The sequence below is a fragment of the Euleptes europaea genome, chromosome 4 (assembly GCF_029931775.1).
Source record: "Euleptes europaea isolate rEulEur1 chromosome 4, rEulEur1.hap1, whole genome shotgun sequence".
Classification (NCBI taxonomy): Eukaryota; Metazoa; Chordata; class Lepidosauria; order Squamata; family Sphaerodactylidae; genus Euleptes; species Euleptes europaea.
In genome coordinates, this window is record NC_079315.1 from 4587029 (window position 1) to 4641096 (window position 54068).

General features: G+C 46.3%; 1 protein-coding gene across 1 annotated transcript; it reads right to left on the reverse strand.

Annotated features, from left to right (window-relative positions):
• Window positions 1-8993: 8993 nt before the first annotated feature.
• NAT8L (N-acetyltransferase 8 like) lies at window positions 8994-49864 on the reverse strand. Its single transcript, XM_056848833.1, has 3 exons — window positions 49579-49864; window positions 30520-30684; window positions 8994-9361 (listed from the first exon to the last, which is right to left on the reverse strand). Exons 1-3 carry the CDS (start codon window positions 49862-49864, stop codon window positions 8994-8996), a joined length of 819 nt encoding a protein of 272 aa, XP_056704811.1.
• Between the last annotated feature and the right edge of the window lie 4204 nt (window positions 49865-54068).

The window sequence follows — 54068 nt, forward strand, 5'->3', positions numbered from 1 at the left end:
ATTAGCATCCGCCGCTCATAGGGAGGAGTGGGGAAACCAAGCCAGTTCACCAGATTAGAGTCCACCGTTCTTAACCACTACACCATGCTGCAGTATTGCATTAGGTACACCACCCTGGCACATCAGCTACACTTCCCAAATCTTGTGTGTGTGGTCAAACCCCCCTCCACAACCTTCAGGTTTATATACTTCCATTACTAGAGTTGCCAGCCTCCAGGTGGTGGCTGGAGACCTCCCGCTATTACAACTGATCTCAAGGTGACAGAGCTCAGCTCCCCTGGAGAAAATGGCCACTTGGCAATTGGACTCGATGGCATTCAAGTCCCTCCCCTCCCTGAACCCCGCCCTTCTCAAGCCACAAAATCTCCAGGTGTTTCCCAACCCGGAGCTGGCAACCCTATCCATAACTGAAATAAGGAAGTAGAGTCTTTCCTGCCCTAATCCTCACAATAAATATGGGAGTTAACTTTTTTTTTAGCAGATCCTTGGGAAAGAAGGCTACAGTGATCTAAGCAGCACATGTACGAAATTCATCACGATGAAACCGTATGTACAAATGTTCAGATGTTGACCAATTAATCCCAAGACAACTCTCTTATTCTTAAACTTTGTCAACTTCTTTTTCATTGTCATGCGTTTGTGTGTTTTCAATACGTGTAAATATAAAATCTACTAGTGGCACAATGTTTATTAAATACATATCAGTAATGGATCAGTAGATCATATATTAAATACCTTTTTTAAATTGCTTGGGCAAAGTTATACAGACTTTTAGCTCATAACTTATTACAGATTTTTTTTAAAATGGTATATCCCTTAAGACTTTATTCAACCATACATTGTTTTACAGCAACGGCTTTTGTACTATAATACTTTCTCGCCTTTTCACATTTCGCTTCATAAAATCTTACCTAATAACCCTTCTATAATCAAGCTTTAATCACAGTAAAACTGGTTGCTTTTTTTTCACAGTTACTGCGGCCATCAGGAACAAAATATCTAGTCATTCGCGTACAACCGCTGTTCAGTGGCGCATACAACTCACATTTAAGCCATGCCTTCAAAATAAGGTTATTAGCGCCCCATCGATGGAAAACCGATGGCGACCATCAGCCTTGAGACAGGCAGCTCAGAGCTGAGCCTAAAATATAGGGCCGAACAGCTTGCAAATTGAACATTTACTGGCGCTTGCAAGAGTAACTGAATTATATTAGCATGCTCAGTATTCAGGCATCGATTACCTTTATTATTGGCTGCCACTGGAAAAAAAAATACATTCGGTTGACATTCTATTGTTGAGACACATTTGCTTTGTCATGTAGGAGTCGGGAATCTTTCCCCATGGGAAGATATTCCAGACTTGACCTTTGGTTGCTGGTGGAGCTGCCTGCTGGGACATTCATTTATTTATTTTTGTGCCTCGCCGGCGTGCTCGGCCATCTGGTGAAAGGGCCAGGATCGCCTCCCCGTTTTTCCAGTTTTTAGAATGCTTCAAAGGAGTTAGGCGCTTCCAAGCATTTCAAGTCTCCCTGCGTAACCCGTTCCGTTCCAACCCACAATGCCCTAAGGATGTTCTCACAAGCATTAAGGAAACCTAGACTCGTCTGTTTCGAGTGAATAATTAACAGCAAGAATGCAGAAGAGATGAAGTGTTCAATCGGAGGTTCTTAGCAAGGGTCAGGGTTAGGTCTGAACGACCTGCACAATAAATGAAAGCTCCAATTTAAGCGTCACTTGTGAAAACAGTCTAACCCCTTGGCAAGAGTTGATCTTCCTTGGACAAGCAGCGGCACTTGATAGCTGGGACTTCTGCCCTAACCCCTTTACCCCGCTGGGTTCTGCACCTGGATTTTGTAAACGTTTTTCCTTCTCTTTACAATGGTAATTATTGCTGTCTTAAATATGTACATAGGACTCATAGCCTCTTCCTATTAGAAATTACAGGACATAACTATGCTGAGCATAGAATAAACACAATTCCCCCTCTTAAGTTTTGTTACTGCGCAAAATGTCAGATGGCACGATTATTTACGGCCATGGCCCGCTCACCATTGACCTATCTGCCCCTGTGCACCAGCTGAAGCATCCTGACACATTCTAGGGGAAGCCTGTCATGGGGCGTATTCCCAAGCTGGGACGCGGCTGGGCATTGCTGCCCATGGAGAATGCGGCTCAGCAGGAAGATTGTGTCAAAGGAGGACCGGTTCTCTTCCACACGACGTGTCTACCACTCGCAACCTTCTCACTGTAGGAAGCGAGAACCAAGACTTCTAAACATTACGTTTATGGAGAATTGAGTGAGACTACTGGAAATGAGTTACAAATCCACTATCCGGCTGACTGCATAGGAAACATAAACGCCTCTGTCACGGGTTAATGCCCCAGGCTGTTTTCCCGTCTGTAATAGGCTGGTGTTGACGATGGCATTGGATACGGCATGTTAGCGCACAGGTGTTTGTGTTCCACCTCGCCTTCAAGATCACTGTCTGAAGCCAAGCTATACTTTCTAAGCCCACTGACTTCAGTGGACTTGGTGGTAGTGGTGAAAAGTGCTGTCAAGCTACAGGCAAGTTATGGTGACCCCTCGTGGGGTTTTCAAGACACGTTCAAGAGATGTTTAGAGGTGGTTTGCCATTGCCTGTCTCTGTGTCGCAACCCAGGACTTCCTCGGTGGTCTCCCGTCCAAGCGCTAACCAAGGCTGACCCCTGCTTAGCTTCCGAGGTCTGTTGAGATCGGGCCATCCAGGTCAGAGATCAGTGGATTTAGAGGGGTGCAGGGGTGTAACTTTGCTTAGGCTGGGACTACAAATTCTATAGAAATACATAAATTCAAGCAGGCACCCCTGAACAAGCCTAACAGCAAATGGCACATGATGAAAGCACAGCATTGTGATCACGTGGTAGAGAAACCAGCACAAACGCAGGCACGCACACACAAGCACACACTCTAAACATGACTCTAAAGGAAAGGAGGGACAATGTTCCTAATCCCTTCATGGTTACTTACAGAAATTCATGAATATATTAGATATGTATGTAGACACGTTTCACACATGATCTAGTGAAGCTAGGAAATCTCAAAGGGCAGTTATTTCAGAGAGAAGAAGTTCAGATCTTGCTCAATTCACCTGTTTGTGTGCTGAACTTGGTTTTATCTTACCCATATACATCAAATGTATATGGAGATTTACCCCTACGTTTTGTATCATGCAATTCATCTCCCCCCCTTTAAATAATTTAAATCCAAGCTAAACAACCATTTGTGATTATATCAGAAATACCTGGCTTCTGCTTGGGGAATATGATTTTTTTCAGGGAAGCACTAAACAGGCAGCTCTCTGGTAATCTCAGGATTCGCTTAAAAAGAGTAAGCAAGCATACGATCCTTGATTCTGGCCATATTAACATCAGAGAATAAGTGAGAATTTTGTTTTGAGGAGACCTGAGGGGTATTTTTAGAGGTAGAGTTACCAAATAGAAACTTTTCTATGAAGAAGGTGGCGAAACATCACCTCTAAAAATGCCACAGGAGCTTCGGAAAAAGTGTCCATAGGCTAAAATGGACCTGAATATTTTCTTTCAGAAAAACCTTTAAAAAGCTGGAATACCCATTTACCGATATGGGTACTTGGCTAATTTCGGGTTCCCTGAAAAAAATTGGGTCCAATAAACCTGAAATTTACCGATTTTGTTTTCTGGCGCAGCCCTAGCTTTAACTGAAAATGTTTTTAACTATTATTGTCAGCCGCCTTGAACCATGAGGAAAGGTGGAATATAAATGTTTTAATAAATAAATAGAGCCAACTCTCATGGCTAGAACACTGACAAAGTATAATCCCGTCACTGCTGAATCAGCGAGACTACATTTGATTCTGGAAGAAGAGAGAACCTTATGTATCATTCCTGTTTGTGCTTATGATCCAACAGTGACCTGTACACACAAACTGAATTCAATTCATGAAGATCTGTGGAACAATCAGCAAACCACACATTAGAACAAACTTTGATGTTTTCAAGCTGTTATACTATTGGCTTCCAATGACCATTCCTTTCAAAGCACGGTGAGTTTGAGCTCACTAACACTAACTCAGTTTTCCAGTAGGTTAACACACACACAAAACTACATCAAGATAGGCATACGTTGGGCAATATTCACGGGTGGTACAGGAATATTACGGACAATGCACACCACCCATTTTGCTTGTGCGAAGTACTAATTCTCGCCAACGAGTGTGGGCAGGCACATGCGGCCACTGGAGAAGAAGCCACGTGCAACGTGGCAATTAGCATTCCTGCTTTCAAAAGAGAGGAAAACTCGGGATCGGTTGAATGAGAATGTCGATAAGAACAATGGATGCAAGACGTGCCGCTCCAAGGTTTTCGAATTCAGAGATGAATCCAGAATTGAAGGAGGTATTCATCAGGCCAAAAGCATATTCCACAGCTAAAGATGGCGAAGAATCAGAGACGGGAACAGAATAGTTGAGTCTCTATGAAAAAGGTGATCTTTAAATGAAGTAAATAAGCAAAAGGGAAAAAGTTGATGAGCTGTATATGAAAGCATTTTACAAAGCTCCCTGCACCGTAGATGGTCCAAACCTTGGGCTTCAGCTCCTGCTCTTATAGAAGGTGATAATTAGACACTTGTAGACAAAGACAATAGTTTTGCTTGATAGGTGGAACATTTCGAAAGCCTCCAGAGATTTCGACAATATGGCATCTCCACTGAAACAATCAATTTCCTTTGATGGCACCCTATTCTAGGAGAATTGTCAATGGCCTTTCTTTAGATGAAGGCCACCGAGCCCATCTACACCGATGTCTTTAGGCCTCAGTGCGATGCCACTAACAGTCTGTAAGTGTGGTGGGACCAATAAATTAACAAGGTCAAAGAAGAATTGGTTTTTCTATGCCGACTTTCTCTACCACTTAAGGGAGAATCAAACCGGCTTACAATCACCCTCCCTTCCCCTCCTGACAATAGACACCCTGTGAGGTAGGTGGGGCTGAGAGAACCCTAAGAGAGCTGTGACTAGCCCAAGGTCACCCAGCTGGCTTCGTGTGTAGGAGTGGGGAAACCAACCCGGTTCTCCAGATTAGAGTCCGCCACTCATGTGTAGGAGCGGGGAATCAAACCCGGTTCTCCAGATCAGAGTCTACCGCTCCAAACCACTGCTCTTAACCCCTACACCGTGCTGGGTTTCATAGATAAACAGACATTACGTCTTTAATCTATGAAAGGAAGGAAACACAGCCATCAATGGGGAAAAAAACCCTGGTATTTTTGTGTTATACTTTTGATGTTGTATCTCTACCAACAAAGACTCTATGGATAACTTCATTTCCTCACTGCACACTATGCTTTTTTTTTTTTTACACCACCTACTCTGTTTCCTTTCACAGATCCATGCCCAGGGACAACTGAAATCTTGTTTCTCATGGATCCATCAGGTTTCTGATATGCTCATTCTTTTCTGATGTTGCCTTGTGATACGAAGCACTCTTAATTTATCTCTTTTTTTGGTTTTGTTTTCAGACATCTCTAATTCAGGTTTAAACAGGTACATATAGTGTCCAGTTTTGTGCATAATATTTCCTGTGACCTTTTAGACTTCTTGACTTGCTTAAGAAAGCTTCCTTCGCGTTGTCCTCTGAAGGCCTTTGTGCTCCAGCTCAAAGTATAATTTACACATCTTCCCCGACACTTTGGACATGATGCAGAAAAAGAGAGAAGATGGTCCTTCTTTTCTTTACCCTAATGACTGGTACAGTCCTACCATGGGCCAATACCAGCTTAGAATAATTATGGAGTGTTTCTAGTTTGAAAGAAAATCTACAGTCACATCTGCCTCCATCCTTTTTCTACGCCTTTTCCACTTAAAAGGACTGTACCATGTCAGCGACAGAACATCACAGTCAGCTTCCAAAAAAGGAAACAGAAGTGAAAGAAATGTAGTTGGGGATACGAATAGATTAACGAGAGAGGTGACGCTTGCCTGCATTTCTCTAGCAAGAGAAACAACACTTCGAAAACCATCTATTTTCAAAAACCTGTTCCAAAATGCTCTCTTTACAGGTATTCTGGCATTTAACCAACACACTTCTATGGTAGAGCTTGAATTCTGAGGGCCTTTTCAGATAAGAAAGTGGTAAACTACAAAGGTACAGGAATCAAAACCTATCATGTTCTTTAAGTGCCTCAGGTAAAAATAATATTCAATTTAGACTTCATGTCTCATCCATCCACAGGTCCTTCAGGCTAGATATTGTTATTGGTTCTCCATAAATAATTTAGTGCAATGATAACAGAGGAACAAAAAAATAATTAAAAGGCACAAGCAGGTTTTTTTTTTCACTTTCTCCTAACACTTTATAATATTATTCTGTGTTATGCAGATTAATGAAATCACCGAAAACAGCTAGAAAATATTATACCAATTTCTGTACACTATACACCTCTATCCTACACCTTCCAACAATACACATTTCAACTTCAGGGAAATGTACAGCATAGAAATAGTTAAAAAAAATACATTCCACACCCACGCCAACACACACTCAGTTCCAACGGGTAAATTCTATAAACCAAATTCAACTGATATTACTAATCCATTTGTTTTATTGCTGGGACATGAGTCGATGCTGTCGTTTTTATGGTTGGTAAAGACTGTGGCAAGAAGAAAACCAGCACTGTCAGGGCATCAAGTAATTAAAAAGAAAAAAAATTTGGATTTTGTACACCTATTTGGTTGTGCTGTTATACTGCGCACGGCGGCTGCCGTTGCTGCGCCTTCCCTGCACGACCTCTTGGTCGAGCCGTGGGATTTCTCTTTCATAACAACAGACCTCTCTTTGATGAGTTTCTCAGTCTCCTCCAAGTCACTCTAAAGGAATATTGTGGGCATTGCTGAGAATTTTGTCCTGGTGCTTGAATGAGACTTGACCGGTTTGGTTTCAGGAGCAGGCCTGGATAATCTACCAGTTGTCAGAGATCTGACTCTTGTATCTACCAGTAGTCAGAGATCCGAATCTTGTATCTCTGCCAGTAGTTAGAGATCCGACTCTTGTATCTATCAGTAGTCAGAGATCTGAATCTTTTATCTCTACCAGCAGTCAGAGATCCGACTCTTGTCTTCAAACTGCTGAATTTCAGCAACACTGCATTGCAACACAAGAGTTGGTTTGCACATTGCAAAATCTCTTGAACACTATATGTGGAGGTTTCCATCTGATGACAGGGTCATTTATTCTTGAGTAGGGCTGTCAACTTCCAGTAGGGGCCTGGGGATCTCCTGGAATTACAACTGATCACCAAACATATATCAGTTTTCTTGCAGAAAACGGCTGCTTTGGAGGGTAGAGTCTACGACATTATACTCTATTGAGGTCCTGCACCCCCAAATCCCAGCCTCCCCAGGCTCCACCCCTAAAATCACCAGGAAATTCCTAGCCCGGAGTTGGCAACCCTACTCTTGACTTTAGCAGACATGGAAAGGGTCACTCTTCTCTTAACTTCAGAGATGTTCCCCTGCCTTACCTAACTGCCATCATATTTTATTTACAAGGAATATATTAAAGGGGGTTTCCTCTCGAGAGGCGCATCCTTTGACTCGCCCAAAATTAAGTGCAACTGGAAATGTTCTTAGGGATTCTAATATATCTTTAAAAAAAAAAAACGTAAAATCTGCTGATTTCCGTCAAGATATACTACATGCAAAGTTGCTGTTTCTTGAAATAAACTATAAAATTGGCATTTCAAGCTAGAAGCAGCTGTAACCGTGGTTATCCCTTTGGTGGCAGGCACTTCACATACAGACTGGGTACAGGCGCATGCCAGATCTAGGTTGCATTGCTATAGGCATGGTATTGTGCAATTTGCGCACTGGACGTCGTTAAAAGCAGCCGCTACTTTTCAGGGCAGGCCGACTACTCTGCTAGCGACTGATTTAAAATAGCATCTCGGCTTCTCCCACTGCCTTCCGCTTTCTTTCTCTTTTTCTCGTATTGCTTTTCCGAAGCATTTAGTTTTGGTGCGCAAATTAGCATATGAGTGTGTCGCCATAGAAACCGAAGCCCCATTACGCCTCAGTTAAACCAGTCGGCAAAAGCTAGAACTTCATGAGGAAATAAAATAATCATAATAAATTAAAAATCATACGTGAAGGTCAGATGAAACCCAAAGGTATTCTACAGCAGGTATAGATGTCTGGCACAGGGCTGCAGGTTGTTGTATATACATATTTACATTTGTTACATTGGGCTCAGGGTTCAAAATGCTTCAAGTCGATTTGCTGGCTTAGGAAGGAAACGAGGAGAAAGGAATGAGTCACAATGCTTGGATGCACCGGGATTCTTTCGGAGGTGCATCCAAAAAAGTGCAACATCTGTGCCCGCTTGGCAAGTGCTGCGTGTTGGAATAGGCATGCAAACACTTCCTCTTCATGCACTGGAGCAAGCAGGTTTTTCACATTTTCTTTCAGTATTATTAGCAGGTATGTTAACGGTAAAATGAATCCGTGTACTCGTCCATAAAATATTTGAGCAATGTGGTCAAGTTAAATCTCTGCACTTAGCTGTATCATTAAGTCTATCAATACTAATTTTTTTTGATATTTTGGGCAGGGGGGCACACACTATTTACACACACCGGGCAAGCGGTATTGTTACATATTTAAAGTTTCTGTGCTTATGTAGATAACCTGGGTGAGATAAGATGAGAAGGAGAGGGAGAGTCCCACCCTGACCGCCTAGGCTACTGAACAATTGTACGCCTCGAGGACAGCCAGTCTTACCTCCAGCTTTAGCACCATCGTTCTACTCGCGTGTCAGAAAAGGAGGACCCTAGTTTGTACAAGCAAATGAACAAAATGAAAGGAAGAAAAACAAAAACAAAACAAAAAAGGAAAACTGCAAACCATGACCAAAAACTCCCACAAAACACAGCCAGAGAAGATTTTGGGGAGGAACAAAATTAACGAGAGGCGTTTTCATTATTATTCCTCACGCAGCTGCAGGCAGTAGCGGTGGTAGCGAAGCTGGAAAAATACTCGCTCGAGTAGGGAATGCGTCATCCCCGGCAGAGTGTAGTGTTCAACCACACCCACGTGCTTGAATCCTAAAGACTCGTACAACTTGTGGGCTGCCACCTTCACGGCTGTGGTTCCCAGTACGACAGAGGAATAGTTATTGATCACGGCAAACTCCAGCACCTTGCGGCCCAAGGCTTTGGCAATCCCTTTCCCCCGGTACTTGGAGTCGACGGACATCCGGCGCAGCTCCAGCGTGTTGTCTTCTTCGTTGCCTCGGGCGGCTACGATGCCCACCACATTGCCGTTCAGCATGGCCACCCAGAAGCAGGAACCTGCGGGTTCAAAACCATCAGGGGAAGATGAACAAACAGAGCCCTTTTCCCAAATACACAACGTTGTGGGGTACAGTGTCACAGAGCCCCTTCTCCAAAGCATTGCCCACTGAGGTCATCGTCCTTCCCAGGCTCCATCCCCAAATCTCCTGGAGTTTCCCAACCTGGAGCTGGCAACTCTAGTTATACAGATTGAGCATCCCTTATCTGGACTGCGTGGGACCAGAAGCGGTCCGTATTTCAGATCTTTCTGTATTTCGGAATATTTTGGAATTTTTGCATCTACATAATGAGATATCTTGGGGATGGGAACCAAGTCTAAACGCAAAATTCATGTATGTTTTATATATACTTTATGCACTTTTATATATACTTTATCCTATAATAACTAAATTCACGGAAAGTTTGAAGCGGGTATGGCTGGAAAAGTTATTAATTGGCGAAAATCCCACAATCTTGAAACAAGTGGCCAAATTTTGTGCTTGTGTGGTAAAAGCACGAAGCAAGAAAGGGGTTGCTGGAAAGGATAAGGAATTGTAAGTATAGAAATACTGCTCCAAGTTTTACACTGTTATATTTGGTTTAATTAGTATTTTATCTGTTTTGTTTGCAATTCTTGATATGCAAGATTTTAAGTTTTAGAAATGCAGTATAGAAATGTAACATGATATTTTCCGATCTATGACTGCACTATTATTATTATTATTATTAATATTATTATTCATACACATAGCCTGAATTTTAAACAATATTTTTAATAATTTTGAACCGTCAGTGGCGCTGCTGAGGACCTGCATGCCGGCTCAAAATGTCTGGTTTTCGGATCAGTCTGAATATTGGATGTCCGGATAAAAAATACTCAACCTGTATATAAAATTTTAGGAGAACATATATGGGCAGAAAATCCAGGATACATATCTAAATGGGAAAGAGATTTTGTCTCACAAGTAAATCCTTAATTGTGGCCCTCCATTTGGTCTTCACCTCCTTTCACTTCATCTTCTATTAACATAACAGAGCTTACATTTAAAGTGTATACTAGATGACACCAAACCTCAAGCAAACTACATCATATTACAAGTCAATATCCATTGTCTTGCTGGAAGAAGAGTGGCAAAACTGGTTCCATTTTCCTATGACCCAAAGTAAATCTAGGGGAAAGTTTTAGACAATAGGAGTTTTAGACAATAAAACAATATTTCAAATTAGAAGATAACTCATTGTACTATTATTAACAGCAACCAAATTCCTAGTGGCTAAAAGTTGGAAGGGGAAATTTCCCCCCCTAACATCAGAAGCTGGTATACAGAAATGTGGGAAATCATAATAGTGAAACAGATCTTGACACAAACTCCTTAGAAAAATGGTTCCCTTTATTTCATATGCACAAACGCTGAAAGAATATGGTATAAGACCATCTAAATTTTAGGATATTGGATCTATCTATCCATCTATCCATTAATCCCCCCTTCTTGGATGCATACTTTAACATGGTGAGGAGGTTTGTGTGTGTCAGCTAAGCTGAGAGGAATATCATAAGACCTTTAGACTCTGTCAAGAGGATAACTCCTAGCCGAGTCACTCAAGGTGGAATGGTCTCAGCTGAGACACCAGTCTAAGACGCTTCCACCACCTTCATGAATCAACAGCCACATCAACGGAAAAGAACAAATAGTTCCAGTGGTGATGGGAGGTGGAGGAATCCTTGAAGGCTAGCTACTGGGCAGTAGCAGTAGTGGAAGGGGACACTGGCAGAGGATCTTTCATAGACAACAGCAGGGCCACTCTAGCTAACCCTGGTTAGTACTGCGCAGAAGGCGGGAATGGTAAACCACTTCTGATCATCTCTTACCTCAAAAACCCTATGACGAGACAATCCAAAACAAAAAAGATATAGTGCTGGAAGACAGAAACCCCAGGCCAGATAGCAATCAGCTACCGAGGAAGAGCTGAGGACAACTACGAATAGCGATATTTTTGATGGCACAAATGGGCTAAAGCGAAAAGGATGTTCAGTTATTGGCACGAATGGATGCAAAGGGAAAGTCCAAGCCTGCTCGATGCATATAATATGAACATGGAATGTGAGAAATATGAATCAAGGTAAGCTTGAAATCATAAAACAAGGAATGGAACATTTAAACATTGCAAACCTGGGAGTGAGTGAACCAAAGTGGACTGTATCAGGTCATTTTCAGCAGGAAATTACTAAGTGTTTCACACTGGAAATGACAAACACAGAAGAAATGGAGGTGCTCTAATAGTGAGGCAAGATGTGGCACAGGCAGTCAGGGGCTATAATGCAAAGTTTGACCAAACATTTTCAGTCAGACTTCATGGAAGGCCTATCAACATAACCATCATTCGAGTTTATGCCCCAACTAGAAGGGCTGCTGAGGAAGAAATTGAAAGCTTTTATGCAGGTGCCCAGGAAGAAATTGATCACACACCTAAAGAGGTGCTGATAATCACAGGTGACTGGAACGCAAAAGTAGGAAACAAAGCAGAATCAAATATTTTTGGAATATTGGGCTGGGAGCATAAAACGAAGCAGGGAAGTGACTCAGAATTCTGTGAAGACAACAATTCGTTTATTGCGAACACATGTTTCAGGCAACCAAACAGATGATTGTATATATGGACATCACTGGATGGCCAATATAGAAATCAAATAGATCACTTAATTGGAAGCAAAAGATGAAGATCTACTCTCTCTGCTAAAACAAGACCAGAAGCCAATTGTGGTACAGACTATGAATTGTTAATATTGAAAATTAGAATAAAGCAGATGAAAAACACAAAAAGCATTCATAGTGCCTCAATGAAAACTAAACAACACTCCTGAAGATAAAGACCATGTAAAGAATAGATTTGCATTACTAAGTTCAAGTGAATGTGAACCAGAAGTCCTATGTGTTGAAATCAGAGGTATTATCAAGGAAGACTATTCCTGTTGCCAAAAGAAATGAAAAGCTTCAGTGGATGACTGATCAACTCTTAAAATTGCTAAAAATAGATTAAAAGCAAAAGTAACAGGTGACAGAAACAGAATCGAGTCTAAATGCAGCATTCTAGTGACTGGCACGTAGAGACAAAGAAAACTATTATAATAATGAGGGTAAAGAAATAGAACAACAAAAAAGGAAGAACAAGAGATCTGTTCCACAAGATCCAAGAAATCAAAGGAAATTTAAAGCACGGTTAGGCATGCTGAAAGATCAACATGGAAATACATCATGTGAACAGGACAAAATAAAGAAAACATGGGAACAATACACTGAAGAACTATACAGAAGAGATTCAAGGATGATGGATTCCTTCCAAGAAGAAACTTTTGAAGAAGAACCTAGTTTTAGAAAGCGGTAAAAGCTGCATTGACAGCAACTGGGAGAAATTACCAGAGTAGATGGGATATCATTCGAAGTCACAGAAATGGAGTCCATCAAAATCTTAACAAGAACATGCCAACAAATATAGAAAACAAAACAATGGTCCACAGATTGAAAATGCTCTATTTACATTCCAGTTCCAAAAAAAGGAGATGTCAAAGACTGCAGCAACTATTGGACCATACCATTAATTTCTCATGCAAATAAAATGATGCTCAAAATCTAACAACAAACACTGTTATGATATATGGAACAAGAAATGCCTGATGTTCCAGCTGGATTCAGAAAAGGAAGAGGCACTAGAAATCACATTGCAACTTTACAGAGATTACTGAAGCATATGAGTGAATTTCAGAAGAAAATCAGTTTGTGTTTCATAGATTACAGCAAAGCTTTTGACTGTGTGTATCATGAAAAGATATGGTTGGTTTTAAAAGAAATGGGTATGCCACAACATCTGATTGTTTTGATCCACAACCTGTACTCTGGACAAGAGGCTACTGTTAGGACAGAATATGGAGAAACAGAATGGTTTCCAATTGGCAAAGGTGTCAGACAAGGATGTATTTTATCTCTCTGTTCAATCTGTATGCAGAATATATCATAAGGAAAACTGGATTAGATTTAGAAGAAAGCGGCGTAAAAATTGTTGGAACATAAACAATTTGAGATATGCAGATGACACCACATTGCTGGCAGAAAATAATGAAGACTTGGAATGACTACTGAAGATTAAAGCAGAAAGTGCCAAAGCAGGACTACAGCAGAACATCAAGAAGACAAAAGTAATGACTACTGGTTGACAATAAGAAATTTGAAATTTTTCAAGACTTTCTATTCCTTGACTCCGTCATCAACCAAAAAAGAGACTGCAACAAAGAAGTCAAAAGGAGACTGAGACTGGAAGGGCAACTATGAAGGAGCTAGAAAAGATTCTTAACAGTAAGGATGTGTTGCTGGCGACTAAGATCAATTCATGCCATAGTATTCCTCATTACCATGTATAGGTGTGAAAGTTGGACAGTGGAGAAAGCTGACAGGAAGAAAGTAGATTCCTTTGAAATGTGGTGTTGGAGGAGAGTGTTACGGATACTCTGGACTGCCAAAACAACAAATCAGTGGGTTCTAGATCAAATCAAGCCTGAACTGTCCCTGGAAGCTAAAATGACTCAACTGAGCCTGTCGTACTTTGGTCACATTATGAGAAGACAAGAGTCACTGGAAAAGCCAGCCATGCTAGGAAAAGTCAAAGGCAGCAGGAGAAGAGGAGGACCCAACAAGAGATGGATTGACTCTATAAAGGAAGCCACGGACCTCAATTTGCAAGACCTGAGCAAGGCTGTTAACGACAGGACGTTTTGGCGGACATTAATTCACAGGGTCGCCATAAATTGGAAGCGACTTGATGGCACTTAACACGCACACACCCACATATGGTATATAGTTTTATTGTATAGTTTTTAAAATTGTCATAATGTATGACTATACGATGCACTACTGACAAATCCTTAATTGTAAGATCTTACGTTCCGTCTTTGGCGATGGTGGAAAGTGTCGCCAAGTCTCAGCTGACTTATGGACTCCCCGGAGGGTTTTCAAGGCAAGAGACATTCAGAGGTGGTTTTGGCCAGGGCCTGCCTCTGCGTAGCAACCTTGGACTTCCTTGGTGGTCTCCCATCTAATTTGTGGTTTTTATTTAAGCTGAGAGAAGGCGTTTTTTGAAGAGAGTGTTCTAGAAGCTGCTGTTGTAGTAGCTGAAAAAGAGCAGAATGGGAAGACACAATCCTCTGAGGGGAGAAGATTTTCACACTTAAAAGCCGGCTCTGCATCAAAGCTCTGTGTACACACACAGGCGATCAACAGTGCAATACACAGGGACCGTGAAAGAGTAACTCCCCACCCACCCCAAATTCCCAGACATTTTACTTCTTACCTTGACACTTCATCATGCCTCTGATGAAAAATATAACATAATGGCATAATCCCATTATTGTGCAATGCCAACTTACTACAATTTTTTAAATCATGGTATCAGTTATTGGTAATGAACACATGAAGCTGCCTTCTACTGAACCAGACCCTCGGTCCATCAAAGTCGATACTGTCTACTCAGACTGGCAGTGGCTCTCCAGGGTCTCAGGCGGAGGTCTTTCACATCACCTACTTGCTTAGTCCCTTTAAGAGGAGATGCCGGGGACTGAACCTGAGACCTTCCACTGAGCCACATCCATTTAGAAAAATCATTTACAATATCCTACACTATTATTTGTTGAAATCTCCTGGGGAAAATATGTGAGAAAAGACCTACTTTAAATTTAAGCGTGCTCCAACTTTTTAGCAAACTCCGCCTAATGTTGTATTGCACATTCTCACATTGCTGACTTCCAATAATACACATTTCAAAGGGATTTTGAAAAGACCTTTGTTCAAATGCCCCCTATCAAATTTTTGGAACCCCCGCCATAGGAGAGAGGTGGCAAGAACAAATAATGCATGGTAATAGAAAGGAAGAACAATCTTTCCAGTCGGTTTCTCAACACATCATGCAGTCCTCGAATTCTTGTTTGATCTAGCACTGTATCATTCCACTCTTTCAGCTTAGCTTTTGAGATTTCATTAGGCAAAGATTGGAAGGGAAACCTACATCGAAGCAAGAAGTTTTTCTGATCAAAGGTATTTAGCCTATTCAAGGGTTCTTCAAAGATACATACTTGTACAGCTCCTCCCAACGACCCTCTCCAAGTCTGTTACTGACTGAAAATAGATATCCCACGTTTGAATTTTTATTCCCAGGTATCATTACTGGTTGATTGTGTTTTAAAAATAATTCCATGATCTTTCTCCATCCATTAAACCCATCTCCAGCCATTTCCATGTTCACTATATATCTCTCAAATTCTCTAAAGATATTAATTCCCCGCAAGCCAACAGAGATTCTTCCAGAAGAGGCAAAGTCACAAGAAATAGTTAACTAATTTGTGGTTTTTATTTAAGCTGAGAGATAAGGTGTTTTTGAAGAGAGTGTTTCAAAGTCACAAGAAAGAGTTAAATTGTGGAACTCCCTGCCCCAGGAGGTGGTGAGGGCTACCAACTTGGAAGGCTTTAAGAGGGGAGTTGACATGTTCATGGAGGAGAGGGCTATCCATGGCTACTAGTTAAAATGGCTACTAGTCATGATGCGTACCTATTCTCTCCAGGATCAGAGGAGCAGGCCTATTATATGAGGTGCTGAGGAACACAGGCAGGATGCTGCTGCTGCGGTCATCTTGCTTGTGGGCTTCCTGGAGGCACCTGGTTGGCCATGGTGTGAGCAGACTGCTGGACTTGATGGGCCTGGGTCTGATCCAGCAGGGCTTTTCTTATGTTCTTAAATGTGGAACACCAGATGGGTAAATTCTTCCTGCAACTATGGGACTACATTTAAATGGTACCTTCCGTGCAGATCTGTTATAATCTCAGCCAGCAAAGATTCAATTTTTGTTACACATAGTTTTATAAACCAGAATTACAATAGTCCCCAAACTGAATTCCAGCTGAGATTTGGCATAAGTTTCTGCCTTCTGGTTGATTCTGGAATCAATTCCCAGTTTGCAAGCTCAGCTCTTCCTAGACTTCAGGGTCATATTTTTCTTGCAATTTCCAAAAACAGCAGGTTGGAATAATATAGAATTTCAAAGGGCGCATGTTATATAGAAATGTTTGTTTTCTATAACATATGTAATAAAACTTATGCTAATAGGTTCGCTCAAGAAAAATACAACCAAAAACTAAAACATCAAATGAAAACCACAGTACAATAGCAGCAGGGTCTACTTCAAAAACCAAACCAAAACTCCTCCTCCACCTCCTTAAAATTGCTTGACAAAGTACAACTGTTTTCACTTGCTGTCGAAAGTGGGGAAGGGAAGGCACCGAACAAAATCTCTTGCAGGGATTTCCAGAGTCTCATTTGTAAAGTGCCGTTGCAGTCGGCTTATGGCAACCCAGTTAGGGTGTTCAAGGCAAGAGACTAACAGAGGCGGTGCGCCATTGCCTTCCTCTGCATAGCGACCGAGGACTGCCTCGGTGGTCTCCCATCCAATTACTAACCAGGGCTGACCACGCTTAGCTTCCAAGAACTGACGAGATCAGGCTACCCTGCACCACTCTGGCCAGGGCTTTCAAAGCTGAGGCGCCACCAAAGAGAAGGCCCTGTCACTAGTCTGCACCAGTCCAGACTCCAATAGTGGGGCCATCCAGGACAGGACCTCTGATGAAGACAGGTTCATATGGAAGGAGGAGGTGAGTGGACATGTTCATGGAGGAGAGGGCTATCCATGGCTGCTAGTCAAAATGGATGCCAGTCATGATGCATACCTATTCTCTCCAGGATCAGAGGAGCAGGCCTGTTATATTAGGTGCTGTGGAACACAGGCAGGATAAATGCTGCTGCAGTCGTCTTGCTTGTGGGCTTCCTGGAGGCACCTGGTTGGCCACTGTGTGAACAGACTGCTGGACTGGGTGGGCCTTGGTCTGATTCAACAGGGCTTTCCATATGTTCTTAAGGAGGATGGGGCTATCCATGGCTACTAGTCTAAATGGCCACTAGTCGTGATACATCCCTATTTTCTCCAGGATCAGAGGAGCACGCCCATTATATTAGGTGCTGTGGAACACAGGCAGGATGCTGCTGCTGCAGTCATCTTGCTTGTGGGCTTCCTAGAGGCCCCTGGTTGGCCACTGTGTGAACAGACTGCTGGACTTGATGGGCCTTGGTCTGATCCAACAGAGCTTTCTTTATATTATTAAGCAGGATGGGGCTATCCATGGCTACTAGTCAAAATGGATGCAGGTCATGATATATCCCTATTTTCTCCAGGATCAGAGGGGTATGCCTATTACATTAGGTGCCATGGAACACATGCAGGACAATTGCTGCTGCAGTTGTCTTGTTTGTGGGCTTCCTAGAGGCTGGACCTGTGTGGTCTTGACAGACTGCTGGTCTTGACGGACCTTGGTCTGATCCAGAATGGCCTTTCTTATGTTCTTATGAGGTCAGTCAGATTCCTACATCCTGTGTGCGTGGGTGAGGTTCGCAAAGCTCCCATTGAAAGTAATGCTAACATTCTGTCAGTGGTAATGCAGAGAAATGGAGTGACGTCACCAGCAGTGTTGGAAAGAGGGTAACAGGAAAGTGGGAAAACAGAACTGGGAGGGGGGAAATGCCCACTAAATAAGTTAAACTGGAGGGGGAAAAAACCACACACCATTTATTTTTTTAATACAAAAAAAAAAGGAAGGTAGAAGAGCACCTTGGAAAAACTAACTTAGAAAAATTCACTTGGAAAAGTCCGAAACATAAATTGTACAAACGTGCATTGTCTTTTCTCTGTAAAACAATTCCTTTACGGAAGACAGCCTTCTCCAAGATGTTCTAGGGAGTCCTTGAAGGGGGAGCCCAGACGAGCATTTGGCCTTGTCTCCTTCATCAAGGCTGGCAGCCCTGAGAGAGAGGGGAAACAAAATCTTGTTATCTCCGTTGGAACTCAACTACACTGTTGACCCTCGCCACCCAACATCCTATCGCTTCTTTTTTCAAACAATGCTCACTGTAACTAGATTTCGAGTCCAGTAGCACCTTAAAGACCAACAAAACCTACCTTCGACAGAGCTTTGACGCTTGAACGCTCATGCCCTGAAATCTGGATGGTCTCTACGGTGCTACTGGACTCACATCCAGTTGTTCTACTGCAGTCCAACATGGCTACCCTCTCCGACTTTGCTCACTGTACAACATCATATGGCTGAAAACTTTTACATTCCTGCCGGTGCTGTATTCGCAACCCCGGACGTAAAAATTTTTTTTATACAAATGTGCCCTTAACAGAGGTTAGGACCCTCATCAAGGACCTACTGGATAGTAGAACCGAAAATACCTCCCCTTACATATTTTTTGATGGATTTGTTGGGTTGGGTTTTTGAACACTTTTTTTTTTTTTGGTTTAAGGAGATTTTTTGCAAACAGGTTAAAGGAAGTTTTTTGCAACCAGGTCAGCATCCATTGCGAACATTTACATGATTTTTTTTAACAGTCACATATTTTCTCACATAATTAGTTCTTACCATAAATTTTATTTTACAGGAGATATATAGATGATTTATTTTTTATTTTTGACAATTTAGCTAGTTACAATATTTTTTTTTTTACATGGATTAACACTATAGATAGTAACCTGCAGTTTGAAGGTAAGGTTAGTTTGGAATCTATTTCCTTTCTAAATATTAAGATTTGGGTAAATGCAAGCCGTAGACTTATTGTAGGACCATACAAGAAAAACACCGATAGAGCAGAGTTACTACATTATGATTCCTTCCACCCGGCACACTTAAGAAATAACTTGTCCTGCAGTCAATTATTACGGTTAAAAAGGAATTCCACTTGCAGAAGGGATTTTGACATAGCTGCCTGCTCTCTTAACCACATCTTGCTCGCAAGAGGATATCCTAGAGAAGTCTTAAATAGAGCCAAAATGAAGGTTAATAAGTGTGATCGTTCAATGCTTTTCAACACTAGAAAATCTGATGATAAAAGACTGGCAACCTCTTTACAATATACTCCCCTAGCAGGAGGAATAAAAAGAATCATTTTAAAGCATTGGCATATGGTCAGCTCTATTGCTGGCTGTGAAGCTCCACCTAAGATAGGATATAGGCAAACACTTTAACTGAGGGACAAGTTGATACACACAGGACAAAAACACATAGTTGCTTTAGCCTCCTTTATTCCCTGTTTCAGCCAGGATTCAGCCAGGATCGAACGCAGTTTGGCGAAAACGCATGCGTTTGATCCTGGCTGAATCCTGGCTGAAATGGAATAAAGGAGGCTAAAGCGACCGTGCGTTTTCGCCCACAGATTGTATAAAGGAAACGTCCCCTTTAACACTTACTGGGCATTACAAATGCAGGTCCTATGTAGTCTGTCTGCTTTTCTTACCGGTAAAACGTTTTAATTGTGTAAAAACTGGTCTTTTGTTTTGAGTTAAAAGTTTTTAGTAACTGCAATTCAAAAAATGCCCCAAAAGATTCAAAAAGTATTTGATTTAGCTTCAATGGCAAAATTAACTTGTTTGATAGAGAAACCACCACTAGATGATTTTTTGGGGGTAAATGGCAACCGTTCTATGACAAATACGCATAAGGATATAATCAAACATCTATATTAACCATGAGATTACTAATCAAATCTAGAAATGTTTTTTTATGGTAGAAAGTTACATGTGTGATTGTGATAAAGCTATAGTGTACTGCTTATTTTAGTTTTTATGAGTGCATAATATGTTAAATGGCAACAAATGTATTGAAAACACTTGGACACAGAAACCAATTTTTTGCTTCCCCATTCCCCTCCCCACTTCCCTTTTTATTCTGTATCCTAAAAACCCAATAATTTTTTTATAAAAACAACAACAACAACAATCTCTCAATGCTCTATTGCGCATACTATTGTGATCTAATAAAATCAAGCTTTTTTAAAATCTGAGCCGCCGCCTTCCTTTCCCCAGCAGGCAATTTGTGGCAGCCGTTTTGTAGCGGTTTCAGAATCCCAAAGGTGCCCGTAGGTTCCAAAAGGTTGGGGACCTCTGAGCTAACAGGTAACACAAGACACGGCCTTCCCCACATACAAACGTCCCCCCATGTACTGACCTCAGCCTCCAGCACCCGAAGGGCTCCACGTTACTCTTTATTCCTGCAACTAAAAAGACAAGAACACAAAAAAAATTCAAGGTACGCAGCTTTCGAAAGCGTTCGTCTCCAGGTTCCTCCCTCATCATCTCGCTCCTTCTATTGTATCTAAGAACACCCCCCCCAGATTAACCTAGTTTCTTTCCCCTTCAAACACCTCCCTTCACAGCTCTTGACTTCCAGCTCCTCACCCCCTCATTACGTTTGCCACGTAAGGACCGATGAATTTACCTGAGGGTAGCCGGTGGTTGCCTACGGGATGCAGGAGATGGCTCCGTCCCCATCCACCATCCAGGGGACACCTTGGGGTGGAAGGATCTGTGTTAAAGGAACGTCAGCCTGTGTAAAAGGTCCGTGGTTGTGTGTGTATGTGGAGAACCACTAACAGGTGTGCTGTTACTGCAACTCTCTTCTCCACCAGTGCTAATGACTTCTGCAAATAAAGAAATTCTCTCTATGTACCCACTCTGAATCAACTAGCAGACAATATTCCAGAACACGCATAGTTAAATTGTGGAACTCCCTGCCCCAGGATGTGGTGATGGCTGCTAACTTGGGTGGCTTTAAGAGGGAAGTGGACATGTTCATTGAGGAGAGGGGTATCCATGGCTACTAGTCAAAAAGGATACTAGTCATGATGCATACCTATTCTCCCCAGTCTCAGAGAAGCAGGCCTATTATATTAGGTGCTTTGGAACACAAGCAGGAGGATGCTGCAGCACTCGTCCAGCTTGGGGGCTTCCTAGAGGCACCTGGTAGGCTGCTGTGTGAACAGACTGCTGGACTTGACGGGCCTGGGTCTGATCCGGCAGGGTCTTTCTTATGTTAAAAATCCAGCATTTTTTAAAAAAGCAACCCAGCCCAGCATAAAATCAGACCATAAAAACAGATCACCGACAGCTTAAAATAACAGTTTCCACACTAAAATTGTGTTAAAAATCAACCCCTTAATTAAAAGCCTGGGGCAGGGGTCGGCAAACTCATTAGTCAAAAGAGCCAAATATCAACAGTACAACGATTGAGATTTCTTTTGAGAGGTGCTGGGCCAAAACCACTACATGGGTCTGCTCTTGAAGACAACTCAGAAATTTCAGCTGGTAAAGAAGAGCCCTGCTATATCAGACTAGTGGTCCACCTGCTCCAGCATCCTGTTTAACACAGTGACCAACCAGTTACCCTGGAGGGCCTTTGAGGTGGCGTATCTCCCTTGCAACCCTATGCAGGTTGCACAGATTTTTTTGTGCCAGGAGGCGGCAGCGCCGCTGCGTTGCCTCCTAAGCCCGGCACAGGCATTCCGCTCAGGAATGCACTGTGAACGTGCATTATTCTGCATGTATGAAAGCACCCTTATAAGGCTTTTCTTCAGTTCCACTTTTAGACGTTTTGGTTGGTTCTACAACCCTAATTCCTATATGGCATTGGTCGCTGAATGTCCAATCCTGTCGATTGTACTGACTCTGCTGTAATGAATCAAGTGTGTCCAAGTGAGAAAACTATGTAAATAAATACATAAAATGGTCAAAGCCTTCCCCTGATGCTGCCTCCCAGCAGTGGTATTTAGAGCAGGGGTGTCAAACATATGGCCCAGGAGCTGGATCCAGCCCCTTAAGAGCTCTTATCCAGCCTGCGAGGAATGGCCCGGCCCGGCCCGACCAAGTGACATTTATGTCATATCCGGCCCTCGTAATAATTGAGTTTGACACCCCTGATTTAGAGGTTTACTGCCTCTGCGAGACCTTCAATCAGCATGGCTAAATAGTAGGGTTGCCAACCTCCAGGTACTAGCTGGAGATCTCCTGCTATTAAAACTGATCTCCAGCCGATAAGAGATCAGTTCCCCTGGGGAAAATGGCCGCTTTGGCAATTGGACTCTATGGCACTGAAGTTCCTCCTCTCCCAAAACCCTGCCCTCCTCAGGCTCTGCCTGGGTGGCGAAGAGGGACCTGGCAACCCTACTAAATAGCCACTGAGAGACCTATCCTCCACAAATCCTCAAATTCCCTTTTAAAGCCAGCAGCCTAGTTTGAAATAAAACCATCCTGCTTCATTTTTGTTTTTATCACTTCCAATGCTGGTAATCTGTCATGTTCAAAAACCTTGAGCCTCGGTTATAGCAGATGCAGACTGACGCAGCTCGCCCGTCAAACACAGGCACAGCTTTTGATACATAAATACGTTAAACAGAAGAAGCAGACACACACAAATATCCACCCTCACTCTTTCGTGAGCCCACAAAACCACCCACCAACCCCATATGCCCACTTCTCTCTCGCCCCCACAGCAGGGCGAGCAGCAGAAGCAAAAAGAGTGGAATCAGATACTGCGCTGCTGTTGTAATAATTCATTATTGCTGCAGCAATAATTCATAGCCGGGTGTCTCATCTGCACAAGAAAATCGAACTGGGAATGACGCCCGTTCACCTTTGTTCTCAAACCCAAGCCTGTGCCCAGCAGAGGTGAAGTAGATGACCGTGACAGACAGGGCTTTTTCAGTGTTGGCACCTTGCCTTTGGAAAGGCCGCCCCCTTCAGATTTACCTGGTGCAAATTCTACAAATATACATTAGCAAAAACTAAGCAAGTTATATAATAGCAAAGTAAGGGTCAAGCGTATCACAGTTATAACATCAAAACATACAAGGGCAAATGTGCTAGCCCAACCTCACGGAGCACTGATTTTCACCTAGCACTTATATACTAAACCATAGAATCATAGAGTTGGAAGGAACCACCAGGGTCATCTAGCCCAACCCCTTGCACAAAGCAGGAAATTCCAAACCTCTCCCCCACACCCCCAGTGACCCCTGACTCCATGCCCAGAAGATGGCCAAGATGCCCTCCCTCTCATGATCTGCCTAAGGTCAGAGAATCAGCCTTGCTGACAGATGGCCATCTAGCCTCTGCTTAAAAACCTCCAGGGAAGGAGAGCTTACCACCTCCCGAGGAAGCCTGTTCCACTGAGGAACTGCTCTGTTAGAAAATTCTTCCTAATGTCTAGACGGAAACTCTTTTGATTTAATTTCAACCCGTTGGTTCTGGTCCGACCTTCTGGGGCAACAGAAAACAACTCGGCACCCTCCTTTCTATGACAGCCCTTCAAGTACTTGAAGATGGTTATCATATCCCCTCTCAGCCTTCTCCTCTTCAGGCTAATGACAGTAGTATTTTTCTTTCCAGTCTCTTCATGGAGCACTAAGAGATGTTTCATGGAGCACCAAGTGCTCCTTGGAACACAGTTTGGGAACCTCTGGTCTAAAGGAAACTCAAAGGGAAGTTAAAACACTCCAAATCTCTTCAGAAGGCCTGGAAGTTATTTTAAATAACATAATTGGTCACTGGAGACTGAGATCAAAATAATTTGCACCATAGTATTCCCTGTTACTACGTATGGATGTGAAAGTTGGACTACTACTATGTGAAACTAATGACTAGTGAGGAATTACACAACTTAAAGGTTGACGATGAAGAAATTGAAATTGTTCAAGGTTTTCTATTCCTTGGCTCCATCATCAACCAAAAGGGAGACGGCAGCCAAGAAATCAGAAGGAGATTGAGACTGGGAAGGGCAGCCATGAAGGAGCTAGAAGAGATTCTGAAGTGTAAAGATGTTCTGCCGGAGACCAAGATCAAGATAATTCATGCAATAGTTACTATGTATGGGTGAAAGTTGGACAATGAAGAAAGCTGACAGGAAGAAAGTTGATTCATCTGAAATGTGATGTTGGGGGAGAATTTTATGGATACCGTGGACCATCAAAAAGATGAATCAGTGGGTTCTAGATCAAATCAAGCCTGAACTGACCCTAGAATCTTAAATGACTAAACTGAGGCTATCGTACTTTGGTCACATTCAGAGAAGACAAGAGTCACTGGAAAAGACAGCCCCCCCACGCCCCCAGCGACCCCTACTCCATGCCCAGAAGATGACCAAGATGCCCTCCCTCTCATCATCTGCTTAAGGTCATAGAATCAGCATTACTGACAGATGGCCATCTAAGCTCTTCTTAAAAACCTCCAGGGAAGGAGAGCTCATCACCTCCTGAGGAAGCCTGTTCCACTGAGGAACCGCTCTGCTAGAAAATAATCCAGCAGCCGTTATGTACCTGGCCGTCTCTCACCAAAGGAGCTTGAGTGGATTTAAAAGCAGTGGGTTTATGGACGAGTATTTTAATGGTCATAAATAATCTGGAATTAGGGGTGAGCGGGCCAAGTTTGCAGATGACACCAAATTACTCGGAATAGTCAAGATTACTGCCAAATTCCAAGCTGGATGAAGACAAACTGAACAATAAAACCAAATGAAGTTCATTGTAATAAAAGAAGCAAAGTCAGCCTAAAATCTGTACCTTTAAATAGTTTCTGAGGATAACTGTGTTGGTCTACAGTATAGCAGCTAGGATGGAGCCCAGTGTAGCACCTCAGAGACCAGCAAGATTTTTTTTTGGGGGGGGGCATAAGCTTTCAAGAGTCAAAGCCCCCTTTGTCAGATACCTTTTAATAGACACTGATGGGGCTTGAACAGAAAGTGACTGATCAGGAAAGAGCAAGAGTCCAGTAGCACCTCAAAGACTAACCAAATTTCTGGCAGGGTATGAGCTCTCATGAGCCACAGGCTCACTTCTTCAGATACATTATAGAATGTGATTCCATCTATCCTGAAGTAGAGACGAGTGAATAGAGACTGATCAGGAAAGGGTTCTTGAGATCCTGGATAGTTCCTCTTCCGGATGGGGAAGAGGAAGGAGATTATTGGGAAACGGAATTAAAAAACGATGAAACGGACAGTCCTTGTACCAGTCGATGGTGCAGCGGTCTTTGGAACATCGTGCTTACTTATGGTCACTCTGACTCAAAAAGGACATCGTACGGTTGAAAAGAGGACAGAAAAATGCAACCCAAAAGAAAACGACACCCCTTCTCTATACGGGGAAAGCCTAAAGAGTCTGGAATGTTCTCGCTTCAAAGAAACGGTAGTAGGGAGCTTTGTAAAATTATGCATGGGGATAGTGGGAAGAGAACGTGCTCTCCCTCTCCGCAGAACGCTAGAACTTGGGGTGGGGGGCATCCAATGGAATTAACATGCCGTAGATTCAGGGCAGACCAAAGGAAGCGCTTCTTCACACAGTGTTTAATTCAAGGAACACACTGTGTCAAGATGGAACAATGACCATCGGTTTAGCTGGCTTTTCAAGAGGTGTAGAAACAGCTGTGAGTCCTGACGACTAAGTGAAACCTCCAAGCAGGGCCAGGTTTTTTTTGGGGGGGGGGCCCTCTGGGCAGACAGCGCCCAGAGGCCCCCCCACCTGTCCACAATCAGGGACCCACATGCATTCCTTTCCACGCCCACACCGGCACGCACCCCACCTGCCCACACGCCCCAACGCCCTGGTCAGTACCCCACCTGCCCACACGCCACACCCTTTCCCCAACAGCACTGGTCAGTACGTGCGGCTTCTGCCATTGCCACCAGGAGCGCTACATTATGTACCCTCACATCCCATAAGAACATAAGAAAAGCCCTGCTGGATCAGACCAAGGTCCATCGAGTCCAGCAGTCTGTTCTCACAGTGGCCAACCAGGTGCCTCTAGGAAGCCCACAAACAAGACGACGGCAGCAGCACCATCCTGCCTGTGTTCCACAGCACCTAACAGAATAGGCCTGCTCCTCTGATCCTGGAGAGAATAGGGATGCATCATGACTAGTATCCATTTTTACTGGTAGCCATGGATAGCCCTCTCCTCCATGGACATATCTGCTCACCTCTCTAAGTCTTCCAAGTTGGTAGCCCTCACCACATTTTGTCCACACCTTCTTCAACGACACGGTGCAGTTCACAGAACGGGTACAGACAGGTGGCAGGGGAGGTGTGTGGGTGGGGGGTCAGGGGCCCCATCAGACGTCCTGGCCCCTGGCAGCTGCCCCACCTCGGGGTACGCCGATAGCAGCCCTGCCTCCATGTTCAGAAGCAGTGCGCCTCCACGCACAAGCTGCAGAGAGAAGGTGGTGGGTTGATTGCCTTCCTTATTCCAAAGTCATCTATTCGGCTGCTATCAGCCACAGGATGATGGAATAGTTGGGCCCTCATCTGATCCACCATGTTGCTTCTTATCTACTCCCCTACATAATAGGGGAGGGGCCATGGTTCAGGGGTAGAGCATCTGCTTGGCATGCAGAAGGTCCCAGGTTCAATCCCCAGCCACTCCAGTTAAAGGGACTAGGCAGGTAGGTGATGTGAAAGACCCCCGGCTGAGACCCTGGAGAACTGCTGCCGGTCTGAGTAGACAATACTGACTTTGATGGACCAAGGGTCTGATTCAGTATAAGGCAGCTTCATGTGTTCATGTGTCCATTCTTTGGGCTGTAGCTCAGTGGTAGAGCATCTGCTTGGCATGCAGAAGGTCCCAGGTTCAATCCCTGGCATCCCCAGTTAAAGGGACTAGGCAAGTGGGTGGTGTGAAAGACCCCTGCCTGAGACCCTGGAGAGCCGCTGCTGGTTTGAGTAGACAATTCTGACTTGGATGGACTGAGGGTCCGATTCAGTATAAGGCAGCTTCATGTGTTCATGTGTATTTATTTACTTATTATAATTATAGTCTGCCTTTCTCACCGAGATTCAAGGTGGATTATGGAGTGTAAATCAATGTAATCAAGACATCCGATGAGCAATGTTCTAGGACTAAGGTTATTTTGGTTATTTTGTACGCCAATCATTGCATTTCTCTACTTCTTTCATCAAGTGGGATGCCTAAACCAGAATAATATGTTCCAAAAACCAGTCTGAAGTAATCCCTTACCATCATCATCAAGTAGAGCGGCACTAATGGCTCCCAAGTTTTGAAAGCAGTGCTTTGGACAACAAAACCTTTGAGCATCAGAATCATAATGGGCCCTTTCTTGTTGAGTTCTGCTCAAATGTTTATGTTTTTGGGAGCTCTCTGCATCCAGTTCGTCCCGGAAACATCTCTTCTTCTCGCTGTAGTGGAATGCCAAGCTCACACTTTGCAATTCCATCCCAATTGGAAGTGATGGCAGAATCCCACCTTGGAAGTCCTAGATGTATCTCAGGGCACTGGGTTACGGTTCCCTATTAGACGCCACCCCGATGGCCTCACCCCAGCCCAGTTTCCCGAACAGATCTTTCGCATTAACATTACACTCCAAGAGAGAAACCACATCATATGCAAACAAAACCCATACATTTTTCTTAGTAGGTAAAGGTAGTCCCCTGTGCAAGCACCGGGTCATTCCATGGGGTGACCATCACATCCTGATGTTTCCTAGGCAGACTATGTTTATAGGGTGGTTTGCCAGTGCCTTCCCCAGTCGTCTTCCCTTGACCCCCAGCAAGCTGGGTAGTCACTTTACCGACCTCGGAAGGATGGAAGGCTGAGTCGACCTTGAGCCGGCTACCTGAAACCAACTTCCATCAGGATCGAACTCAGGTCGTGGGCAGAGCTTTTGACAGCAGTACTGCAGCTTACCACTCTGCGTCATGGGCCTATTATTTTTCTTAGTACTGGGTTATTAATCTGTGGTGGTGGACATATCACTCAGTCGACACGCATGTGGAAAAACGGGGGGTGGTTGTGTCAGTATGTGGGAAAAAGAGGGGGTGTTTTACAACAATCCAGACATTCTTGTGCCCTTTTTAAAAGGCAGCGTCCTTAATCCCCTCTGAGATCTGAGAGACTCATTGCCTATTCTATCCTATCCAGAGTTTCCTGTTTCTTAATCATCTTTATTCTGTGCCAGTTTCCGCCACACTGAGTTTATGATTTACACATTCCTCCTCTTCTTACTGAGCCAAAACTTTATTGAGCATCTTCTTGGCTGTGGAGTATCGAGAGTGGACCCTAACTCTAACCCTAACCCCCCCCCCCCCGCCCCGGTCTCAGGAACGCATAACCCCTGCCCTCCCAGAAGCAAATCCTCCTTGTTCCTTGACTGTGAGGACTTCCCCATGTTCTGCAGCTACAGTTAACCAGAGTTTCTCTTAAACCAGAATTTGAAGCAGCCAATACTAGGACAAAATAAATTCTCGTACCCCGTGCCATATACTGACAATGTTCACGCTTCTTTTCCTAGGCTATAAAACTGAACATACTTTGCTAAGTTGTAATAGGGTTGCCAACTCCAGGATAGGAAATTCCTGGATACTTTGGGGGTGGAGCCTAGGGAGGGTGGAGTTTGGGGAGGAACCTCAGTGGGGTATACTGCCATAAAGTCCACCCTCCGACGCAGCCGTTCATCCAGAGGACCTGATCTTCCTTGCCTGGAGGTCGGTTGTAATTCCGCGAGATCTCCAGGCTCCACCTGGAGACTGGCAACCCAAGGTGGTCACTAATTAAATAACTGAAAACGTTCATCCCTCACACTGATCCACAATTCACTTGAGCAACGTTACTAAGGCTATGGCAGTACGATACCGTACACTTCTTCAGAACAGAGAAACTCCATGCAGAAATATGTACTTAGAATTGCAACTTCTGATTCTATTTTATTGTCATTCCTTTGCATCTGTCTTGGTATGCAAAATGCCACATTTAAATATAAAGCTCTGCCTTGTTATATGGGAGGCTTAATATGCTTACAGAATCAAAATGGACATATATCATTAGTACTCCCGCCATTCGTATTATACCACAAAACCAGATTTTAAAGAACACTGTGCATTAAAAGAGATCCCGGGTTTTAAAAATCCAGTCTCCAGCAATTCTTATTTCGGCAACTGTTGGAAAAAAAAAAGAAACACTGTCTGCTGGGTAAATGAGAGCCACATACCCACTGCAGAAATCTGCCCCAGCTCCAGCACCGGCGCTTGGAAACCACGTGTCTTTCATAAGCAGGTAAATATTCCCTAAGACCTACTGAGTCTTCTAAACAGCTCGATGCGGGAGACCTATCCAACAAGAATTATTGCTCAATAAATAATTATTATGTCAGTATGATACGCTTAAGTGTAAGGATGTGTCACTGGCGACCAAGATTAAGTTAATTCAGGTCATCGTATTCCCCACTACTATGTATGGGTGTGAGAGCTGGACAATGAAGAAAGCTGATAGGAAGAAAGTAGATTCCTTTGAAATGTGGTGTTGGAGAAGAGTGTGACGGATACCCTGGACTGCCCAAAAAAACAAATCAGTGGGTTATAGATCAAATCAAGGCTGAACTGACCCTGGAAGCTAAAATGACTAAACTGAGGCTCCTCATCTTTCGCTCCCCACTTTGCTAAATTCTGCGCCATTGTAATTAAAATACACAAAAATAGGGTGGGAAAAAACAGTTAAACTCTTTTATACTTTTATATTTTTAGACATCTTAAGTTGGCATGCCACTTTTGTGTCATGCACTAATTTTGTACATCTTAATTAATACCAGATTTTTAATCAATTTTTGTAATTTGTAACCGGTTTTACAGTTTTATCAAGTTGGACAATATGATAAACTAACTTCTGGCTGATCAAATAGACCGTATTAATAAACTCGACTTGACTAAACTGAGGCTGTCGTACTTTGGACACATTATGAGAAGACAGGAGTCCCTGGAAAAGACAATCGTGCTTGGAAAAGTTGAAGGCAGCAGGAAAAGAGGAAGACCCAACAAGAGATGGATTGACTGTATAAAGGAAGCCGCAGCCCTCAATTTGCAAGACCTGAGCAAGGCTGTCAAAGATAGGACACTTTGGAGGACTTTCATTCATAGGGTCACCATGAGTCGGAAGCGACTTGACAGCACTTCACACATAACACACGGTACACTTAATAAGAATACAATATAAGGAGTCTCATACGGTTCCCAGCTTCTGATGTTCTCCTGTGGACCCAAGTATGAAAAAATGAGAGAGAAGGACCATCCACATTCTTTCGCAGTTCCAATTTAAGAATTAAGGCTCTCCTCCTTATCGGGGTGGTCTACCTGAGGCGAACTCTTAGCATTTAAAGACTCCTCGGTCACGACGGCATATAAAAAAAAAAAGACGTTTTAACATCTTATTTCACAAAGCAGGGTTTGGTGGGTCAAACCCCTTCCGTGGGCTTCTTACTCACCTGGCGATTTCATGTAATATTGCTCAATATCAGACATGTCCGTATTCAGGGCACGCTCCAGATAGCTGAGGATAACTTTTCTACTGAAGTAGTATCTCATACCCATTAGAAAGATGGGCAAACAGCAGGTCAGCAGCAAGGACTTGGTCACAACAAAGCATATGACTATGGAGATAAGGAAGAAAAATAAACGACACCTGTCAGAAAAGAGAATTGAGTGTTGGTTTCGGAATACAAACCCATAAGTCACAAACATTATACAGTTTTTATGTCAGCAAGAGTCATTTGTACAATAGGTAAATATTAGAATCATAGAGTTGGAAGGGACCACCAGGGTCATCTAGTCCAACCCCCTTCACAAGGCAGGAAATTCACAACTACCTCCACCCCACACCCTACTCCATGCCCAGAAGATGGCCAAGATGCCCTCCCTCTCATCATCTGCCTCTAAGGTCAGCATTGCTGACAGGTGGCCATCTAGCCTATTCTTAAAAACCTCCAGGGAAGGAGAGCCCACCACCACCTCCCGAGGAAGCCTGTTCCACTGAGGAACCACTCTGTTAGAAAATTCTTCCTAATGTCTAGAGATGGAAACTCTTCTGATTTAATTTCAACCTGTTGGTTCTGGTCCGACCTTCTGAGGCAACAGAAAACAACTCGGCACCCTCCTCTCTGTGACAGCCCTACAAGTACTTGAAGATGGTTATTAATTCCTTCTCTGCAACTAGGTATTTAATGTTTTTAAACCTATTTATTTGTTAAAACACTTATATCGTGCCTTTCCTTTTAGTTCATGGTGGCTTATGATAACAGTTAAAAACGTTTTCAGTTCAAAACCAAAAATAAAATAACAAATCCCAACTCACTCCTTCCCCCTTTAAAGGATGGCTGCCATTCAACCCTGTTTTTTTTCCTATCTATCTATCTATCTATCTATCTATCTATCTATCTATCTATCTATCTATCTATCTATCTATCTATCTATCTATCTATCTAATTTATATCCCGCCATGACAGAAAAGGCCCAGGTCAAAGCCAGACAGGCGACCCTGGCTAGCCAACAGCCGGCTGCCATAGTTGGCAAGGAGACAGTCCTTCAAATACACGCTTTATTTGTTTAAGCTCTTTCCTGATGTAATTTTTTAAAAATCAGATTCCCTGCATCATCTCAATACAGACATCGATATTCAGAGCAATTCAAAGTGCTATTTTTATTCAGACGAGAGTCCAGCAGACAGAGTTGAAATAGGCGGTTCGCTTGCCAATAAAAAGGCATAACCAGGTTCAGAAAAGGGACCGGTATTTTATCAGCTGGAGTTATCAAACTTTTACAAGAGAACATGAGATTTTATTTCACGCCCAAGTGAACCCATACTTCCGAAGGGCACTTCCGCACATTCTGAATAATGCACTTTCAATCCACTTTGAAGCTGGATTTTACTGTGGCCATGTACGCATGGGAAGTTTTTTTCCTTGGATTAGCCCCTCTCTAGATGCACATTTCCCTCGTCCAAATTCTCCAAACTCAAAAATAAGCCCCCAGGCAGAGTTTTGAGAATTCAGATGAGAAAAATGTACATCAAGAGAGGAGCAAATCCAAGGCAAAACCTCCCATGCAGAAATGGCCTGTGTGAAAGGGCAAAACCCACTTGCAAATGATTGTTTGCATTGAAACGATCATTTGCAAGTGCATTGAAAGTGGATTGAAAGTGCATTATTCGGCATGTGTGAAAGTGCCCGAAGTTCCTGTCGATATCCTGCAATGCCCACTCCATTTCTCCCAGCGCTTGCGAATGTCATCACCTCCACCTGATTCACCCTCCTTCTATTGCCCCTTTTCCTTGCAAACGTGATGAACACAGTGTGAAAGGGTCGTTTGCCACCTACCCAATGTGAGCGAGCGTGGCACGGTTGTTAGAGTGTTGGATAGAATCGGAGAGACCCAGGTTCGAATCTCCACTCTGCCATGGAAGCTCGCTGGTCGACCTTGGGCCAGTCACACGCTCTCAGCCTCAGCTACCTCACAGGGTTGTTGGGAGGATGAAATGCAGGCGAGGAGGGCTATGTAAGCCACACAGAGTCCCCACCAGGGATAAAGTCAAGGCATAAATGAAGTAGAACAATTTCAAAGATAAACAGAGGACTCTCAGAATATTGCAGAAAAATAACCTTTTGTAACTTAAAAAAGACCCTCCCCTCAAGGGCTTGCCAGGTCCCTCTTCATCAGCGGTGGGAGGTTTTTGGGGCGGAGCCTGAAGGCGGGGCTTGGAGAGGGGAGGGACTTCAATGCCATCGAGTCCAATGGCCAAAGCGGCCCTTTTCTCCAGGGGGATCTGATCTCTGTCGGCTGGAGATCGGTTGTAACAGCAGGCGATTTCCAGCCACCACCTGGAGGTTATAGCTAAAGAAGCTATAGCTAAAGCAGCTCTGTATGCAACAGTATCACATGGTGTGTTACAATATAGCGAAGACAACAGTGAAGTGCAAACAGAAACTTAAATACAAACTAAACACTAATTACAAACTAAACACTAAGAACTTTGGAAAGAAGAGAAGCAGCTCAACGAACGGCGCCTATGAATTCCATCACTACAGGCTGAAGAAGCACAACCTTGCGAAAAAACGTTTAGAAATTCTGGAAGACGTTTCCCATCATTCCCATCATTCATCACATCTATTCTTCCAAGAAATCGGGATTTCCCCCCCTTGTCTTTGAAAAATAAGTGCCAAGATGCAACTTAGTCTTATTGGACACTGTTTAAGATTCTTGCAAGTGTAACCTTTAGAAGTCTTTCTTGACTCAACTGAAGAGTTACTTATATTGTGTATATAATTAGTGTTTAGTTTGTATTTAAGTTTCGGTTTGCACTTCACTGTTGTCTTCACTGTATTGTAATACACAGTTTGATACTTTTGCATATAGAGCTGCGTGCTGGTTCTTCTTTAGCTATATCAACTGTACAGTACAGGTGATTTATTGTGTTTAACCACCTGGAGGTTGGCAACCCCAGTGCAACCGGGCCCCATTGTACGAGAACGCTGGCAGTCGCAAGAATGGAAAATCACTTTTGCTTAGCTACTTGGAGACATGTCGGCAAAGCAGGAAATTAAAACCACTGGACCGCCCTGCTTCGACAGCTGCAGGCATCTCCTTTCCCGCTGCCCTGAGTCCGGAGTCTGAATAATTCAAGCCAAATCACGTCCCCCACTTCACCTCACCTATATTCCTTAAAGATACAGAAGCCACTTGCTTTGAATGTGCAGCTCACATCCAACAAGACAACACATGAAGCTGCCTTCTACTGAATCAGACCCTCCGTCCATCAAAGTCAGTCTTGTCTACTCAGACCAGCAGCGGCTCTCCAGGGTCTCAGGCCTTTCACGTCACCTACCTGCCTGGTCCCTTTAACTGGAGATGCCGGGGATTGAACCCGGGACCTTCCGCATGCCAAGCAGATGCTCTACAGACTGAGCCACGGCCCCTTCCCTAAGACCCTAGTGTTTAATTTACTAATATGCAATACAATGAATATTTAAAATCCATCATACCCAATCTAACAATCAAAATCGCAGCAATTTCAATCAAGATGAGCTCCCAACGTCTTCCGTATTGGTGGTTTTGGAAACTTCAGGTCGGAAGCGAGTGTTGATCAATAACGGATGGTACAGGGAGGTGTCTGATGATAGAACCGTAGCTGCCCTCAACGGCAGGCCTGGCAGAACAACCCTGTTTCACAGGCGCTGCTGAACTGCAATAGGTCTCGCAGGGCCTTGGTCTCAGAGATGCCTATCACAGGTGTTTTAAGAGGCTCCTAGGAGCCCAGCCGATACAATAGGCTCTACCGCTAACTAACAGAGCAGCTAACAAAATTTCTGGCAGGGTATGAGCTTTGGTGTGCCACAGGGCACTTCTTCAGATACGTGAGCTGTGGCTCAGGAAAGCTCAAACCTTCCAGAAATTTTGTTCGTCTTTAAGGTGCTACTGGATTCTTTTGCTCTTTTCCGCTGCTACAGACAGACTAACACGGCTACCCATCGAGAGCAGCTAACGGCCAGGATCTCCCAACCAGAACATGCGACTTCTATTTCCACTGTAAATAATTATGGCCGAGCTACACATTAACACAGGCCACATGAACCCAAACCACTTCCCTCTCCCCCAGGAATGCGCAACTTCTCTCAGAGCTGTTGCTTGGGCGTGGCAAATTGAGACAACCGTTCTGGGCCCCCACACTTTGGGGAGGGGCAACACTAGGCTCCCCAAAGACTCTGCCCATCACCTAGATGGCAGGATCACAGACGGCAACCCCATTACCTGGGTGACGAGGGACAGCTTGGGTGCCAACTAGTACCAACCCTGCCAAACTACAGAAATCTGAAACAAGCATAGAATGTTGCACATGATATAGAAAGCAGGAAAAAATGGTGTTACATCAGTAGGAAATAATGCCGGGTTAACAGGATAATATGTATAGCAAAGAGGTAATACGTCCCCCACACAGGGGTTTAGAGTTCACAGTCCATTTCCCTTTATAAGCACCTTGCTGGACCTTATTATTATAGAATAACCTTATTAAAGGTAAAAATAGACCCCTGTGCAAGCACCGGATCGTTCCTGATCCATGGGGTGACGTCACACCCCGACGTTTACTAGGCAGACTATGTTTACGGGGTGATTTGCCAGCGCCTTCCCCAGTCATCTACACTTTACCCCCAGCAAGCTGGGTACTCCTTTTACCGACCTCGGAAGGATGGAAGGCTGAGTCAACCTTCAGCCGGCTACCTGAAATTACCTTCACAGAAATGCCCTCCTGAACAATTCTGCTTGACAGAATGACAGATGCGCGGGAGCCTTCCTGACCTCCCAAGGCAGGCCATTCTGCATGGTGGAATCCACATGTACGTGCTGTTGTTCATCTTGCCCATTTGTAGGGCGGCACCCATAGAAGGCCCTGTTCACATGAGGTCACGGCAGATCTTTTAAAGGGAGGCGGGCCCACAGATATGGGGGTCTAAGGCCATGAAGTGATAGCCAGAACCTTGAACTGAACCTGGTAACTGAAGGCCAATCAGTGAAGTGACTGCAGAATGGGAAGACACACTCCATGCTCCACCTAGCACCTGATAACCGAGCATTCTGCATCAACTGGAGTCTCCAAACTGACTTCTATTGCAGCATGTCGCTATACAGTCTAATCTTGATGTTACCATGGCATGGATCCAAATGGCCAGATCAGCCGAGTCAAGGCAGGGGACCATCTTCCGGGCAAATTAAAGGTGGAAGTTTTTTTTTTTGCAGCTGCATTAACATTTGGCGCTCGTCTTTATTTAAATTGACGTTTCTCCTGCAGCCATGCTGAGTCCCGCATATAACCCCTAGTCCAGAGGTGTTGAACTCATTCGTTACAAGGGCCGGATATGACATAAATGTCACTTGGTTGGGCTGGGCCGTGCCTCGCCAGCCCAGATCGAGAGTGGGAGGGGGCTGCCTTGGCTGAGGGAGGTGGCTGCCTCGGCTGGCGAGCCTGCAGCGAGCTCGCCAGCCCAGATCGGGACTGCGGGAGTGGCTGCCTCAGCTGGCTTGCGGGCCGGATAAGAGCTCTCAAGGGGCCGGATGCAGCCCGCAGGCCGGATGTTTGACCCCTCTGCCCGAGGCTCTTAACCTAGGCATGAAGGGTCAGCGGGGCCTCACTGAGGGTGGGAAACACAACGTCCTTCTAGAGTTCAGTCTTCCCAGTTAGCATTATCTCTGTCTTGTCAGGATTCAGTGTCAGCTTGTTCTCTCTTAGCCATTTAACCACAGCAATCTGAGAGTGGCTCAAAACTGCTGCATCACCGGGGGATTTGGATAAAGAGCTGTAGAGCCGGGTGTGAATGATTTCTCCTAAGGGTATTACATAGAGATTAAAAAGCGAGGGGAGTGCATCTGCATGATATTATAGTCCCGCTGCATACTGCATTGGTCAGGCCGCACCTGGAGTCCTGTGTGCAGTTCTGGAGGCCCCGCTTCAAAAAGCATGTGGACAGAATGGAACGGGGTGCAGAGGAGAGTGACGAGGATGATCGGGGGCCTGGAGACCGATCCCTGCGAGGAAAGGCTGAGGGAGTTGGGCATGTTTAGTCTGGAGAAGAGGAGGTTGGGGGGGGGACATGATTGATCTCTTTAAGTATTTGAATGGCTGTCGCTTAGAGGAAGGCAGGGAGCTGTTCCTGTTGGCAGCAGAGGATAGGACTTGCAACAATGGGTTTAAATTACAAGCGGAAAGGTACTGACTGGATATTTTGGGGGGGGATTATAGTAAGAGTTGTTCAACAGTGGAATCAGCTACCGAGGGAGATGGTGAGGCTCCCCCTCACTGGCAGTCTTTAAGCAGAGGCTGGACCAACACTTGTCAGGGATGCTCTAGGCCAGGGGTGTCGAACTCATTTGTTACAAGGGAGCGGGAGAGGCTACCTCGGCTGGCGAGGTACCAGCCCAGACTGGGACTGGGAGGGGTGGCTGCCTTGGCTGACCAGAGAAGAGCCCTCAAGGGGCTGGATCCAGCCCCAGGCCGTACGTCTGACACCCCTGCTCTGGGCTGATCCTGCATTGAGCAGGGGGTGCCCTGGGAACACCCCCTGGGACGCCAGCACAGGGACTTGTGTCGGGAGAACGCCAGTGGGGGTGCCGTGCTCCGCCGCAGTCCAGAAGGACTGGCGTGAGTCGCCCACACCGGTGTCCATCAAGTGGCACAGATGCTGGCGTAGAGGTCACGGCACCTCCTAAGGTGATTCAGCCCCCAGCCTCAGGAATGGGCTGTTACTCTTTGAGTTGAAGTGCCCACGGGCTTGAAAAGGCTGGGGATTCCAGTCTACATAGACAACAAAGGACTTCTGGCAGAAGAGACTGGGCAAAATTGTCCGTTGTGCTAAGGAAGTCTCAGTTTGGATATGGCCAGATTTTCACTGTTCGTTATCACTTTCTATCCTATTCTGCCAGTCTAAAATGGATACATGGTGATGCTGGCAGAGAAAAGTATATACGGTATAGACAGATAAAAGTATATACAAAGGCCAAAACACAGTACCAAGAAGCATATCCATCACTCATGTCCTCTAAAACAACATGTTTAGGACTTGAAAATAGAAACAGATGATATGTTGGTTAATGCACTTTAGCAGCAAAATTATTCTGGCCCTAGAGCTGTAGCTATGGGTCGGGGAGAAGAGATTACATAGATCTTCCTTGAATTCTGAGCTTTTGTTTTCTACATCTATATAATTTACCACTTTGACTTGCTAAGCTAAAAAGGAAAAAATAAGCAGGCGGTATTTTACCCAGCCGCTCTTTAAAAAGTAAAGCTATTTCAACCGGTGAGCAACTACCGTTTATTTTTTTAATTGAACTGACAATGTAATAAATGAAGTAACCTTAAACATTATTAGAGAATGCCGAGCATTCAATCGCAGTCTCTCCCCCCAATTAAGGTTGCCCCCCCCAAAGTAACCAGCGGGAGGTTTAGTGCGGAGGGTCGTGCTAATGAGCCCCTGCTGCAATGACACCTCCAGGGCGAACCAGGAAGTGATGTCACTGCATTGGTGCAACGCTCTAGGATTCTAGAGCATTGTGCCGCTGCAACCGCACCATTACTTATGCGTCTGGGCCGGAAGCAACATCACGGCATTGGTGCAGTGCCTGTTTGCACCTGCTGCTCTACCAAGTGGAAACTGATAAGTGGGGCAGCAGGGTGGCAATGTACTAACAGGCTTTAAGGTCATGATATTTTGGGCTTTCGGCCTCTTCAAAAACCAGAAAGCTTATATTCAAGCACTACTCGAAACACCTAGCTCCTATGACTACCATGACCAAACAGCCACACTCTCGTGACAGAGCTATGCACAACAAAAGCACACATGGAAAATCTCTAGCATCTAATAGTTCTGTATGGGAAGAAATAGTGCAAATAGCATTTCTTGGAATGTACAATAGTATCTGTGCCCAGATCAGCTCAATCTCCTCAGATTAGTACTTGGCTGGGAGACCATCAAAGAAGTCCAGGATTGCGGGCAATGGGAGCCCACCCCTGTCAGTCTCTTGCCTTCAAAACCCTGCGGGGTTGCCATAAGATGGCTGTGACTTGACGGCGCTTTCCATCTCCACCGCATGGCATCTGTAGCTACCACACCTGGTGAACATCTGGAAAACTGTGGGGATCCTAGTCTTGTAGAAGTGTGAAATCCCACAAGGGAAAAACTGGGGAAGCAGTTTTTTTCCCTAAGGCTTGAAATAAAAAAACTGAGGAACAGCCACAATGCCAAAATTTGGGGGAGGGGGGCGGAGATCTTATGGCATACTTTCACTCAGAAATTCTGTGATTCATTAACTGCACTAACTCAAGAAACTAATTAGTCAGAGATTCAGTAGAGCCTACATGATGAGAACTTTATTCTAGAAGTTACAGATCAGATACATCAAATGATTCTTGAGGTTGCTCTCCTGAATTTTATTTTCTTGAGTGTGCATTATTAGTTTATTAAAAAATATCTTCATTAACAATGGATTCTACACTTAAAACGTCAGTGGTCTGAATAATCCAAGGGGAAAAAAGTATTGCAACAATTTGTAAAAATAAATGCAATAGAGAAGCACTTATTAAATACCACATATTATTTTGAGAAATAAATTAAAATTTGGTATTCCTTATATGCCATCTTTTAATTTTAAAAATTACCATTATAACTATTTTTCCCAGAGTTGGAGAGGGGAAAGAGTAGGGCAGATGTAATTGAACAATGTAATTATGGAAGGAGAAAGCCTAAGCAGTGAACAACTGATAACATCTAGTAAGCTGCTGTTTTGCCAAAGGTTCATCTGATAACTGCTCCCTCCTTCCCATCGGCACAGGGTCAGTGAAGGGTGAATAAGCCCTTCATGCCTCTCTAACCTTCTCTGCTTGTAGGGGCAGCTTTTGGAAGCAGTCTTTGGCATTCAAAACAAAGAGCTCAGATGCTTCGCACAAGAGTAAAGTAATATGCAGCAGAGCTCTGCAAAGGATTTTTTTTAAGGAATTTTAAAGTTCATTTACACCGCTGTAGATCCCTTAGATCCAACATTCAAAGGTCATACTTAGTGAGGGTAACACTGCCGAATAGCCACTGTCTCCTCGGCAAACCAATGAATAATGAACCAACTATCAATTGCCATCCACATCACAATACAGAAAGAAGTTCACGCTGCCCCCCCCCCCCCGCCCAAGGTCTCGGCGCTTCACTGGGCCATTACATACAATGCTTCTGTAACTGTGCCCAAACCGAAGTAACCAACAAAAAGGACAGTTTGCAATATAATCTCAACCATGCTGAAAGGGATGCCCTAAACAACCTCAAAAACAATCCAGACATCACAATCAAGGAAGCTGATAAAGAAGATGCCGGAGTGGACAGGGAGAGGTTTTTCTCCCTCTCCCATAATGCTAGAACACAGGGTCATCTGCTGAAGCTGGAGGGTGAGAGATTCAAAACAGATAAAAGGAAGTATTTTTTTCACACAACACATAGTTAAATTGTGGAACTCCCTTCCCCAGGATGTGGTGATGGATGCCAACTCAGAAGGCTTTAAGAGGGGAGTGGACATGTTCATGGAGGAAACGGGAATTCATGGCTACTAGTTAAAATGGATACTAGTCATGATGCATACCTGTTCTCTCCAGGATCAGAGGAGCAGGCCTGTTATATTAGGTGCTGTGGAACACAGGCAGAATAAATGCTGCCGAGGTCATCTTGTTTTGGGGCTTCCTAGAGGCACCTGGTTGGGCCACTGTGTGAGCAGACTGCTGGACTTGATGGGCCTGGGTCTGATCCAGCAGGGCTTTTCTTATTTTCTTATGACAAACTGGACTATATACAGAAGGCACAAGAGACAACTCTCCAATACCACATTTTACAAACCCCTCTCCTCAGACCTCACAAAGAATGACCAGCAAGATCTGAACGCGATTTTGAAGAAACTACCCACTTATATAGAAGAACAAATTGATTATCAACACACCACAGGAACCTCAGCCAGACTTTCTACCTGTTACCCAAGATTCACAGATCTGGTAACCCAAGATACCGCCATCTCAGGTATTGGCACCGTTACTGAGCAGGCATCTGTCTATATGGACTCCATCCTCAGACCAGATGCTGTTAGCATCCCCCTCCAATTATTTAACTGACTTCCTGAGGAAACTACAATCCATTAACAGTCTCTATATACCCACAGCGGAGGCAGACAATGGCAAACCGCTTCCAAGCGTCTCTTGCCTTCAGAACCCGATAGGGTCACTGTAAGTCAGTTGTGACTTGACGGCACAAACCTTGATGTTACCACGGCATGAATTCAGGTGACCAGATCGGCCATGTCAAGGTAGGGGGTCCATCTTCCAGGCTAGACAAAGATGTAAGAAAGGGTTTGTATGTTTACATGTGCATTAACTTGCTTCTCTGGTGGTAATGCTGGATCTAGTATAACCCCTAGGCTGTTGACCAACTCAGCAAGGATCAATTGAAATACCCACTAAAAGCAGGAAACACAAAGTCCTTCAAGCCTTCAAGTTTTCCTGAATCAGCACCGCCTCTGTCTTGTCAGGATTGTTTCCTCTTAGCCACTGAACCATAGCAGACAGGCAGCGGTCCAAGACTTCTACCCCATCCCCAGGCGATTCAGATGGAGAGATACAGAGCTGGGTGTCATCAACACATGGCTGACGCCCAGTTCCAACACTATTAAAATGGCCTTAAGGTAGTCCCCTGTGCAAGCACCGGGTCATTACTGACCCTGGGGTGACGTCACATCCCGACGTTTCCTAGGCAGACTATGTTTACGGGGTGGTTTGCCATTCCCTTCCCCAGCCGTCTATACTTGACCCCCATCAAGCCGGGCGCTCATTTTACCGACCTCAGAAGGATGGAAGGCTGAGTCAAATTTGAACTGGCTACCTGAAACCGACGTCTATCGGGATCGAACTCAGGTCATGAGCAGAGCTTTTGACTGCAGGACTGCAGCTAACTGCTCTGCGCCACGGGGCTCTTCATAAAATGGTTTTACATAGGTTGAATAGCAAAGGAAACTGGTCTGTGGAACCCCGCAGGACAAGCCCCACAATGACGACAACCAACTTCAATATTCTCCTCCCGCCTGATCCTTACTTCCCCCAGGTATTCTGATTCTCAGCTGAACTAAGGCCTTCTATGCACGAGTTGTTTCCGTGACGATCACACACACACACATACCCCGACTACTTCGGGGCGTTGGTTTAATTATGCACGTCTTGTCCGACCTTTCGAAGTCACTTCACTCTCTCCCTGCGTTTCCCCCACGTTTTCTGGGTGCTGTTTCTGGTGGCATCTAGAAAATGCGGGGGGAGAGTGAGCATTTCCCCTTTCATCAAAATTGTCCAGAATCCCTGCATGGATTATCCAGGCACAGAGAAACTAAAACTGAAAATGTGAAGAAATCACCTCTTCGCATTCCCCCGTCCCCATGAGTGAACTGTTGCGTGATGAAGCCAAGAGCAGCCAATGGGGGAGTGGGAAGAAACATTCCCGCTAGCTTCCGGATGGGTGTAGATGCACTAACCCCTGTTCAGTCCTTGTTTGCAATAGTCTCCATGGACTGGGTAGGTGGGGGAGGGACCATGGCTCAATGGTAGAGCATCTACTTGGCCCACGGAATATCCCAGGTTCCATCCCTGGCATCTCCAGTTAGAAGGACCAGGCAAAAGGTGATGTGAAAGACCTCAGCCTGAGACCCTGGAGAGCTGCTGCCAGTCTGAGTAGACAATACTGACATTGAGGGACCGAGGGTCTGATTCACCAAAAGGCAGCTTCATGTGTTTACGTGTAGGTAGCCTGGCTTCCTCTCACCCACCCACCCACCGGGAAAAAGAAGGATGTTATACCAGACGCACAATCCTGTCTATGCTAACAGGATTGGGACCCCATGCTACAGTAGTGGGCTTTGCACCAGAAGAGATTTGGCCAATATTACTGACAGCATTGCCAACTTTTGGGTGATGGACAATCCTGCGACAAAGTACTTCCCATCATAAGGCAGTGCATCAGCAGCATGCAAAATCTAAATGCAGGACCGATGCCGGAGGTGCTTGGGAAGCACATGCACCATGTCCGCACCGCATGTCTCTACTCTGTTTCAGCCCAGTTTGCAGAAAACCATTTCTGCCTCTTTGCAGCCGGCTCCAGCATTCATGAGAAGGATGCAGGAATGCCTCTATGAAGGGCTTGGGGCCGTACTTTCACAATCCCCTCCCCTATTTCCCTCCCACCCCCGGAGCAGTTTATAAACTTGGGCTTTCCTTCGCTAAAAATAAACGTACACAAGGTGCTTTTAACCCAACAGCAGAGAGCATATATGCTCGGTAGATTAAATGTATTACCATCTTGAATAAAGTTCCATATCTGGATCGGGTCTGCCCATGTGGAGAAGGAAACATAGGAACAGTTTCACATCTCCTCCTTAAGTGTCCGCTCTACGATAGGGGCCGTTCCAATCTCATAGACCCGTTACTTGCTGATAGGGAATGGTTACCTACCAATTCAAAGGTGTCCTATCTTATGACCATGCAGGTTACAACAATTATTGACTCAGTGGCAAGGTTTTTTTGTTTTTTGTTTTTGGCTTGTAATTAGAAAACGGGATTGCTACTCTGCACCATATAATGGTTAACTCAGGTTAATTCATGACATCGTATTCCCTATTACTATGTATGGGTGTGAGAGCTGGACAATGAAGAAAGCTGATAGGAAGAAAGTAGAGTCCTTTGAAATGTGGTGTTGGAGGAGAGGGTTACGGATACCCTGGACCGCCAAAAACAACAACAAGTCAGTGGGTTTTAGATCAAATCAAGCCTGAAGTGACCCTAGAAGCTAAAATGACTAAACTGAGGCTGTCGTACTTTGGACATATTATGAGAAGAGTCACTGGAAAAGACAATCATGCTAGGAAAAGTGGAAGGCAGCAGGAAAAGAGGAAGACCCAACAAGAGATGGATTGAGTCTCTCAAGGAAGCCACCGCTCTCAATTTGCAAGATCTGAGTAAGGCTGTTAAGGATAGGACACTTTGGAGGACACTGATTCATAGGGTCACCATGAGTTGGAAACGACTTGATGGCACTTAACACACACACACACACAGGATTAAATAACCAAGTAACCAATCTAGTGGGATTTGTATGTTCTTATAAAAATGATTTTATAGTAAACTTTACCATATGATACCTGCATACTTTATATCAGTGGTTCCCAAAGTGGGCAGTACTACCCCCTGGGGGGCGGTGGGATTACATAGGGGGGCACTAAGAAGCAAGGGGGCAGCAGGGGGCCGCCAGAGGTGGGCCCCTTCAACTGTGTTGTTGGATAAGGCAGGGGGCGCTGGGGTTGAGTTTGTGGAACCAAGGGGGCGGTGGCCCGAAATGTTTGGGAACCACTGCTTTATATCACGATTTTACTGTAAACTCCACCATATGTTTTCCCTTTTAATGCCAATAAAGGCTTTCGTATTCAAAGGTGCTTTTAAAACATAAATGCAGATCGCCCCGCAGAGGGACTGGGGGAGGGGGAAACCAAGACTGACACCTCAGTCAGCACCGGAATGTCAATTAAATTGTAAAGGCAGCGGAAAGCTGAGCTGGCCGGGGAAGGGGGGGGAAATGCAGGAACGGCTGTTTCAGCGGCATTCGCACACACCCTGAATCACCAGGGATGCTGAATGCTGAACGGCTGGGAAACCGGAGCCTGGCGAAATAGTAACACTTTCAGCAACTGTCTTGATTCCTTTTCTCCATCTCTTGTCCTTTTAGTACAAAAGAGCAGTCGGGAAGACACTGCGAATAAATGGGTAAAGCGCAGCGCCGGCACTTTGGCGGCGCGCCTTTTACATTTGTTCGCTTTCCCCGGGAGACCAAGAAAGAACCGGATTCGACCGGCGTCCTTTCCATTTCAGCAATAAAGCACTGCAGCCGTGACTCTCTTAGCTAGGTCCTAGACATGTTTATTCAAAGGTAAGTTCGATAAGGTGCAATGGGGTTTATTTCCTGGAAGTTTCTATCCCTGCTTTAATGTTTGGGAAACTTTCGATTCCGTTATTTGCTATTTCCCTCACCTGGATGGCCGAGGCTGGCCTGAGCTCGGAAGCTAAGCAGGGTCAGACCTGGTTGGTACTTAGGTGGGAGACCTCCAAGGAAGTCCAGGGTCGCTGCAGGGGCAGGCAATGGCAAACCTCCTCCGTCTCTTGCCTCGAAAACAATGTGGGGTCACCATAAATCAGCTGCGACTTGACGGCATGTTCCACCACAAGTCTGCTATATGCTACCAGTGTGTGAATGCAGAGAAAGAGCAAAGGTGTTTCTTCCCTGTGCACTCTAACTTTTTGCAATTTTGTACGTGTACCATTCAAATGTGCAGATGATGGGTATGCTCGTGAGAATATGTATGTTATTTGCAATGGGCGGAGAGAGCAGATGTCCACCAACTCCATATAACTCATTTCGCTCTAATATTCTGAAACTTTGAACACACATTAACACACGAAGCTGCCTTACACTGAATCCGACCCTTGGTCCACCAAAGTCAGTATTGTCTGAGTAGACTGGCAGCAGCTCTCCAGGGTCTCAGGCAGGGGTCTTTCCCATCACCTGCCTCTTTAACTGGAGTCTCTTTAACTGGAGATGCCAGGGATTGAACCTGGGACTTTCTGCATGCCAAGCAGATGATCTACCACTGAGCCAGGGCCCCTCCCTTCCTTCATTTCATTCCTAATGCAGATTTTGCCAATTACATTATTTTCCCCACTGAACAACGCTGCCCTTCTGGATGCATTTAAACAGTCCACTTGTACCACTTCCTATTTTTGTTCCATTTGTTCAAGAACTGAACAGTATTTGTGCGCTTCTGCCCATCCACCTAGAATTGTCTGGTTTTTCTTCCAATGCTCATGCCTGCTCAGAGAAAGCCACTGAAAATCTCACATGAAGCTGCCTTATACTGAACCAGACCCTGGGTCCATCAAAGTCAGTATTGTCAACTCAGACCGGCACCGGCTCTCCAGGGTCTCAGGCGGAGATCTTTCACATCACCTACTTGCCCGGTCCCTTTAACTGGAGATGCTGGGGACAGAATCTGGGTTCTTCTGCATGCCAAGCAGATACTCTACAGACTGTGCCACGGCCCCTCTACCCCCACCCCAGCTGATTTTTAAAGAATTAGCCCACTGGACCTAGCTCAATGGAGCTGTGACCCTTGGGAGCTACACCACAGCACTTGGGAAACTCCACCTGAAAGAGCTCAAGGACAGACAGGCCATATACCACTAGCAAGCCCTGGTCGAACGACACCAACGATCACAAGGGGCTGGGATTACATGGAATACATAAAGAAGAGTTGGTTTTTCTATGCCAACTTTCTCTACCACTTAAGGCAGAATCAAACCGGCTTACAATCACCTTCCCTTCCCCACAACAGGCCCCTTGTGAGGTAGGTGGAGCGGAGAGAGTTCAGAGAGAACTGTGACTAGCCCAAGGTTACCCAGCTGGCTTCAATTGGAGGAGCGGGGAATCGAACCAGATTAGAGTCCTCTGCTCATGTGGAGGAGTGTGGAAACAAGCCCAGGTTAGAGTCCACCGCTCCTAACCACGACACCACGCTGGCTCTCAAGGGACAGCCTGTGTTCAGTGGAGAGCTGAGGCCGGACCAAATGCGCCCAAAGGAGCCAAACTGCTCCAAGTGCCAACTTCGCAAGGCAGGTTGGCGCACGGATGAGTGAGGCCATTCTGCAGGGTTGCCCCTGAGGTCACAAGCTCCTCCCCCACCCCGCCCCCCCGCGACTCCAACAGCCCCCTCCCACTGATGGCCTTCCAGAGAAGACTGTTCTTTTCCGGAAGGCATCAGCAGGGCAGCAGGACTAAATGAACCCCCTTCCAGCAGACAGCTTGTTTTGGCGTTTCGTTTCTTCAGCTCCTATCCATCTCTCTCTCTCGCTCTCTCTCACGGCTTCCGACAGCTGCTAAAATAAAACCCCAGCGCTTGTCTAAATCTAGCTTGGGACAGATTTCTAACGCCAGGGTTCGTTATTTTTGTGCCGATGGTCTTACTTTTGTTGTTTTTATTCGATTTTTTCCCCGAGTGCTTTCTTGAGCGAAAGGGCAGGATGCCACCTTCCGACAGAGGCTCTGAGCTTTTGCTCCCCAGGTTTGGACGCTGATGGTGAGCTGCTAGGTCACTCCTGTACCCAGATGCAGCCTGTTTGGGACCCAAAACAATCCCCAGGGGTTTCTGCCCAAACAGTCAAGTGTTTTTTGCACATGCCGAATAACACACTTTCAATCCACTGCCAATGCACTTTGCAGCTGGATTTTACGGGCCATTTATGCATGGTCAATTTTGATGTTTACTCAAAGCTCTTTTTTAAAATGCAACTTTAAAAATGCCTATTCACGGTCCCTATGCAAAAGGAGAAATTCCACACACCCCACTCGCCTGCTCCTGTTTGCATAGCCATTAGCATGTGCATAGCTAACGCGCCGCTGTTGTTTTGCATGGTTCCTTCAGGAGATTCTTCACGGCAAACACCAAAGGTCGCGTTAAATGGGCTCTTAAGTAATGCAAAGCAGGTATGCGCTGGCTTCACAGTCACTTCCGGAATGACGGTTCAGCGTGCAAATTTTTTTTTTAAATATGCAGGGCAATTCAGCCTGGAACATGCTGCTAATTACCATGCATAAATGGCCACTGTGTGAAATGGCAAAACCCACTTGCAAACAATCGTGCATTGAAAGTGGATTGAAAGTGCATTATTCAGCACGTGCAAAAATGAGTATCCAGAAAGCAATCCTAAGCAGTTCTATTCAGTCTCCTTGGTTCATTCGTTTCTCATTTCATTCATAACCCATTTTTCTCCTCAATGGGGACCCAAGGCGGCTTACGTCATTCTCCTCTCCTTTGGTTCATCCTCACAACAACCCTGTCAGGTAGGCTAGGCTGAGAGTGTGTGACTGGCCCAAGCAACCTCTCTTCCCTTTCAAAGCTGCCTGCCTTCCCAGACCAGCTGATGGCGCTTCTGGCCCTAGAAGGCCTCGGCTTCAGAGACCCCTTCTCCGCTCGGCCCGCTGGGGTCCCAATCTCCAAGGGCTCGGGCGGCGACAGAGTGCCCTGTCATGCCAGAGGTGCTACTGATCCAGGGTTCCTCACAGAGTAGCGCTTGCCCAAAATACATCACCCAGAGGACGCGGCGACTGCAGTGTCTACCCCAGGAACCCCCCAGCAGGGCATCCTTAGCCGCTTAAGCCTGGCGGCAGAGGTGGCTTGCAGTGCATTTCCCCGCCCCCCTTTTCTTGAAGAAGAAGAGTTATTTTTTTATATGCCGACTTTCTCTACCACTTAAGGATCAAAGAATACAATCTCCTTCCCTTCCTCTCCCCACAACAGACACCCTGTGAGGTAGGTGGGGCTGAGAGAGCTCTACGAGAGCTGTGACTAGCCCAAGGTCACCCAGCTGGCTTCATGTGGAGGAGCGGGGGAAAAAACCCGGTTCTCCAGATTAGAGTCCACAGCTCCAAACCGCTCTTAACCACTTCACCACGCTGGCTTGGGATTGGGGGAGTGGCTGGCTCGCGGGCCGGATAAGCACTCTCAGGGGGCCGGATCCGGAAGGAAGGAAATAAAGAAGAAGATATGGTTTTTATGCCTCACTTTTATCTATCGTAAGGAGTCTCAAAGCTGATTACAATCTCCTGCCCTTCCTCTCCCCACATCAGACACCTTGGCCAAAAACGCATGGTTGCTTTATCCTCCTTTTATCCCTGTTTCAGCCAGGATTCAGCCAGGATCGAACGCATGTATTTCACTTAATGTGTGTTCGATCTTGGCTGAAACGGGGATTAAAAGAGGATAAAGCGACCATGCGTTTTCGCCCCTTGTGAGGCAGGTGGGGCTGAGAGAGTTTGGAGAGAACTGTGACTAGCCCAAGGACACCCAGCTGGTGGACATGTTCGTGGAGGAGAGGGCTATCCATGGCTACTAGTAAAAATTGATACTAGTCATGATGTATCCCTATTCTCTCCAGGATCAGAGGAGCAGGCCTGTTATATGAGGTGCTGTGGGATACAGGCAGGATAAATGCTGCAGCAGCCGTCTTGCTTGGGGGCTTCCTGGAGGCCCCTGTGTGAACAGCCTGCTGGACTTGATGGGCCTTGGTCTGATCCAGCAGGGCTTTTTCTCATGTTCTTATGATGCACACCTATTATCTCCAGGATCAGAGGAGCATGTCTATTATATTAGGTGCTGTGGAACACAGGCAGGATGCTGCTGCAGTCATCTTTCTTGTGGACTTCCTAGAGGCCCCTGGTTGGTTGCTGTGTGAACAGACCGCTGGATCTAACGGACCTGGGTCTGATCCAGCAGGGCTTTCCTTATGTTCTTATGGAGGAGAGGGCTATGCATGGCTACTAGTCCAAATGGCTACTAGTCATGATGCACACCGATCCTCTCCAGGATCAGAGGAGCCTGCCTATTCTATCAAGTGCTGTGGAAGACAGGCAGGATAATGATGCAGCTGTCTTGCTTCTGGGCTTCCTAGAGGCCCTTGGTTGGCCCCTGTGTGAACAGACCCCTGGACTGGGCGGGCCTGGGTCTGATCCCGCAGGGCCCTTCTGATGTTCTTATGATGCGCTCCGATTCTCTCCAGGATCAGAGGAGCACGCCAAAGCACATACTAGGTGCTTTGGATGACAGGCAGGATCAACGCTGCTGCAGCCGTCTTGCTTGGGGGCTTCCTAGAGGCCCCCGGGTTGGGCGATCGTGTGAACAGACGGCTGGCCTGGATGGGCCTGGGTCTGATCCGGCCGGGCCTCTCTGCTGTTCTTGTGATGGGGGGAGAGCCCCAGCCGGCTGCCCAGGACGGGGGTCCAGCGCTGCCCTCCGGCTGGCCGGCCCCCCGCTCCAAGGAGGCGCAGAGGAGGAGGGGCGGCGCGGGAGAGGCGCAGCCCGCCCCCCACCCGGGAGCCCCCCCCCCGCCCCCGGCTTACCGGTGATGGCCCCGTAGGCCAGCTGGGCGGCGGGCTGGTCCTTGAGCCCCCGGAAGGCGGTGTTGGGGACGCGCTCCAGGATGCCCTCGTAGAAGATGCGGCGCGCCGCCTGGCGCTGGGCCGGCTGGAAGGGGCGGATGGCCAGGGCGTCGGGGGCGGGCGTCGGGGGCGCGGCGGGCGGGGGCGCGGGGGGCTCCCGCCAGGGCTCCTTCCTCGCGGGGCCGCCGGGCCGCTCCTGGGCCGCGATCTTGGCCTGGCACACCATGCCGGGCGGCGGGCAAGGCATGCACACGGGCCGGGGGGGGGGAGCCGACGGGGCGGGCGGGCGGGCGGGAGGAGCAGCCCTGGCCCGGCGGCTGGCGGCTGGCGGCGGCGCGCTTCAGCGGTGCGGAGGCTGGCAGGAGCGGCGCCGCATCTCGGAGCGCGCTTTATACTGCGGCAGAGGCGCGCGGCGCGGACGGGGCGGGGGGCACCGCCGGCTCCTCGCCTCCTCGCCATTGGCTGCCCGGGGCCGCCGCGGGGGGGGGAGGCAGGCACGCCCCCTCCCCTCGCCCTCCCCCCTTTGATGCCGCCTCGGACGCCCGCGCTCCTGCGCCAAGCCCGCCCGCCCGCTCCGGCTCCCCCTTTGGCGAGCCGCCCCCTCGGGGGGCGGCTCGCCAAAGGGGGAGCCGGAGCGGGCGGGCGGGAGGGAGTTAGGGACCAGGGCCGCCCCCCCCCTCGGAGGTTGGGGGACGGAGGGGCCCGGCATCAGGCGCCGGTTGCGCCCGGCCATGCCCGGCCGTCGGGGCCCGGGTCCGGCGCTGGGACCCCTTGCGCTTTCGCCTCCCCGCCGCCACGACGGCCCCGCCAGGTAGGCTGGGAAGCTGCCCTCCCCGCCGCGGCTGGAGAGCCTCCCTCCCTCCCTCGACGGGGCGTCCGCGTCTCCGGCGACCTTCCTCTCCGGCGGCTGACTCATGGGCCTCTGCGGCAGCCGGCCTCGACGGGCCCTCCGGCTTCGCGGGGAGGCCGCTTGACGCAGAGCCCCCCCCCAGGGGGGCGTCGGGGCTCCTCTCCCCCTGCCCCTCCCTCGGACGGGCGGGGAGCGCGGACGGGCGTCGCAAGGACCCGCACCCGCCTCCTGGGGCTCCTGGGCGCCCTCCTCGCTAGCCCCGCCGGGGACCTTCCTGGGTGGGGGGTCGGTGGGTGGGGGGGATCGGGGCCAACCCCCGCCTCTGCCGCCCCCTTCCGACGGCCGCCTGCGCCCTGGCGCATCGGGGCAGGTGGCCGGAGGCCCCCCCCGGCGCCGAACCCGGCCTCCCCACCGGACGGTCGCCGGGCCGGCGGAAGAGCATCAGGAAGGCCCGGCTGGATGAGACCCAGGCCCGTCCAGTCCGGCAGTCTGTCCACGCAGGGGCCCCCCAGGGAAGCCCCCAAGCAAGACGGCTGCAGCACATGAACGCATACGAAGCAGCCTTCTACTGAACCAGACCCTGGGTCCATCCAAGTCAGTACGGGTTCTTGTAGGTTATCCGGGCTGTGTGACCGGGGTCTTGGTGTTTTCTTTCCTGACGTTTCGCCAGCAGCTGTGGCCGGCATCTTCAGCGGAGGAACACTGAAGGACAGGGTCTCTCAGGGTCAAGTCTGTAGGAAGAGTAATATATAGTCAGAAAGGGGTTGGGTTCGAGCTGAACTATCTGACAGCCGCGGGCGAAACGTCAGGAAAGAAAATACCAAGACCACGGTCACGCCGCCCAGATAACCTACAAGAACCAATGAACTCTGACCGTGAAAGCCTTCGACAAAGTCAGTATTGTCTACTCAGACCGGCAGTGGCTCTCCAGGGTCTCCAGCAGAGGTCTTTCACACCACCTACTTGCTTAGTCCCTCTAACTGCCAAGCAGATGCTCTGCCACTGAGCCACAGCCCCTCCCCTGCATGCAGCATTGTCCTGCCTGTGTCCCACAGCACCTGATAAAATAGGCCTGCTCCTCTGATCCTGGAGAGAATAAGTGTGCATCATGTCTAACATCCATTTTTACTAATAGCCATGGATAGCCCTCTTCTCCATGAACATGTCCACTCCCCTCTTAAGGGGTCATCTGCTGAAGCTGGAGGGTGAGAGATTCAAAACAGACAACAGGAAGTATTTCATCTCACAACGCATAGTTAAATGGTGGAACTCCCTGCCCCAAGATGTGGTGATGGCTGCCAACTTGGAAGGCTTGAAGAGGGGAGTTGACATGTTCATGGAGGAGAGGGGTATCCATGGCTACTAGTTAAAATGGATACTAGTCCTGATGCATACCTATTCTCTCCAGGATCAGAGGAGCAGGCCTATTATATTAGGTGCTTTGAGACACAGGCAGGATAAATGCTGCTGCAGTTGTCTTGTTTGGGGGCTTCCTAGAGGCACCTGGTTGGCCGCTGTGTGAACAGACTGCTGGACTGGATGGACCTTGGTCTGATCCAGTAGGGCTTTACTTATGTTCTTATTACAATTGATCTCCAAGCAGCAGAGATCAGTTCCCCTGGAGAAAATGGCCGCTTTGGCAAGGAGACTCTGTGACATTATGCTCCACTGAAGTCCTTCCCCTCCCCAAATCCTGCCTCCCTCAGGCTCCACTTCCAAAATCTCCAGGTATTTCCCAACCCGGAGTTGGCAACTTTAGGTATGATGCTATAGGGCCCGCTCTCCAAAGCTGCCATTTCCTTCAGGGGAAGGACAGCAGTTGTCTCTCCAGGCGCTCTCCAGGCCCTAACTGGAGGTTGGCAACCCTATTTGCAGGGTGGTAGAACTTGTCTGCCCTCTGAAAACTCTTAGCGGTACCTGCTTGCTGGATCCTCACCCCTCTGCTCAGGCATGCAGTCGATGGCTTGAGAGAGCCTCTCTTTTCACGCTCAAGGGGCGTTGAGCAGGACGGAAGCAGAACAGCACCCAAATTGCTCTTGCTGAACCAACTGAAGGTTGCTGCTAGATCCAGGTTTGCAAGAAGGAAGTGCAGATCCCCACAACGGCCCTTAGTGCCATTCTGCAGCTTCTGCCCGGGTGCAGTTGCAGCCCTTTGAGGCGATGATTCGGCCACAGTTAGCCGTGGACTGGTTACGTCCATGCTGGACAACTGCAATGTGCTCTGGGGTGGGGCTGCCCTTGAAGACTAGCCATCTGGAAGATTCCGTTGCTTCAGAATGTGTCAGCAAGGCATTTTGCCAGTTCTGAAAGCTTTCCAGCAGTTGCCAAGTTGCTTCCAGGCGCAATTCTTACATTGTCTGGGGCCCAGGGGTCAGAAGGCCACCTCTGGTCAAGACCATTCTAGGAGTGTCCATTCTATCTTAGAATCATAGAGTTGGAAGGGACCACCAGGGTCATCTAGTCCAACCCCCTGCACAATGCAGGAAAGTCACAAGATGCCCTCCATCTCATGAACTGCCTAAGGTCATAGCATTGCTGACAGATGGCCATCTAGCCTCTGCTTAAAAACCTCCAGGGAAGGAGCCATGAAAGACAAGACAGGGCTTTTCTTTGGAAATGACCTCCCTGCAGAGCCTCACCGGATGCAAAAGTTGCCAAGCGAAGGGGTTTCTATTCTCTCAAGCCTTTCGTTGAGTTGCCCACCATACAGATTTCACTGAGATTTTTATTGAAATGTGTTTGTGCCGTGGTTGACTTTTAAGATGATATTGTTAACTCTATGAGTCTTTTTTTAAAAGACATTCTTTTACGGCAGTGGTTCCCAAACATTTTGGGCCACCGCCCCCTCAGTCGTACAAACTCAACCCCAGCGCCCCCCCTACCCTATCCTATAAAAAAGCATTATTCAAAATAGGGGTTTGCGAGACGCACTAAAGAAGATAATAAAATTTCTAAACAGTAACGAACTGCACATCTATTCAAAATCAAATTAAAACTTTTTAGTCAAAATTTATTCAAGAAAACTGATGAACTTGATCCAGTGGTACCAGCTCTGCAAAGTCTGGGGGGGAAATGCTGATAGTTTCCATCAGATTTGCTAGCATGGTGCCATAGCGGGATCTACTGTACATTAGTGAACAACACAGTTGAAGGGGCCTACCTCTAGCGTCCCCCCTGCTGCCCCCTTGCCTCTGAGTGCCCCCCCTAGGTAATCCCACCGCTCCCCAGGGGGTGGTACTGCCCACTTAGGGAACCACTGCTTTACGGTCTTTGCTCTTATAGATGCTATGCTTAATTTGTATGCTTTTTTTGAAATGTAAACGTCTTTTAATAAAAATGCAGTACGTAATATCTATGAATGTATCTTGAATCCCTCTTTTTGTAATAACCAATAAATGCCTTTCAAATGTTATGTATCTTTTTCTATGACTCTTCTTGCGAGTCAGTCTTTTTGGGTATATTTATGGCTTTAAATTGCCACTGTAAACCACCCAAGCAGTTTACTAGGGAGAGCATGGGAAGGATATACTTGAACGAAATGCATGATAACGGCAGTGAAAACTAGTTTGGCGGGGATTCCTGATGGATCCGTATTATTTTG

Excerpts from the sequence above, each read along its gene's own strand:
- NAT8L (XM_056848833.1), bottom strand. The coding sequence starts at position 49,864 with ATGCCTTGCCCGCCGCCCGGCATGGTGTGCCAGGCCAAGATCGCGGCC. Across the intron at positions 30,685-49,578 it reads GGCCTACGGGGCCATCACCG|TCATATGCTTTGTTGTGACC; the intron begins GTAAGCCGGGGG and ends TTATCTCCATAG. Across the intron at positions 9,362-30,519 it reads ATATTACATGAAATCGCCAG|GTTCCTGCTTCTGGGTGGCC; the intron begins GTGAGTAAGAAG and ends TTGAACCCGCAG.